This window comes from Malania oleifera, chromosome 12, assembly GCF_029873635.1.
Source record: "Malania oleifera isolate guangnan ecotype guangnan chromosome 12, ASM2987363v1, whole genome shotgun sequence".
NCBI lineage: Eukaryota > Viridiplantae > Streptophyta > Magnoliopsida > Santalales > Ximeniaceae > Malania > Malania oleifera.
The window spans coordinates 74925137-74997225 of NC_080428.1; the positions used below are offsets into that span (position 1 = coordinate 74925137).

Below are 72089 nucleotides of genomic sequence, written 5' to 3' on the forward strand. Positions count from 1 at the left end.
GGTTGAGGTCAGCCCCTTGAATTGACTTGGTTGTAATCGGTGCCACTCCACTTGTTAAGTGAGCAGCAGTGGAATCCTTGTACTGATGTGGCCAAGGCAGGGACATAGGTAGTATTGGCCGAACCCTGATAACATATCACATGTATTGTTTACTTTTTCACACCTTACTTTTTTGCACGTGTATGATTATTTCTAAATTGCATAGATTGACCCTAGGTTATGTTATACTGTTGTTAAAACCAGTAGACCCAGGCGATAAATTTTAAATACTCAATTCACCCCCCTCTTGAGGTTGCACTAAAGCTAATAGAAAGGAAAGTTTAAAAGTCGAGTATAATATAAAAATTAGTAAGAGATGAGAAAGATTCAAATTCTCTCAATATCCCAATTATTTAAGAAAATGTTCAATAATCCTCAACTATCTACTATCTATGTTAATGCTTCTATCATGGTTGAGATAAGTAAACGAGGAAATGTATTTAATATTGTATTATCCCCTTGCCAACAATTCAAATTAAAACATATTTTAAAGACACATTTATTTATGCACTATATCACACTTAAAAACAATGCATATACTAAGATGATAAAGATATACATATTAAAATGTTAGGATAGTGTTGGAGAGCACAAATTTTAGCTCTTATATTTAAATTTATAGATAAAGTTTAAATATAATTTTATACTTCATTTGTTTAAATTCACAAAAATCAAAATCTTACTCGCATAATAGCGATGATCAAATATGCTCAAACTTTATATTTACTTTTCTAAAATTTTCTTACATTTAAGATTTTTCTACACATAATAGGGATTATTTAAAGTATTTTATTTTTTATTTTTGAAAAGTAGCCGTTGGCTGTTTTATTGAAAGCGTTATTCCGGTAATAGATGGAAATATTAGAAAGTTTATTATTATTATTATTATTATTATTTATTTTTTTTAAATTTTTTTTAGAAATAGCCGTAAATAGTAAGTTAAAGTATTTAAAATTTATTTCTCACTGCAGAAAAGCAGAAGCTACTCCGTCCTCTCCTGGGTCTTTCACTCTCCCGCGCGCGCGACCACAGCAATTGGGGAAGCGCCATGAGGCTCTCCGCCATAGGCTGCCACGAAAGGCGGTGAGATCCACGATGTCGCCGCCCTTCGTGGTGGCTCGTATAGGCGAGATCTTCAGCGGTGGGAGCGTCCGTGTCGTTTTGAAGGAGTTGGTCGTCGCGGGATCTCCAACCGTGCAGGCGATGAGGGCTGCAAGTGGCGATTTGAGTAGCCTGTGCGGTTGCTTCGACGGTGAGTGTTTGCTTTGGAAAATTTTTCGTTGTTATTTTGATAAAAATTTAGGGACTCTTTATGTATGTGCGGAAATAAACTTATTCGTACGTGCATTCAACAGCGTTCATTAATTTGTGTGCGCGTGATTTTTGATGTATGGATTAATTAGGTTTTCCTGATGGTTTTTTGTTTTTTTGTCTTCCGTTTGAAAATTTTCTTTAAACCCCATCTGGTTTGGTCCATTGACTCTTGTTTACCGATTCCGTTTCCTTTTTGTTAATGAGATCAGTCGGGACTCTTGGATCAAAGTACGTGTTAAAGATACGTGGGTGTTAAAATTGGAGAAAATAAATTATCACTACTGATTCTTGAATATTACAAGGGTATATATATACATGAGAGAATTGAAAAATGGGAAAGTGTATATTTTTCTATATGGAAAGGGTATATTGCTCTAATATTCCCCCTCAAGTTGGAGCATGGAGATCCGTAATGTCCAACTTGCGTGATAAATTGTGGAAATGGTCATGACCCAAAACTTTGGTGAAGATATCGGCAAGCTAGCTGTGGGTAGGAATATGCTTAGTGAAAAAAGAGTCAGCTTGTAACTTCTCACGAACTATGTGACAATCAATTTTTATATGTTTTGTACGTTCGTGGTTGTCACAATATAAGAGCATAGGCTGAGAATACAGTATGTCGAGATCATTTAAAAGAGTTTTGAGTCATGTAAGTTCACATCTAATGGAAGCACGTGCACAATACTCAGTTTCGGCGGAGGAACAAGACACGGTAGTTTGTTTCTTAGTGCGTCAGGAAATCGGATTAGTGCCCAACTGAATGAAAAAACCAGTGGTGGAGCGGTGAGTGACTGGAAAACTAGCCCAATTCGAATCAGAATAGGCTGAGACTTGAAGAGTGTTGGCAGTAGGAAAAAATAAGTCCTTTCCTGGAGAAGTCTTAATGTAACGAAGAACACGTACAGCAGCATCATAATGTGGTCGTTTAGGCTGGTGCATAAACTGACTGAGAATGTTGACCGGAAACACAATGTTGGGACGAGTGATGGTGAGATATATCAAACGTCCAACGAGTCGCCGAAATAAGCTTGGATCAGAGAGAAGATCACCATCATTATTATTGAGCTTGAGATTTTGTTCCATGGGAAAGTGGGCAGGACGAGCACCAAGATGACCGCTATCAGTGAGAATGTCAAGAGCATATTTGCGTTGATTAAGAAATATGCCAGTGGGAGAGCGAGCAACTTCGAGGCCAAGGAAATATTTCAATTTGCCAAGAGCCTTTAATTTGAATTTCTGAGCAAGCATGACTTTGAAAGTACTAATATCAGAGAGATTGTTACCTGCCATGGGAATGTCATCAACATAAACAAGTATAAGAGTAAAAGACTGACCCCAAGAACGGGTGAAAAGAGAATGGTCGGCCTGAGATTGGGTGAAACCCGCAGCAAGTAAAACAGAAGATAATTTAGAGAACCAATTGCGAGAGATTAATAATTGGAGAAAAATAATTATCACTACTAATTCTTGAATATTACAGGGGTATATATATATACATGAGAGAATTGAAAAATGGGAAAGTGTATATTTTTCTATATGGAAAGGGTATATTGCTTTAATAGTGGGTGTGTGTAAACCCTATATGTGTGATGGTTTGTGGATGTCATATTTAAAATTTCGTTGATGTGTCGTGGATTGTGTGTGATCTGGGAGGTGTGTGTAGGATTTTGGTGTGTAGAATGTGTTTTGGCAGTTGAATAAAGCACGTAGGGGATGAGTTAAATATCTACAATGGTGGTGTTCTTTTTCAGTGCTTTTGTTTTGCTGCAGAGTTTTTTCGGTTTTTGTTTGTATCTCTGCATTTTGCAATTTGGGTTTCTTGTTGTTGAATGCAAGGTATTTTTAGTTTGAATTTTGGCTATGGGATGTTTTGGTTGAGCTAATTGGGTTTCAAGATTTTCAGAATGGCTTTTAAATATATAGGCATTTATGAAGGGTATATTTTGGCCGTTGAGTCTTACTCGTCCTTTATGTTTGTTTTTATGTAAAAATCCTTCCTATGATGGTGTGGTGGGGGGGAGGCTTTCTAAATTTTAGATGACTTGTCACACAATTACAAATTTAAGATACAACAAAACTGCGTTCAAATTCCGCCATGGAGATATATTTAGCCAGCTTCAACAAACTATATCCATGGCTTAATTACTTAATTACTTACCAGGGCTTGACATGCCGCAAATCGTCTTGAAAGAGAGGGGTGCCTTGGGGAACGCGGACATAGGTGGTGCATGGCTGTCGTCAGCTCATGCCGTTAGGTGTTGGGTTAAGTCCCGCAACGAGTGCAACCCTCGTGTTTAGTTGCCGTTGTTGAGTTTGGAACCCTAAACAGACTGCTGGTGATAAGCCGCATATGGGATCCCTAGGGAAGAGGATCAAGTTGGCCCTTGTGAAGTGCTTGATGCACTATCTCCCTTCAACCCTTTGAGTGAAATGCGGCAAAAGGAAGGAAAATCCATGGACTGACCCCATTGTCTCCACCCCGTAGGAACTGCAAGATTGCCCCAAGGACGCCTTCGGCATCCAGGGGTCACGGACCAACCATAGAACCTTGTTCAATAAGTGGAACGTATTAGCTGTCCGCTTTCAGGTTGGGCAACAAGGGTCGGAGAAGGACAATCACTCATTCTTAAAACCAGCATTCTTATAATAAATGATACAATTCTTCATATTGCTAGAAATGTGAACTTATCATTATTCGGTTATCATTCTTCAGTAGAATCCAATGTGCAAATGTTCGACTTTATAACTACTATACCATATATATAAATTATATATTTCTCTTTATAGATTTCTCTACATAGATAGAATTTCAAAATTATAATTTTGAAACTTATTCTACATTTATTCATATAATATTTATTAGAATATGAATATGTTAATTATTCCAATCCAATTAAATTAATGAATTTTAGTTATAGAGGGTCCACCCTAACGAAAGCATTAAAGAAAAATAAAAAATGCAATTCATATAAATGAAATCCAAAGCATAATGATACATTCCTCTGCTTTCATTCGGAAAGGTGGGCAGAAGCTAAGACAAAAAAAAAAGAAAAAGCGACAGATCGAGTATTCCAAATTGCATTGTAAAAAGGAAAGAAAGAATGATGAATTGTATAAATTTAATACTTGTATAAATTCAATCTTTTGGAATTTTTATTTAAATTTTGTAATTTTTATTTTAATATTTAAATATAACTAAATTATAACTAATAAAATAAAGAATGGCAGATGTAGCCAAGTGGATTAAGGCAGTGGATTGTGAATTCACCATGCGTGGGTTCAATTCCCATCGTTCGAACAGTGATTCGATTGATGATGAAGAAAGAAAATTTGTTAGCTTTGGTGTATTCTCAAGAGGAGGGGGGGTGAATTGGAATTTTAAACCTTCTTCCTGGGTTCAACTAATCCAACAACCAGTATTACACAACCCTAGGTCTATGTCATTCAAATATGCGCAGATAAATATAACGTGCGGAAATTAAATCATGCGCAGCATTCACAATATAACATACACGTGCGGAAATATAAATTACGGAAATATGAATAGTGCACACATGATATGTTATCGGGGTCCGGCCAACAGCGCCTATGTCCCCGCCTTGGCTCACCAGCATAAGGATTCCACTACAGCTCACTTAACGGGTGGAGTGGTACCGTTTACAACCAGGTCAATTAGCGGGGCTGATCTTAACCTACACCTTATCAGGATGGTACACCTAACTTTCCTAACTGGGTCTAAGTTAATTCGGAACTATTCCACAGGGTTAGTCTCCCTCTTCAGGCTCACGTCTAGAATACAACGAATGTAAATAATTTTTGCGTACAAATAAATGTTTCTTAACTAAGCAGACATGTACCACTAACAGTTAATCAATGCACGTCAATGATATAGGAACAGTAAGCTCAGTGATGTGATATTTGTGCAAGCAACACTCAATAAGATATAATCACAAGTATGCTCAAGAGTATATAAATAAGTTATTTCTTTGAAACAAGATATTCAAATCTCAATAATAAATTAGGGTTTCAAAGATGCTGCAGCAATATTCAAATCAACTTAAAAATATTTTCTTCAATGAAATAGGCTCACGAGTTCTTAGAGAAAAATAATATAGCTTGTAAAATATTTACACACCAAAAGTATAGCTAAAGGAATCTTGCAATGACAATGCAAAGATCCTTAAGGTAATGAGTTTTTCCCAACATTAGATTTATCAAATAAAATCTGTGGGATAACTCTTTGCTTAACTCTCAAAAATCAACAAACAATTAAGCATAATGTTGAGAGTATTAAGCAATATAGGATGGATCTCTAGCACTCAAGACACTCTCACTAAGCTTGGTTTAATCAAGAAAATCAGATTGGGAGAGTGTATGGGAGTAGTATGAGCAAAATAGGGTTTTGAAAAATAGAGAGAATTTTAGCTTAATCCTAATTTCTAATCTATGCTTAATTTTCCCAAATGAATGGATATATATAGAGGAAGGGAAAAAATAAACATTGGGGGACACGCTTGTCCTTTTAAAATTGTTCTAATCAGGCTTAGAAAATTAATTCCACAATTTCCTTTAATTTTCTCGGGTAAAAATTCACCAACCCGAGAATTTCGGTCGACCGAACTTATGGTTTGATCGCCAAACATACACAACGAAAAACGCACGTTTTCATTGTTTGGTAGCCCGAATGAATGTTCAGGTGACCAAAAAAGGCGATTTCCAAAAGGTCCGCGTTTCGGTCGCCTGCCCCTAAGTTTGGTAGCCCGAACTTGTCAATTCGGTCGCCCGAGGGTAAAATGAACTGTAGGTTCAGGCGCCTGGGGACGATGGAAAAGTACATAGTATTGGTTCGGTTGACCGAGGATGCTACGGTCATTTTGAGTTTTGTCGCCCGAACCTAGGTTAACATTTTGACCAGTCAGCTGTTCGGTCGACCGAGGCAAAATACACTGCCAAGTTCGGTCGTCCGAAGTCATATGATTTTGCATTTAAAGTCCAATTTCAAAACATAATATTCCCCAGATAATATATGTGATAATGGGGACTTTCCTAAGTGTTAGTGCTGGGAGTTAGGGTCTTTCTAAGGTCATTTTTGAGCTTTTAAACGAAGCCCAAAAATCCGGCATCACCAACCGAAGGGTGATCCCTAAGATCTTTCTATGGTCTGTGTATGATCATTTGCTGAGCTTACTTCCTACATGCAGGACATGCAGAGATTATTACAGACCCATTTAAACTGAAATTATTACAGACCCAATAATAAAAAATACAACAATAAATATGCTAGGGCTTCGCTTCTCTTCAGGTTGCCGCTTGTCATCATATGAACTTGCTAATACGAACCTGCACACAAACTTGACAACCATTAAATACCGGAGTATTTGTTACGATCAAAACAAGGGTGTGACCTATAGGGTCAACAAAATTCTTGGTTCAGTTCTCCACCTCAACGACAGGAAAAAAGGATTCTATTTTATCATCAATCCAATCACCGTTTACGTTTTTTGCAATTTGGGTTTCTTCTTGTTGAATGCAAGGTCTTTTTAGTTTGAATTTTGGCTATGGGATGTTTTGGTTGAGCTAATTAGGTTTCAAGATTTTCAGAATGGCTTTTAAATGTATAGGCATTTATGGAGGGTTTTTTTTGGCCATCGAGTCTTACCCGTCCTCTATGTGTGTTTTTATGTAAAAATCCTTCCTATGATGGTGTGGTTGGGGGGAGGCTTTCTAAATTTTAGATGACATGTCACACAATTACAAATTTAAGATACAACAAAACTGCGTTCAAATTCAGCCTTGGAGATATATTTAGCCAACTTCAACAAACTATATCCATGGCTTAATTACTTATATTCCTATCCCAAAAAGGAAAATTTTTGACACCTTGAAGCCCCCCTTCCCTCTCTTGAACTGCTATTGAGCACTCTTTCTATGTTATTTGTACTAGGCAACTTCTATTCACTTTATGGTTGCATCCCATGTGTCCCTTCCTAAATTGAACAATTGGCTTGCTAGTTATGTTTATATAATTTAATTCTAATGGTTTCAATAATTTGAAACTGGGTGAGTTTGTGCATGTGATTGTCTAATGCATGGGTTACTTAGGATCTATTTGGTATCATTTCTGTTTTGTTAGTGCAGGAAAAGATTATGATGACACATTTGTTTATGTTTCTACTTAAATATTTTTGGCATCATTTCTGTTTTGTGTGTACTTTGCAGAAAAATATTATGATAACATATTTGTTTATGTTGCTATTTTCTATTTTCAGCTGATTTTGGTAAATTTGAAAATCTTATTTTATGGTTTTCAATCATTTTTGGCAACCTGTTGTAGAATTAATGTCTGTAGGTTAAATCTTTCATTTTAAACATAATTTTAAATAAAAATAAAAATAAAATGATCAAGTGAATTTAAAATATAATTAAAATAAAAAATATCCATGAAGTTTCTTAAAATTTGACAAAAAAAGTCATGAACATCATTTTTACTATTTTTCAATTGTAATGTGCAATAAATTTGTTTTTGTAGCACTAGAAAGTGAAATTTGAAAAATAGTAATTAAATAAAATAATTATAGTAATTAATAATTTATTATAATATATTAATTTGTATTTTTTGAATTTTATTATTTAAGTAAAAATTATATTTCTAAATTGTTTTTTGATTCAATGACAAAACTGAGTATTTGCTCAATCAAGGTTTTAGTTTATTATCGTTTTATGAAATTAACCGAATAGGTTGCTAGCAGGTTTTTAGGTTTTGTTTCAGATTTTTAGGTTTTGTTTTTGTAATTTTTGATAGTAATACCAAACAGGCCCTTAGGTTTCGGATAAATTTTGTTTTATTTATTATTTATTATTTATTATTTTTTGAAAAATTCCTTTAAACTAATTTCATTTGATCAAATGATTCTTGTTCACAAATCAGTTGGGGCTGTTGGATCAACATCTGTGTTTTTTTTTGTGTGATGGCTTGTGAATGTCGTACTTATAATTATGTGGGTGTGTGCATTCACTGTATTGATGGGGTATGAATAGGTGCATATGTGATTGGGGAGGGGTGTGTCCATGTGTATATGATTGTGGTGCGTGTAATGTTCGTTGGCAGTTGCGTTGAGTTAGACCTCAACCACAGAGGTGGTCTTTGTCAGTGCTTCAGTGTTTTTGGCTTTGGACTGTATCTCTGCAGCTTTGCAATTTTGGGTCTTGGTATTGGAATGCAAGGTCTTTTTGGTTCGAATTTGGCATTAGGGAATTATGGTTGCACAGATTGTGTTTCAAATGATTTTCAGTCTTGCTTTTGTTTGTAAGGAATTTGTTCAAATATTGGCTTTATTATTTATTTATTTTTCTTGTTTTTGTTTGGCCATTGAGTCATCCCAGTTCTTCGCGTGTGTTTTTCTGAAAGACAACTTCATCCTATCATGGTAGTTGAGTGAGGTTCTCTAAGCTGTAGATGAATTGTTACGCAATGATAAACTTAAGACACAACAAAATTGCACTCACTTTCAACCTTGTAGATATAGTTAACTAACTCGAACAAACTATTCATATGGCTTAATTACTTATAATGATCTATTCCTACTTCTGGAAAGGGAAGTTTTGTCTCAAGAATATGAATTTATTGAGATTCCCCTTTCTCTCTGTCGAACTGCAATTTTTGGCACTATTTCCACTTTATTTGTGCAAGGTGACTTATCGTTCACTTTGTGGTTGCCTCCCATGTGTTTTTTACTAGATCGAACAACTGGCAGTTTGGCATGTTATTTATGTTAATAATATTTGAACTCCCATTCATTCTTGATGTTTGAAACTACATTAGTTTGTGTGTGTGATTTGTGAGTGTGGGTTAATTAGGTTCTCTAATGGTTTTTGTTTTTGTTTTTGTTTTTTATTTTATTTTATTTTATTTTTTTTTTGAAAAACTCCTTTAAACCCCATCATGTATGGTTGAATGAATCTTGTTCTAAGATTCTTTTTCCTTATCATTTGTCAAATAAATTAGGACTGTTGGATTAGAGACATAGAGTATGTGTTTGTGCGCGATTAGTTAGTGAATGTTGCATTTAAGATTACATGAGTGACTGTCAGGATGTTTGTTTATTTGTGGACCGTGGAGTGTGAATGTGATTTGGATGTATGTGTATATGATGATTGTCGTGTGTACAATATGTGTGTGGGCTGTTGAAGAGCATAAGTGATTAGTTAGATCTCAACCATGGTAGTGTTCTTTGTTAATGGCTCACTGCTACTTTCATTTTGCTCCACTGTTTTCATGGCTTTGGATTGTATCTCTGAGTTTTGCAATTGGGGTTTCTTGGTAGTTGAACACATGAATGTGAGGTCTTTTTGGTTTGAATTTTGGTGAGGGAGGAATTTTAGTTGAGAAAATTAGGTTTCAATTGTATTTTCCTTTCCAAACTAGATTTTGATTGTGAGGCATTTTTTTTTTTGTTCGAATTTTAGATGGACTTTTTCCTTCTTGTTTGTTGATGGAGTATTCCCCATCCTTTATGTGTTTTTTTTTTTTTTTCTCCTAGAGAGAAATCTTCTTGTCATGGTGGTGGAGCAAGGTTTTTCTCAATTATAGAGGACTTATTGTTACATAATGGCAAACTTAAGCTACAATGAAGCTACTCTCAAATTCAACCTTGGAGAAAAACAAGCTATTTCTATGGCTTAATTACACCTTATGATCCACTCCTACTCCAAGGAAGGAAAAAATTGAGACTAGGAATCTAAATCTGTTGATGCCCCTTGTTTTCTATTTCTCAAACTTTATTTGGCACTCTTTTCACTTTTTTCATACAAAGTACCTTCTCATTGACTTTTGTGGTTGCTTTTCACGTCTCTTCTTGAATTGAACGGTCGTCATGCTAGTTACGTTGATAACATTTGGATTCCTATCAATTTCAATGTTTGAATGAGAGGGGCGTTTATAACACATGGCTCAATGTGGCATGGTTCTGATTTAATTTAATTTCTTTTCTTTTTGTAAATATTGAGCTTTTTGTTTATTTTATGAAACAAGGTTAAATGTTTTGCTTTTTTGTCGGAAAAAGTTGCAAAAGTTGGTGACCAGGTGATGATGAAGGGTTTGGTTAAATGAGTCATATACTATAATCTATATAATAATTATTTTTGACAAAAAATTTGTTCTAGGTGCCGACTCTAATTTGATATATTATATTTGAGCAATGAGGGATTTAATTTTGTTGAGGTTGTTTGTTCTTAGTAGAGAAAAAGGTCCTTGCCTTTAGCGATGTACCTTACAGCATCCTGAATTTGTTACGTTAATTGTTAGTGATGTGCCTTAGAATTGACAAATGAGGAAAAGACTAAAAATATGAGATTTATTCGCAAAATTAGAGTTAACGAAGTTAAGTTTGAACTAAAAAAGGTGAAAAGTGGAAAAGCTATAGGAACGAATAACATTCCAATTGAAGTTTGGAAGTGCTTAGGTGATAACAAAATTATATGGTTAGCTAATTTATTTAACACAATCATAAAAACTAAGAAAATGCTAGATGAATGGAGGAAAAGCAATTTAGTACCTATATACAAAAATAAAGGAGATATTCAAAATTGTAATAACTATCGTCGAATTAAACTTACGAGTCATATGATGAAATTGTGGGAAAAGGTAGTTGAACAATGATTAAGGCTAGAAACGAAGGTCTTAGAAAATCAATTTGGTTTTATGCCGGGGAGATCTACTACACAAGCTATATATCTTTTAAGAAGATTAATGGAAAAGTTAAGGGAAAAGTAAAGAGACTTGCATATGGTATTTATTGACTTGGAGAAAGCATTTGATAGGGTACCTAGGGAAGTTCTATGGTGGGTTTTAGGAAAAAAAGGGTGTATGTAGTAGGTATAATAATGTTATTAAGGATATGTACGATGGAGTAATAACTAATGTAAAGATTATAGATGGAGAAACTAGAGAATTTCCAATCACCATAGGTGTACATCAAGGATTTGCTTTGAGCCCTTATCTTTTTACTTTAGTGATAGACAAATTGACTAAGAGCATTCAAAATGAGGTTCCTTGGTATATGTTATTTACAGATGATATTGTATTGATTGATGAAACTAGGGGCGGAGTAGAGGCTGAATTAGAATTATGGAGAGAAGCTTTGAAATCTAGATGCTTTAAGATAATTATAAATAAGATAGAATATATGAAATGTAATTTTAGTAATGGTAGGAGGAATATTGGAGACAAAGTTAAACTTGATGATGAAAAAATAAATAGTACTTGTAGATTTCGATATCTTGGATCTATTATGCAAGTTGAAAGAGAAATTGAAGATGATGTAATGCATAGAGTTAAAGCAGGTTGGGTAAAATGGAGAAGTACTTCAAGTGTGTTTTGTGATTGTAGAATACCCTTATAATTGAAAGGGAGTTTTATAGGACGGCTATACGACTAGCTATGTTATATGGATCAGAATGTTGGGTGACAAAGAAACAGAATATCCAAAAAATAAAAGTTGCCAAGATGAGAATGCTTAGATGGATGAGTGGTATAACACTGACAGATAAATTAAGAAATGAACATATTCGCGGTAAGTCAAGTGTAGCTCCTATAGAAGATAAGATAAGGGAGGGACGACTTAGATCGTTTGGACACTTGCAACGTAGGCCAAATAGTGCGCTAGTGAGGAAGAGTGAGTTAGTTTCTCTGGGAGGCAGTAAAAGGGGTAGGGGTAGACCTAAAATAATATGGAATGAGATAGTAAGGATTTAGTAGCCCTGAATTTGTCAAAAAAAATGGTCCATGATTGCATTAATTGGCAGAAAATGATTCATATAGCTGACCCCACCTAGTGGGACTTAAGTCATGGTTTTGTTGTTGTTGTTAATTGTTAGCAAGGGTTGCAATGTCCCTTGAGTGGGTGATGGGAAAAAAATAAATTATTTTATATTTGACTAATGACTGAAGTAGCTACCTTTTTCTTTTAATACCCTAGGTGTGGTTGGCCACCCAGTTATTCTATTAATTTTAATGAAGGTTGCATTCTAAAGTAAATAAAAGGGGAGGAGCGGGTTCTTGTTATCAAACTCTTTAAGTACAGGAGTATGATTATGCTCGAGAATGGTATTAATTTGATAAGACCCTAAAGTGCCGGCACCCTAACATGCCGGTTCCATGAATGGTATTGATTAATTTGATAACTTCTTGGTTTCTTTTCATGGATTTTGTGATATAAGGGAGTGTTGTCATCTTGTGCATGTCTGTCATTAAACTACTCCCGAAGTAGCCTCATATAACATTTATCATTGATCAAATGTTTCTTTTTGCAAATATGGTGGTGTGAGATCTTTGGGGTCTATTATGGTGTTTTGCTCCAAAATTTGGGGGCTTCCCCAGAAATCAATATTTTATATATTTGCCGCCTTCATTTCTGGTTTGTTGCTAGTGCCAATGTTTGTTTTATAGCTTTATTTGGCTTCATGACACGCTTGTCATTTGTTTAGACTTCTTTTGTTCCTGTTTGTTGTCAGATGGCAGTGATAATATATTTGTTTTTGGTTTGTATACTGGTTTAGGTTTGGGAAAAGAAGTAGGCCTTTACAGAGTTAGTTTAACAGTCAAGTGGTCTTTTTTGACTGGTTGTATACCCCATCCATTCAAATTAACCAGTCAGAAATTACATTTAGTTGATATCTTGATCATTGGCTCGATGGACTTAATATTAGTTCATTTATATATATGCATATATTTTTATGGTGTAGATAAATTTGAAATCAGATTTCTTTATGGAGCTGTTATGATTGTATTTGAAAATTTTTTATTTGAAACTTGTGTTTGTTATTATGCCTTTCTGTTTGAAAGTTATGAAGGTTGTGTACTGAAAGATATAGCTATGCAACCTTTTGGATTTGAATTCTGATTAATTACTTCTAAATTTGAATCAATTGTTTGTGCATATGAAAATTAATGTTATAGTTCAGATTTCATAAATTTTTTGCTCATGAATATTCTATTTTACTAGTTGTTGATAGTCATTTTACTAGCCATCATTAAAGAAAAATGTATTTGTGTGTGTATTGGAGTCTCAGCTTCACAATGGGAGGTAGTGCATCTCCCAACTTATACCCCTTTCCAACCCTCTTATGAATTGAATTTGGGATGTTCTCCTATGATTTGAACCTAAGACTGCTAACATAGAAGTCTGAGTTTTAACCTGGGATGTCTCTTAGGACTTGGGAGACATTAAGGAGCATGTATTTGAATATGATAAAAAACAGGAAATTCAAGATGTGCCCACTCTGGTAGTTTTAAACGATTTGGGTAGGAGCAATCAATACAGGGATTCAAAGAAGCTTCCAGTTCAGTAAAACTGGATAGTATTGATTTTAATATCAAGCTACTGCCACAGATTGTTGGAAATCTATCCATTAAGAGAAAACCTCAGTGGGCTGGAGATGCTAGATCAAAAGGGGAAAGCTGATCAATGGATTTGTGGAGAAAAATGCAGTTTGTTGGGGGGGTGGGGGGGTGGGGTTTGTGACGAAAGAGGGTAATGGCGGGATGAAAACAACCAAGAGAGGAGGAACAAGGACAGAAACATATAATGATAACATTTAGATTTCTAAAACAGTGGTGGAAGTGGCCAAGGAGGCGGGCCAATTCATTCCCCACCAGTTGCATTGAAAATATTAGCTTGGAACTCTCGAGGGTCAAAAGAGGAAAGCTGGTCAATGGATTTGTGGAGTAAAATGCAGTTGGGGGAGGGGGGTGGGGGTGAGGGAGTGATATGAAAGAGGATAATGGCAGGATGAAAACAACCAAGAGGGGAGGAACAAGGACGTTAGAATAATATGGAGAATAAAAAGAATCCATAGATTTGAAACATACAATGATAAAATTCAGATTTTTGAAACAGTGATGGAAGTGGCTGAGGAGGTGGGCCTAATCATGCCCCACCAGCTGCCATGAAAATATTAGCTTGGAACAGTCAAGGGCCGGGCCGGGCCATGCCTCAACAGTTGGGCAACTAAAGGGCATGGTAAGGGAGAGGGAACCTGATTTACTATTCTTGTCAGAAACCAAATGCAAGAGGGAAAGCAGGTAAACTTGCTTATAGGAATGGATATATCTGTGGTAGTAACATTGACTCGATCCATTCCAAAGGTGGACATTGGATGGGTTGGAAACAAGGATTAGAAGTGGAAATATTGACTAAAGGAAACAACATCATTGCTGTTCTGAATTTCTGATAAATCAAAAGGGATAGAATAGATGCTTTTGGGAGTTTATGGCCCTCCTTATCAAAAAGACTAGAAAAATTTTTGGGATTCCATCCAAGCAATGGTAGAAACCTTCCTATTATGTGCATTGGTGATTTCACTTACCTCTTATCCAGAGAAGATAAAAGAGGAGGAAAGGAGAGAGTTTCATCTTTGCAAAAAAGGGGGCTGAGGAAATTCATGAAAAACCAAGGTATGATTAGCCTAGGTTTCATTGGGAGCTCATATACTTGGTCAAAAACATGAGAAGTGGGATAGCCAACATAAATGAGAGACCTGACAAGGTTATAGCTAACATAGCTTGAAGAACTTGTTTCCTTAGAGCAATAGTAAATAATCTACCAGCTATTGAGTCTAACCATGACACCATTGAGTTGGATACGTCGAGAGACTAGAACAATTTTCCAGAAACCATTCAAGCTCGAATGGATGTGGACTAGAGACAAGACTAGTCATGTTGTGGTTAGAGAATCCTAGGAATGTAGTGGGAAATAATGCTTACAAACTCTATGTCATGGACGGAGATCTAAATGGCCAAAAGGAATCACCCTTGCCTAAATTTGCCCAAAGTGTCAAGGACTCACGCTTGTGTGGCGGCAAGACTACACCAAGTCTAGCTTAGCCATACTCATCCTTATCTAAGGAAACTTTAAACTTGCGAGTTTTAGGTGGTTTGTCTCCTTATGAGAGATTGCATAATGTCAAAACTGCATACAGTCACCTGCGAGTTTTTGGATGCTTATGCTTTGCTTCCACTCACTCGCAAAACCAAGCTAAGTTCGATCCAAGAGCAACTCGATATGCTTTTCTTGGTTATCCATATGGTCAAAAGGGATACTGACTTTATAACCTTGCAACACATAAAATCTTTGTGTCTCGAGATGTTCTTTTTTATGAAGATTTCTTCCCTTTTACATCATCTATTCTTGAGCCCACGGAACCCGTCCTACCTTGTCCTATTCCCTCTCTTGACCACATCTTAGAAATTCCATCTTGGTCACTATCATTTTCCTCACCGCCTACCTCTCCTCCATCCCCATCCACTTCTTTACCCTCTCCTTCACCACCCCAACAATCTAGTCGTCCTACTCAGCCACCGACATACTTGCAAGATTTTCATGTGGAACAGGCTTTGCTGTCTTAGCCTAATCAATCATCTGACTTTGCAATGGTCTGTTCATCAGGTACTCCTTATTCTATCACTGATTATCTGTCTTATTCTCGCTTATCTCCTTCTCACTGTGCTTTCACCACAACCCTCTCTCTTGCCAAAGAACCCCAGTCATTTTTTTAGGCCATGACAAATCCCAACTGGCGTATTGCCATGCATGCTGAAATTGATGCCCTCAAGTTCGACAAAACCTGGCATCTTATTCTTCCTCTTGGCAAGAAACCCATTGGCTGCAAATGGGCCAATAAGATCAAATACAACCTTGATGGATCCATCAAAAGGTACAAGGCTCGCCCAGTTGCCAAGGGCTACAGCCAACAAAAAGGCATTGACTACACCGAGTCATTTGCTCCGGTTGCTAAAATGACCATCGTTCGTACCATTTTGGCTCTTGCCTCCGCTCACAATTGGCACCTTCATCAACTCGATGTCAATAATGTTGTTCTCTATGGCGATCTTGATGAAGAAGTCTGTATGTAGCTTCCTCCAGGGTTCGGATGAAAATGGGAGACTAGAGTTTGCAAGCTCGTTAAGTCTCTGTATGGTCTCAAACAAGCTTCGAGGCAATGGTATGCCAAACTTTCACCCACTCTCATTGATGTAGGATACAAACGATCTAAGGCAGATTATTCACTCTTCGTCCAATCCCATGAGGGTAATTTCACTGCCATTTTATTCTATGAGGATGATATTATTGTTGCAGGAAACAGTTTGGGACAGTTCAATGAGGTCAAGAAATACCTAGGCGATCGTTTCAAACTCAAAGATATAGGAATCCTTAAATACTTTCTGAGGATCGAAGTGGCTTGTTTAGCCAAATGAATATTTCTATCTCAAAGGAAGTATGCTTTCGAAATATTAGAAGATACATGCTGCCTTGGAGCTAAGCCTAGAAACTTTCCCATGGATCAAAATCTTTCGCTCAATGAGAGTGGGGGTGCACTCATCTCAGATCCTTCATCATATAGGCGACTTGTTGGAAGACTAATTTATCTGGCCATCACAAGACCAGACTTAGCCTATTCAATGCATGTACTAAGTTAGTTTATGGACAAGCCATGAATGCCACATTTGGATGCTGCACACACAGGGTTCTACGGTACCTTAAAGAAATCTTCAGGTCTAGGGATTTTCTCATTTGCTTCTAGTGAAATCCATCTCCATGCATACTATGATGCGGATTGGGCACGTTATAGGGACACCAGATGATTGGTCACTAGGTATTGCATCTGGCTCGGAAAATCACCCATTTCCTGGAAGACTAAGAAACAAACAACAGTTTCACGCTCTTCAATCGAAGCTGAATCTAGGTTTATGGCCTCTACATGTTGTGAGGTTACTCGGCTAAAAGCTTTACTCTCAAATCTTAAAGTAATGCATTCTCAACCAATCAGACTGTACTGTGATAATAAGGCCGCTATACACAGCCTCAAATCCAGTGTTCATTGAACGAACCAAGCATATCGAGATAGGCTGTCATGTGGTTCGAGAAAAACTCCAGAATGAACATCATTCAAACAGTCTACGTGCATACAAGCCAGCAACTTGCTGATCTTACCAAAGCTCTTGGATTTGCACAATTTAATTACTTACTCAGCAAGTTGGGTATTATAAATATCCATGCCAACTTGAGGGGGAGTGTTGAGGAAGGCCGTAATTCATGGCAACAATCTTGCCTAACATCACGGCAAGTATCAAGCAAATTAGGGGATTGATATTACGTGAACTTCCTATTTAAGAGAAGTAAGCAAATCTTCTAAATATGGACAGGAGTGTGTAGATTAATTACATTCAATTTTATGTTCCCCATTTACATGTATAAATAGGGGTTGTATAGAGCTTGTAGAAACACATCAATAGCAATTCATTCTTTGCTCTTTGTTTTTTATTTTTATTTTTTGTTCTTTATTTCCCTCTCGTTTCTTTATGCTCTAGTTTTATCACTTTACATGCCAAAATAGTGTGGGGGTCTAGTATTTAGAAGGATGGAGGATATAAATAAAGCTCTTCTTTTGAAACACATTTGGCAGGTGGCAGCAGGGGGACCAGCTAGATTGACCTCCATGTTGAAGCAAAAATGCTATAGGAGTTTCTTAAATGTTGAAGAATCAGATAATGATTCTTATATGTGGAAGACTATTTTAGGAGGTTGGGAGCTTATAGAGAAGGTTTCTGTCAAGTTGGGGGAGGGAGTCATCTTAATATAATCCTTGGGTCCCAACAATACAAGGTTTCATACCCCAAGCAAAGAATGAGGAAGCAGCTGCTCGAGTTCTGGTCAAGGAGTTGGTGGATGTAGAAAACAATTGATGGAATTGAACAACTTTTTTAAGAGTCAAATAGTTAATAGAATAAACTGTATTCCTTTACCATCTTTGGAGGAAAATGTAAACCAATATGGTTTCCTAACTATGATGAGGATTTTACAATTAAATTAGCCTACTGGATTGACCAAGGGGTCAGATTCACAAACTCACTCACATTTTTTCCCCTAAAAGAAGCTTTGGAAACTCAAGATTCATTGAAGAGCTAAAATGGTCCTATGGAGGGGGATTTCTGAGTCATTACCAACTAGGATGAATATCAACAGAAGACTCCTAATTCTTCACACTGCATGTCCCTTGTGCTATTAAGAAAATGAGTCAACAAACCATCTATTGTTTCAATGCCAATTGGCTCGACTTGCTTGGTTTACAATTTTGGGAATCAGATCTGATATGCTTCTTGAGGAACCTATGCCCATTCAAATGGAAGGAATTCTTTCTAACAATTTTCCTAATGGTGTTTTTCACCTAATAGTCACAAGCTTCTAGTGTTTACTACTATTCTGTTGGAGCCAATGTGGAATGCTAGAAACAATCTGTTATTTGGTAACAAACAAGTGGAACATGTTACATTTATGAGGGTTTTGCTTGGGAAATTTGAAGAGCATTGCATTGAGCTCAACCGTCCCAACCAATTTTGCCCAAGCTCAGCTTCTTGAGAGGAGTGGATTATTCCAATTATGGGACCATTAAAATTAATTTTGATGCGGGCTTCAAGATGGATGATTCTACAACTTTTTTGCTGCTATGGCAAGTGTCATGGACCAAATATTTCACACCTTTGTGAGAGGATCATGCGGTGCTAGTTAAAACACTCGTTTAACTAGTCAGCCCAGGGTTTACGAAAATTCACCAACAAAATACTTTTATTGTCATTCAAGCAAATATAAGCGGAAGCAATAAGCAACTAATGAAAGCAATGACACTTAAGCAGTAAACATTGAAACAATGCAATTCATTATCAATACCTGTGTTAACAATGTGTGTCTAGCGAGGGAGGCAAGTAGGCTAAATACGTTGACACTTGACAATAGCTAGTGAGTTTTACAAGTTGATGAACACTCACCCTCCCCTAAAGATCATTTTATGCTATTCTTACTCTGGCACTAGGAAACATCAATATGACCGAGGAGTCATACTCCGCTTTTTAGCCTAGGGAAAAACTATCTCTGAAGAATAACTCTACACTAGTATTTGCATGATGGAAACTCATCCCAAACGCATGAGACAAGCAGTCACAGGCAAGCATAATGCCTTGAACAAGCTCGGCTCATGATGCTCCCCCATTTATGCGGTGAACGTGTCCTCGTAGAATTTGATGCTAGGTACACTTCAACTTTATCCACAAACGGTTGCAAATCTTCTGCAGAAACCCAACTGATTTCTTCGTCGCCAAGGCCTATCACTTCACTAAGAACTCTTGCCACTTCTTCCTTGAGGATATGAACTCTCTGTCGGCAAGGATGTCATCAACTTCTCAGCTGTCGGGTTGCACTATCTTCAATTCTACTCTAGTTAACTGACTCCTGCTTGGATCTTCGGTGTCGGTGTTGAATGCCTTGAGGCAGCTGATGTGAAACACGGGATGCACTTTCATTCAAGTCAAAGGTCAATTCTGTGAGAGGCTTTCTCAACTTTGGCCAAGATTGGGACTTCAAATTTATGAAGTAGTCTCCTATCTCGTTCTCGTAGTGACTTGGTCTATTCAAGATTGAGCTTAACAAGCACCAAGTCACCTACGTTGAAGTGTTGCGCTCTTTTCCCCTGATTTGCCCACTTCTTCATCCGCTTAGAAGCTTTATTTAGGTAGGCACGGGCAATCTTTGCATTTTTTCTCCATTCTTTGGTGAAGATGTACGCTTTTGGACTCTTTTCTCTGCACAGCTCGTACATTGTGCGAGGTGACGATGGCTGCTGGTCTATAACAAGCTCAAAAGGACTCTTTGGTTGTTGAGCTCTTTTGGGCATTGAAACAGAATTGAGTCACATCAAGTAGTTGCACCCAATTCTTTTGACTGACGTTGGTGAAATGGCGCAAATACTCTTCTAGTAGCCTATTGAATCTCTTTGTCTGTCTATTTGTCTGTGGATGATAGCTCGAAGAGATGTCAAACTGTGAATCGAGGATTCTGAAAAGTTCTATCTAGAAGTTTCCTATAAATCTTTAGTCTCAGTCACTGATAATATCTTGGGGAATACCCTAGTACTCTACAATATTCTTGAGGAATAGTGTGTCGTCTCCTTTACCAAACAATACTTCGGTGCGAGTATAAATGCTTCGTACTTCGAAAACTTGTCTATAACCACAAGTATAGACCCTACATCTCCCACTTTGGGTAGGTTGCCAGGTTGGTGATGAAGTCCAGTGAAACACTTTCCCACAGTTTGGATGGTACTATTAGGGGCTCCAGTAGCCTTACAATCCTCTTTCGCTCCACCTTGTCTTGTTGGTAGGTGAGACAAGTCTAGGTATAATCAACCACATAACCACGCATGTGCGGCCAATAATACCTCTACTTCAGTGTTGCCAAAGTGTGTTGCCATCTTGGATGTCCAGCCCACATGGTATCATGACACTCTCTCAGTAGTGTCTTGTTTAGATCTTTAGCTCGTAGCACAAGGAGTCGGCTACCATGGGTCATCAGCAACCTGTTTTCCATCCAGAATTGACGTGTTTTCCCCCCTTCTGTCAGCTTCATGAAGTTATGCACAACTGGATCTTTGGCTAAATTCTCCTTGATGCGGGAGAGCATTGTCGTGGTAACAATACTCACTGTAAAGTGTGCTACATCTGTAAGGCCGCCAGCTTGGCCTTCCTACTTAGTACATCAGCAACTCGGTTCAGGCACCCCCGCCTTGTGCTTAAATGAGAAATCAAATTCTGTCAAGAATTCTTGCCACGACCTTGCTTGGGTGTCAACTTCGGTTGTGTGAAGAAGTGGCTAACATCCGAGTTGTCCGTTCTAACCACAAACCTTGAATCATGTAAGTAATGTCGTCACATGCGGAGACAATGTATCACCGCTAGTATCTCCTTCTCCTAATTTGTGTACTTTCGATCCACTTCACTAAGCTTACGGTTCTTGTATGCAACAAAATGTCCCTCCTATTACAAGACTCCTCCAAGGGTGTAATCCAATGCATTTGTTTGTACCTCTAAGGGTTTCATTATATCCAGAAGTGCAAGTACCGGATCTCTCATCATGGCATCCTTCAAGTCATCAAAGGCTCCCTGACACTTCTCTGTCTAGTTCCACCCTTAACCCTTTTCTGTAGTTTTGTCAAGGGAGCAGTTCTCCTTGAGTACCCCTCTACAAACTTCTTATAATAGTTGGCAAGGTCAAGAAAGGAATGCAGCTCCTCTTTACTATCGTTGGGATCTTTCATTCTTGAATATCTCTCACCTTCTACATATCCATCCTGATATGACCTTGTTCAATCACATGACCAAGGAATTTGATGCTCTGCTGAGCGAGAGTGCACTTCTTTTTCTACCCATCTAACACAACTTGGATGGTTGTACGCACTAGCTCTTGGCCTACTTCTTCTACCACCACCGTGGCGAGATACGTTTGTTCACCCCTTCTCAATCCCTTATTGAGTTGCATGGCTAAAAGGAACTTCTCATTGTCTCCTTTCCTTGCAACAGCTTGCACCAAGTTAGGGTGATCTCCTATTAGACATAAGGAACTAGCAAAAGGCATCGGCACTGCCTTAGTCTTCCTTAGGAATTCAATTCCCTTTTTGTGCATGGTTAACTTACTAGAGCGCGCAGCATTCACCCTGCCTACCCTTTGGTGCTTAGCGTGACACCTTGCCTACTTCTCCTAGGCGCTTGGTGTGGCACCTTGCATACCCTATTGGGCACTTGGTGCAAACCATTACTCTTTCTCCTCAAGATTAACTTATCAGAGCGTGCAACGTTCACCCTACCTACCCTTTGGCGCTTGGCTTGACACCTTGCCTACCCCTCCTATGCGCTTGGTGTGACACCTTGCATACTCTCCAGGGCGCTTGGCGTAAACCATTACCCTTTCTCCGCAGTTTTAACCTACTAGAGTGTGCGACATTCACCTTGCTTACCTTTTGGTGCTTGGCGTGAACTATTACTCTTTCTCTGTAGTGTGGTGGAAGTCCTCTAACAACTCCACCATCGAACTTGGTTGATCTCTTTGGAATCCCTCCAATTAATCAACATGTTCCCTTAGTTGGTCCCGTACTTCGGCCACTTTGTTGGCTGATGACTCTACCTATGCTTCCTACACATTAATTTTCTAGGCATTGGTCAGCATGGTCACTTACCAAAGCTTTACCAATCCCACAACCGAGCTCTAATACTAGGTGTCACAGGCCAAATATTTCACACCTTTGTGAAAGGACCATGCGGTGCTAGCTAAAGCACTCTTGTTTAACTAGTCAGCCTAATGTTTACCATAATTCACCAACAAAACACTTTCATTGTCATTCAAGCAAATATAAGCAGAAGCAAAAAGCAACTTATGAAAGCAATGACACTTAGCGGTAAACATTGAAGCAACGTAATTCATTATCAACACCTCTGTTAACAATATGTGTCTAGCGAGGGAGGCAAGTAAGCTAAACACGTTGACAATAGCAAGTGAGTTTTACAAGTTGATGAACACTCACCCTCCCTTAAAGAGTTGTCTATGCTATTCTCACTCTGGCACTAGGAAACATCAATATGACTGAGGAGTCATACTTTCCCTTTAGCCTAGGGAAAAACTATCTCTGAACATTAACCCTACATTAGTATTTACATGATGGAAACCCATCCCAAACGCACGAGAAAAGTGTCACAGGCAAGCATAATACCCTGAACAAGCTCGGCTCGTGATGAAGGGATGACAGAGGTGTATTGGTTGGTGGCTGGGTTAAGGCTTTTCATGCAAGTGATCCGGCCACAGGAGAAGCCTTCGCAGCTCTGTTTGCCTGCATCAAAGCCTCGGTTTTTGAAGGAGATAGAGTGGCTTTTGAAGGAGATGCAAAGAATATAATTGATGAAATTAATCTAGCTCGGAGAAGATATGGTAGCATTATTAAAAGGATCAGGAACCACCCAAGCTTCTCAGCTGTGAAATTCCGGTTTGTCCATGGAAGTGCAAATCAGTTGGCCCACTCTGCTGCTGCTTGGGCAGCTTCAGAACACATATCTCAGGAACACTATTTCCAGATTTCATCCTTGCCTATCCAGATCAAGAAGGTTTTGTCCAAGGAGTCTGCTCAGTCTACTCCCATAGGAAGCTGATCAAGTTTTTCTTTCCTTGGTACCTCTGTTTCTTATTTTCTGGTTTTTCTCAGTTCTGGTTGTGTTTGTTCATGTTGTTGGTTCTTAAGTACCTGCCTCAGCAAACAAAAAAATAAAAATAAAAATCAGTTGCTGCTAAAATTAAGTTTTCAATTGTAGCTCATTACCTCATTAACAAAATGAACATATATAATTGTTGGGGTTCATTGTCAGTTTTGCAGCATTTAGCATAGTGTTTAACCTAGCCATCAATAAAATTGTGGCTAGAACTATTTCTTTTGGTAAATATCCTGTAAATATAGTTGTATCTACAGGCTGAAATAGTTACCACAAAAGACTTGATCTGGTGTAGTGTATGTTTAAACGAAGTCAACCTATTAAGCACTAAGGGATGTCTAATCTAAGTCAAGCTTTTACCCCAAGTATGCGAATTTGCAATTCAAGGTTAGCATTTGGATTTGTATCTACTTGAATAAAATACAATGTAAAATTGTACATAGTTTTGTTTGAATTCATGAATTCTTGAAACCCATATTTCCAAATCCAACTTATGTTTTACAGCTATTTAATGGGATATTAGTGAGCTTACACATAAAACATGATCTTTGACTATTGCTTTATTGAATCTTAAAAAATATTTATTTGAATTTGGTGCACACATAATGATTTGTTCGCGCATTAAAAGAAATGATAAAACACATGCTAAAGTCATTTTATAACAAATTTGTTCTCTACCATTTTATACTTTTGCTGGCTGATATGCTGCTTTTCGTTTTCTTCTTCTTTTCCCCTCTTCCTGTGATTCTTCCTCTTCTCATATGGGGGAAAAAAAATCTGTGATCGGAACTATGTTAATTAAAAGGAAAAAAATTCAGAACTGTTTAGGTTATTTTTTAAGAGAATGAGTTTCAATCTTTAGATTTGATTTGTGTATTTGGATGAAACACAGTACGCTTTTGTATTATATTTATTGAAATTTACACAAACCTAATTTTGAAGTTTCAATTTTGAGTTTTCAAACATGTAACTAGAGTTAATAATTTTTTGATTTAGAGATATAATTAAGTGGACCAAATATATAAGTTGCAGAGTGTGACCTAACAGTGAAGTGTATATATACACATATATGTGGACTGTATATGTATGTATGGATTATGGGCATCTTTCTCCAGTTAAAAACTCCTGTTGGCGGGCCATGTCCAATCTTATCAGTCACCGTCTGCTTTCATCATGGACCAATCTCTAACGTGGAATCCACCTTAAAATTCATGATGAGTAATTGGCTCAATGGGCATGCAGGAGTATGAGTGGTAAGTTCATGCACTTGTGTCCTGGGCATTTTGGGTTCAACCTACCTAATTGGGATTAAGAATCCCTGTGCTCTACTGTGATCTCAGCAAATCATTCCATTGCTAGATCTCCCACCTTATAGGATATTTCTTCCTTAATATTATATGTACTTTTTAAAAAAAATTTAATTTCACTTATTTTAAAATGTATTAATATTTTATTTAATACATTAGAAATGATAAAGTTAATGGATTCAATGGTATAATATTTTATGAAATGACAACTTAATTGGGTATTGCTTAATTCATATATATAAATGTTCCTACCTAGTGATGCTGAAATCGAAGCCGCAGATTAACGTAAATGGAATGGATCTTTTCAAATTGCAAGTCTAGTTAGCCTGACTTTTCCAAGATTTGTAAAACAAAATCATACAGGTAAGAGTGTTAGCGATGGCCATTGGTATTAAGTACGAGTGCCTAAGAATCTTGTGACCAGAGGGACTTGGATTAGAGAGAGTGCATCAGTTCAAGGTCTGCAACATTTTCATTAGGTATTAAGTTTGTTATTCTTATGTTAGGGACTTTAATTATTAAATCTTTCCATTTAATGTGAGGTATGATCACTTTTTGGGATTCATGCTTTTCTTTTAAGGGCGGAAAGTTGTGTGACTGGCATTTCTCTGTGCCTGATTAATGAAGTGAAACGTCAAGTTGTCCTTGTTGACATGTTTTTTTTTGCAAAGCTGACCTCGGCAGTTTGGAACCTATGATGCTCACATTAGGTTGTACCTTTGTAGTTCTACCCTTTATCAGAAATTAGTTGAATTTTTTTTTTAAAAATATATGAAAAAAGGGAACAGTTTGCTTCCTGAATCTCACAGTAAAAGGCTGTCAAAAGTTACCCTATAATGTCCTTGGGGACTACAGATCTCATCGACATTTCATACTGATATTGTTTTTGGATTGTTTAAACAATAATAATTGTTTTGATGCAGGGGAGAGTAGGATATCATCGTTATTCTTAGATAGGAGAAATGAAAAAAAATAATGTGCAACAGGATAAGTATTCCCTCCATTAAAATTCTGTCGTTTATATTAATGCATGATCAAACTGCATAAACTGTATAGCTCTAGTGGAGAGGTCATGATATCCTCGTGACATGCAAGTCCTTTTCGGAGAAATGAAATGAAACTGCATGTGTTCTTATTGTTCAAACGGTTTTCAGACTTTGCCTGCACATGGTTACAAGGTGAAGCCTATCTTCAAGAGTAGGCGGATATAAGTTGTGGGCTCCCAGCTCAAAAAGGTATATTTATTATATGTATCTTTATATGCACACCTACACTTCCCTCTCTCATGAACGCGTTTTTCTGTATGTTCTTAATTGTATATGGTACTGATGAGAATACACTATGCGTTGTGCTGCGTATAGCCTTGTGATTTCCCACATGCATCAAGTACCAATATATATATGTACCAATGTGCCATCTCAAATTGAAGGACATATATGATTGCCCTTTTCCTGACATTGAACAGCAACTGAGGGCAAAGACGAGCAATAGGAATCCATCGTATATTTTGTATAGACTGCTAGCAAGCTATTTATTCAGTGTACTGGTTCCCAGCTAGGTTGGTTGCTAGCCTTCCTTAAAGGAAAGCCGGAAAGTGAGTATTCATACATAGGGTCGTGGCACTTAACATATAGCTAGCTGCTTTCTTGAGTGGTCCACATGCTGTAGTATGCATGCATGGTTAATATCCACTGTAGTCAAGGTACGTGCATGCGGCTTTGTAAGTTCTTTAGATGCCCAATAGTTACATGTACAAAAGACTGGTGTCGAATACTTTCATCAAATTATTGAATTGGATGGACAGAGGAAACAGAGTCAGGCAGATTGTCTTTATTTTAAGGCTTAATCCTAGAGTTTTTTCTCCCCTTAAAATGATGGTGTCTAAGATCGTTTGGACACTTGGCTAATCTATCGGGATAAAAACAGGCCGACTTCTTTATCTTGTTCCACTTAAATAATAAGGTATTATCTCAAATGGAAAGTTAGCTTATAAGGCTCAAATATTGACATTTTAACTAGATAACTATTGCTTTCCTATAAATATTTGTTAAGGTGTGAAATTTAAATTACCTAGACAAATAGGACTATGAATTACTAATTACTTGCACAGTCCGGTAATCTCTCTTTTTTTCTTTTGGATAAGACAGCAAAGTCAAATCTTAAGAAGCCTCCTTATGATATTTTCTATTTTAATTATTTAGATGGATATTAGTCTTGATTATGTGAATTGAGCCTATGTGGTCAATTGAAAGTGCTCATCCCCTAAAGTAGGGTTGAAGTTTAGATCTTAGCATAGAGGCAATGGAAATTTCATGGCTAGACAGGCTTTATTTTACCGTGCTTACTATGTCATGGCCAGACCATTAATGCTTTATTTAATTTTACAGTACTAATGATAACTGTTGAATTGAAAAAAAATTATTAAACTTTATAGGTACTTTTAATTGTAAGTACTAAATAATTGATGTGTTTCATACTATTTGCTTGAGAAGATGTATTGATTTGAATGCTACAATAATTATTATATTGCAAAATCTTTTATTTATATGATATTTGCAATCAACTTATGTTTTGCACATACATGAATAACACTATGAGTTAATGTATGGTTATTAAGAAAGAACACATTGAATATCATTTATTTACCAAAAATCCTTTTCATACACGATGAGTGGTATAAATAATTGTTTATCAGTCATGGCAGTACCATTTATTTATCAAAAATCCTTTTAATACACGATGAGTGGTATAAATAATTGTTTATCAGTCATGGTAGTAGAGTTACTTGATCTTTATTATGCTGGACTGAAATAATTTTTTGAGAGTAGAATGAAATGAAAAATTGTATTGCATATATATAAAAATATAAAAATCAATTCCATTACGTTATATTATTGTGTATTTAATAAATCAATGCTTTAAAAGGCTCAATTGAGGCTCACCTTGAGGCTTGCCTCAAGGCAAGGCATGCCTAGAACACCTTGAGACTATAAAAAATGCCAAATTCCAAAAAATGCTAACGCATTACATGTTAAGGCTTACGCATATTTGGTTGAGGCTTACACATGTTGAGTGTGCAATTCTCAAGTTGGGAGTGTTAAAAATATTTAACTACATGTTTTTATAAAAGGAATGTAATATATATAATGTGGGTTGATTTCTAAAATTCTTGAACCTTAAAATTTTCAAAATAACTGAAAGTTGTATTTTAGATCATGAAAATAGTTTGAACTTCGTAATGGTATAATTATCTTTTGTCATGATTTATGTCATGTACTCAAGTTAGCAAATTTTAAATAGTCAACAAGTAGTTTGCGAAAGTATATACAATTTTTTTCTTTTTGACATTATATTTATGATTTTAACTTCGCCTGTGATGCACTTAATGTTCTAATTTTTTCATACGTAATCGGTTTGAAGCCTGGTTAAAGGAGGAGGGTTGTGTTAGGTAGTTGATAGCTAACGTAAAATTTGTTAGATCACTATGATATGAATCCTTACTGAATATTTGTTGGGGTATCCCTTACGAGTGACGTGTTGCACTTGAACCACCAGTGTGTAGCGAAAAGTGTGTGAGGGTGGGCTAGGTCGTCGCTCCGAAGCGACACGTCGTGTCGGCTCTTGGGTACGGTGTCAAGTATGTAAGGGTTCCTGCATCATTCTAGACGTGGGCAGGTAAAGACATTAGTTCAGGAAACTAGGATTAGATTAGCAACTTGGAATATAGGGACGTTTACGAGTAAAAGTATGAAAATTGTGGATACAATGATTAGAAGAAGAATTATTATAATTTGTCTTCAAGAAACTAAGTGGGTGGGGGGAAAAGTTAGAAAAATTGATAAATCAGGATTGAAACTTTGGTACATTGGAAAAGAAAAACATAGGAATGTAGACATTATTATAGACAAAAACTTAAAAGATAGCGTTATAGATGTAACTAGAGTATGGGATAGAATTATAAAAATCAAGATGGTATTAAGACGAGATAATAAATATCATTAGTGCTTATGCTTCTCAAGTTGGCTTTGTAGAAAATCTTAAGAGACAATTTTGGGAAGATATGAATAGTATTATACAAGGCATACCAGGGAGTGAGAAAATATTTATAGGAGAAGATCTGAATGGACACATTGGAAGAGATAATAAAAATTATGAGAGAATACATAGAGGATATGGATATGGAGACAAAAATGAGTCTGGAGAGATGATCTTAGACTTTGTTATGTCATATGATTTTAGTATAATGAATACTTGTTTTAAGAAGAAAGAATACTTAATAACCTTTAAGAGTAGACAAAATAGAAGTCAAATAAATTTTTTTTTTAACTAGGAGGGTAGATCGTTTATCATGTAAGGATTGTAAAGTTATTCCAAGTGAAAGCCTAACCACACTACATAAAGTCTTAGTGTTAGATATATGTATTAAAAAATAAAAAAAGAATGATAAAATAAACCAGTATAAGAAAACTAGATGGTGGAATCTAAAAGGAGAAAATATAATAAAATTTAAAGATAAAATGATTAAAGATGGGGTGTAACACCCTCAAAATTTCTCCATTATTTATTTATTTATATATATATATATATACCTATATCCGTACTTAAGTAGCGGAACATAAATCATATAACCATATATATACTATACAATACCAGAATCCAGTACATACAGACCATAGTCATACAAACTAAATCCCTCCAGCATCATCTACCCCAAAAATACAAAACTCTGTCAAAACTCACCTTATAGCCAGGATAATCAAGTAAACTTACTATCCGCGAGCCTGATCTGCTCGCCTACCTGGCTAACCTGAATAGTGATAAAGTAATGGGGTGAGACGACGCTCAGTAAGTGGAAATATACTATTACTAGTGTGTGACGATCAAGTCGTAAAACTATAATAATAGTATGTAAAATTGCATGATCTGGTAAATCTATAAAAACACATATATCACATGTATAGTAGCTTAAAATATATGTATCATCTGAACTTTCTATCATTCATACTGCTAATATCATACTATATGCACAAAAGCTGTAAAACTGTATACACATACATAACCGTGCTCTTTTCCTGGGACTCTGTATGTCATTATTTGACCATTTATGATAGGGTTGTGCGGCTCGTAGGCGGGACTTAACCTAGTCGGCCCTCTAGGTAAGTCATCATACTCTATACTACCTCAGCCCGGTCAAACTGCATTCACTCTTAAGTTCAGGACTGACTGCTACCTCGTCAAACTAGCCCTCTCAACCCGGTGTACCGGGGAGCTGCATCCTCTCCGAGTATAGTTTAACGGTACCCACACATTATGAGAGATATGTGGTTGCACTCTATCTTTATCAGCAACGGTACCGTGCTTTGTATTCTATATCTGTTCTGTATCCGTCTGTAATCTTTCCATAAGGATTTGATACTCTATATATACATACTATATTCTTTATACTATTTTTATTATATTTCCAAAATAACCATAACATTATATTGTTGTACTGTAAATACTGTAATATCTGTAGCATCTTGATGCTATAACTATATATATGTTTGTATTTTCTTTCTGTATAATATGAGTGTTATGACATTTAGGAAAACATAGTTTTTTATATACACTGTATCTACTGTTCTGAATAAATATCTGTATACTGTTTTATATATATATATATATATCTATGTAATCATCTGAATAAAATTGTATATGTATACATATTCTATCTGTATAAAATCTGCAATTATCTAACTATATCTGTATAACTTGAAATACTAAAAAACTGCATAAAACTCCATATCAATATCATGTGCTCAGGCCACACATACTTTAAAAATTCACATCTTGTATAATTTCTGGTATACATGCATATATATATATATATATATATATATATATAAAATTTCTAATAACGTAAGTAAATCTCCTAACATAGTATATTTCCCTTACCTTATATCTGAAAAGTCCCTACGGTACTTTAGCCATATACCTGTAGGGTTCTCCACTCAACACCTTGAAAATCATATCCCCTAGAACAAAACATCAGTATTTTTTCGTGTATTGTATTTCTCATAACTGAGGAAAAGACAAATACCGAATAAAATGTCTTACCCTAAGATTGTGACGAAATCTAAATCAATTCCACCAACGATCAGCTATAGTAGACTTGTAGAAAACTTTGTCAGGAGCATCGTAGTGGTTTCAGATCGTCGATCCGGCGTAAAATGGACTCGAAATCGAAGAGAGAAGGGGTGGGAGACGTTTTAGAGAGAGAAAAAGTTTCTTGTGCTGATTTTCATCAAAAATTCAGGTTTTCACTATTTATAGAGTTGGATTCGTCGGCGAGACACGTCACCTTGTTGACGAGTCCTTTAATAATTTCGTCGACGAACTTCCTCTCTCGTCGATGAATTTCAAACTGTCCAAAAAACCTTTTTCGGTATCTTCTCGTTGACGAAGCGTTACTTCGTCGACGAGGCCCTGTGTGTTACTTCTAGGTTATTCCATCCAAAGTGCAATGTCATTGACGAACGTCGCTCGATGAAGCATGCTGCCTCCTTCTATTTCTGTTTGCATTTTCCTCCCTCTTATTATTTAAATACCATTATTTTTCGGGTCGTTACATTTTCTCATCCTTATAAAATTTCGTCCTCGAAATTTATTATCTGGATTGAACACCATTATACACTCTATCATTCCGTAAAGGTAAATGGTCTACTTATTTTATTACTTACCCTCACTTATGGCGGAGGAATATCGTGGTTACATTATATGTTCTGGAAGATTACACATATATAAAACTGAAACTATCTATTCACTAAATCCATACATGTACCTGCAAAAGAAACTTATCTAACTATTATACTTTACTTGAGTACCTTTATACCCCTTGGAATAACTGCGGGTATCTCTGTCTGATCTGTTCCTCAAGCTTCCAAGAAGCTTCCTCTATGGTGTAATTCCTCTACAAAATTTTAACTAACTGTATTTCTTTAGTGCGTAGAGTCTGAACCTTTCTGTCCAAAATCTATACTGGTACTTCTTCATATGCCAATGAATCCTTAAGCTCTATCTCTGCATAGCTAATGATGTGCGATGAGTCTGATACGTATTTCCTTGACATAGCAACATGAAACACGTCATAAATTCGAGCCAAAGCTGGCGACAATACTAGCCTATAAGCAACTGACCCTATTCTCTCCAGTATCTCAAAAGAGCCAATATACCTAGGGCTCAACTTGCCTTTCTTCCCAAACCTCATTACTCCTTTTAGATGAGCTATTTTAAAAAAATACTCGATCTCCCACATCAAGCTCTAACTCTCGGCAGCGAGTATCTGCGTAGCTTTTCTGCTGACTCTGTGCTGTACTGATTCTTTCTTTAATTAGTCGGACCTTGTCACAAGCCTGCTGTACTATCTCTGGACCCAAAACTCGTCTTTCGCCTACCTCATCCCAGAAGAGAGGGGAACGACATTTCCTGCCATATAATGCCTTATATGGAACCATGCTAATACTAGTCTGGTAGTTGTTATTGTAGGAAAACTCGACTAATGGCATAAACTAAGTCCAGGCACCTCCAAAGTCAAACACACAAACACGAAGCATATCTTCTAGTGTCTATATTGTCCTCTCAGTCTGTCCATCTATCGGAGGATGGAAAGCAGTGCTGAATGCTAATTGTGTACCCATAGCCTCCTAAAAACTCGTCCAAAATTGTGAAGTGAATTGAGGATTTTGGTCTGAAACAATGGATATCGGTACACCATGGACATGAATTATCTCTCGAACATATATCTCTGTCAATCTATCCATGGAGTAACTAACTTTAATCAGAATGAAATGAGTGGTTTTCGTCAGATGATCAACAACCACCCAAATTGCATTCAATCCCTGACGTACAGGTGGTAACCCCGTAACAAAATCCATCGAAACGTGATTCCATTTCTACTCTGGAATGAACAATGGCTGCAACTGTCCTATCGGTCTCTTGTGCTCAGCTTTAACCTGCTGACACATTTAGCATTGCTGAACAAACTCGGCTATCTCCCTCTTCATTCCACTCCACCAGAAATTGTAACGACCCATAAAATATTGATATTTAAATATTAAATAGAGAGGAAAAATGAAAACAAAAGTGGAAGGAGGCAGTAGGTTTTGTCGACGAACGCGAAGTGTTCGTCGATGACATTACATTTTGGAGATAATAATAATAATAATAATTTCAAGGAATTGTCTGGACTCATCGACGAATACAGGAGTTCATCGACGAGTACATAAGGAAATTTGTTGACGAATACAGGATTTTGTCGACGAAGGTCTTCAGGACCTCGTCGACGAAGGTAAGATTTCGTTGACGAGAAAATACCGAGAGACGGATTTGGGCTACTCTAAATTTCGTCGACAAATACAGGGATTCGTCGACGAATTTACTAAGGATTCGTTGATGAATCTGGCCCTATAAATAGTGGAAAATCGAGATTTTTATCATTTTCAACGCCTCTCTCTCTCTCTCTCTCTACGACCCTCTCTCACTTCTCTCTCGTTTTCGGGCCTGTTTCTCGCCGAATCGAAGATTTGAGGCTACCATGATGCTCCTGACAAAGTTCTTTGCAAGTTTACCGGAGCTAATCGTTGGAAAAGTTAGGTTGGATTTCATCCAAATCTCAGGGTAAGGCATTTTATTCAGTATTTGTCATTCCATCAGTTATGAGAAATATTGTAGGTAAGAAAATACTTATATTTTGTTCTGAGAGATTGTGTTTTCAGGATGTTGAGTTAGGAACCCTGCGGGTATAGAGCCAGAATTTTATAGGGACTTTTCAAAGTTAAGGTAAGAGAAATATGCTATGCTAGGAGTTTTCATAATGTTATCAGAGATTTCATAGACACATATTTATACTAGTTTGTTATACAGTATTTACAGAATATGAGTTTAAATGCTTGTGTGGCCTAAGTAGATTTTCATGAGATGAAAAAATTTATATAGCTTTTATAATGTTTCATATTATACTGAATACACAGATATAGACAGTATATACAGTTTATATAGTTTTTCCCAGTATATGGAGTTATATAGAATATACAAATATAGATATATATATTTACAGATGTAGTAAATTATTATAATATTAATATATATATATATATATATATATATATATATAAAATACTACAAGCTTCTCCAAGAAACTTGCTTTAATTAGTAGTCATTATGATATTAATATATATATATATATATATATAATTGTACAAGGAAGCCCCATTGTTCTGTCTCTCTCTCTCTCTCTCTCTCTCTCTCTCTCTCTCTCTTCGATTTCGGGTCAGTTTTACGCTGGATCGACAAACCGAAGCCACCACGACGCTTTTGGCGAAGTTCTCTGCAAATCTGCCGGAGCGAATCGTTGGAGAAAGCAATTTGGAAATCATCCCTAAGTTGAGGTAAGACTTTTTAAAACAAATTTGAAGTTGTGACAGTTGAGAAAAATGTTATACGCATTGAAATATTAAAGTTTAATACTAAGAGTTTTCGTTTCTAGGGGTGTTGATTGGGAACGTTGGAAATCATCCCTAAGTTGAAGTAAGGTTTTTTAAGCCAAATTAGACTTTGTGGCTGTTATAGAAAATGTTGTACGTACGAAAATACTGAAATTTAATATTGAAAATTTTCGATTTCAGGGTATCGTTTAGAAAATCTTACGAGGGTTGGACTAGATTGTTTTGGGGGCTTTCTCAGTAATCAGGTTAGGGGATAAATTAAGCTAATTTGTTTTGAGAAAATGTATGTATATATATTTAGCATCTGATTTGCGAAAAATGTATATATATTTATATATATGTTTATATTTGGAAAATACGGTGAAAATGATCGTATGTTGAATATGTGGAAAATCTGTTGTGTGGCATGAGTATAAAATGTATGAGATACTGTTTCTGGAAATGTGATTAAGAAATGGACTTTTATGATGGAAAATCGGCGTACGGGGCGGGATTTTTATATATTTTGCCAGCGTACGGGTCATGTTATGTGACTGTGATTTGCCAGCATACGAGCTGTGCTATAATTTGCCGGCGTACGGGTTGTGTTATGTGGATATGATTTACCGGCGTACGGGTCGTGCCATGTGGATGTGATTTGCCAGCGTACGGGCTGTGTTATGATAAAATATGTAATACTGGCATACGGGCCGATAATTTTCATGAGATATGTATATATATGAAAATGATATGATTGATATGAAAATGAATGATATGAGATATCTATGTATCACGATTTTAGTATATGTATATGATATCAGAATCTGGTTGGCTTGGTCTAGGCTAGCACTTGCACGGTACCATTGCTATGTGTCCATGGTTTTCGTGATCATGATATTTGTGTTAACGCCACTGTACGAAGTGGTGTGAGATTGGATGGTTGATGTGGTTTATAAGAAGTGTGCTGATCGCCCTTGGTGTACGGACCAGGTTTGGTAAACCCATAGGACCTACAGACTACTGTTTGACTTGGCAGTGGTCGGTCAACTATTGTCAGGTCCTGCCTTCGGGCCACACAACCCAGTCATGTGTGGGTAATACATGAGAACAGCCAGCTAACGTAACAGAAATGTTTTTATGTTATTATTATTATATGAGATGAAATATGATTATGAAAAAAAAATATGTTCTACCATGTTTTGATGGTATATGTATGTTTTTCCCAGATTTGATAAACAGTACTAAACATGTTATGTATGATATATGTTGAACATAGAATACTCATGTTGTCACACACTAGTATTAGTTTATTTTCCCTTATTGAGAGGTGTCTCACCCCTAAATTTTACAAACTTTTTAGGAGCCCCTGATATGCGAGTGGGAAAAGCCCCGCTGACCTAGTGCTGGATATTTGCTTTTTTTGAAGGGTAAGATTCTTTTTGTTGGGACAGTTAGATTTTGTGGAAAATGTCTCTAGATATGATTTTTGGGATGTATATACTGGGATACAATGATTGTAGTAACTCTGGTGTTGTAATACACATTGTGATGTATGATATGATGGTATGTATATGATTATACATTTTCAGTTGTGTAGGCTTCTGTTGTATGTTCTGATGTATCCCTAGTATCCACAGGTCCAAGTGGATTGTGATCTGTTGAGCTGGAATGTGAGATGTATGATATTGATTTTATAATGATATTATTATAAAAAAAATGTGTGAAAAATGAGCAAGTCGTGACAACAGAGATTATACAGAGAAATTTATATGCATATACAGTTTTTATATGAATAGTTTCATGAGATAGATATATATATACATATACATGTATATAGCTTTATTCATATCAGTATATATATCACAGTTTTATATAGAACAATATATACAGAGTTATAGTATGCAATGTTTCATATTACCATAACATATAGAGTATATAGACAGAGTATACAAACAGATATATAGAGGTTGCATCAAGATGCTACAGATACAGCATACAGAGATTACAATATTTATAGTATAGAAAGATAGCGTTATGGTAATTTTGGAAACATGATGAAAATAGTAAAAGAGTATATATGTATATATATTTAGTATCAGATCCCCGTGGAAAGATTACAAACAGATACATTACATATATAGATTACAAAGTACGATACCGTTGCTACATACAGATAAAGTGCAACCACATATCTCAGATAGTGTGTGGGTATCGTCAATCGTGCTAGGAGAGTATGCAGCTCCCCAGTTCACTGGGTGGAGAGGGCCGATTTGATGAGGTCGCAGCCAGTCTCGAGCCTAGGAGTGGATGCAGTTTGGCCGGACTGAGGTAGTGTAGAGTATATTGGCTTATCTAGAGGGCTGACCAGATGAAGTTCCGCCTATGGGCCGCACAACCTTGTCATGAGGGGCAAATCATGACGTACAGAGTCCTAAGGATAAAGCACAGTTATGTATATATATATATATATATATATATATATATATATATATATATATATACAATTTTACAGTATATGATAAGTATAATATGATTTTATCGGTATGAAAAATAGAAAATACAGATGATACAATTATATTTTAAAGTGTGAAAGAAAGATGTTTTACAGATTATTTATTGTATTACAGTTCAGTTACTATTTAAAAGTACTTTTAACTTAGTTGCCATACACTAATAATAGTATATTTCCACTTACTGAGCGTTGACTCACCCCATTACTTTAACATTTTTCAGGTGAGCTAGTTAGGCGAGCAGATTAGGCTCACGGATAGAGAGTATTTGATTACCCTTGTTATAGGGTGAGTTTTTGACTGAGTTGTGTATATTTTGGGTAGATGATGCTAGATGAATTATTTTTGGTATGACTATGGTTTGTATATACTAGATTCTGGTATTGTATAATATATATGTGAATGGTTATATGATATGTGTTCCCACTGGTTAGGTATGGATGTAGATACACAGATATATATATATATATATAATGGTAAGAATTTTGAGGACGTTACAGAAATAATCTCGCAGATCCCGATACATTTTAGTGCTACCTAAATGTACGGTGTATAGGGATCTGTGAGCTTCCTCCAGTATAGTTCTTTTGATCTTGGTATTCGTAGGAACACAAAGCCTATTATGGAATCGCAGGGCTTCGTCATCTAGTATATTGAATTCCTCACCCTGACCATCTCGTACTCTAGCCATTACCGCTGCCAACTCTACATCATCACCCCGAGCAGCTTTAATCCTATTGTAAAGCGTAGGCTGAACCACTAGACTGGCAATGACTGCCTGAGGACTTTCCTCTGTTAACTCTAAATTAAGCTTCTCCAAATCTATTAAAATTGAATGTGGAATCTTTATGGCTGCCAGTGCTGATCCTCCTGATTTCCTACTTAGAGCATATACTACCACATTCCCTTTTCCTAAATGATAACTAATCGTGCAGTCATAATCTTTAATAAGCTTTAGCCACCTTCTTTGCCTCATATTCAACTCTTTTTGGGTGAAAAATATTTCAGGCTCTTGTGATCTGTGAAAATCTCGCACTTTCCACCATATAGGTAATGCCTCTAAATTTTAAGAGCATACACTACTGCAGCAAACTCTAAATTATGGACATGATAATTCTTCTCATATTCTTTAAGTTGCCTAAATGCATATGCAATAACCCTACCGTGCTACATCAACTCGCATCCAAGACCCTTCAAAGAGGCATCACTGTATATTACAAACCCGTCCTCCCCTAATGGAATAGCTAATACTGGAGCTGATACTAACCGCCGCTTTAACTCTTGAAAACTTTGCTCACAGTCATCAGTCCATTCAAATTTTACATTTTTCCTTGTGAGTCGCGTCAACGGACCTGATAAACTAGAGAATCCATCTACGAAGCACCGGTAATAGCTTACTAATTCCAAAAAACTCCTGACTTCTTAAATACTTCCCGACCTTTCCCAACTCACCACAGCCTCTATCTTACTCGGATCAACTGATACTCCTGCATCTGAGATCACATGGCCGAGAAAAGTAACATGCCTTAACTAGAACTCACATTTCTTGAATTTTGCATATAATTTCCTTTCCTTTAATACCTACAACACCAGTCTCAAATGATGCTCGTGCTCCTCAAAACTTCTCGAATAGACCAGTATATCATCGATGAATACAACCACAAACTAATCTAAGTATTGATAGAACACCCGATTCATCAAATCCATGAATATCGCTAGAACATTAGTCAATCTAAACGGCATCACCAAGAATTCGTAATGCCCATACTTGGTACGAAATGCGGTCTTCGAAATATCCTCTACTCTAACTTTCACTTGATGGTAACCCGACTGCAGGTCAATTTTAGAATAAACCTAGGTCCCCTAAAGCTGATCAAACAAGTCATCGATCCTAAGGAGTGGATAGTTATTCTTGATCGTCAGTCTATTGATCTCCCTATAATCGATACACAGTCTTATGGTCCCATCCTTCTTTTTCACAAACAGAACTGGCGCACCCTACATGCTGGGCCTAATAAAACTCTTATCCAGCAATTCCTGTAGCCGATCTTTCAATTCTTTTAACTCTACTGGGACCATATGGTATGGTGCTTTAGATATTGGTGCAGATCTCAGCAACAGATGTACGGTGAACTTAATCTCACGGTCAGGCGGTAAGCCAGGCAATTCTTCTTGAAAGATATCTGGGAATTCCCTCACTACTGGTATGTCAGCTTGTCTCAATTCTTCTTTTGGAAATTCTTTTATGTATGCGACCTACCCCTGACAATCATCCTGTAGCAGTCTCCTCACCTGAATAGCCGACACTAGCTGTGGTGAGGCATGTACACGTCAACCCGCGAATTTGTATTCTTGCTCGTCCGGGGGTCTGAAAATAACTTCTTTCTGATGACAATTTATACTGGCATGATGAGTAGCTAGTCAGTCCATACCCAATATTACATCAAACTCCTGCATTTCAAGAACCACTAAATCAGCCGATAATACCCTCTTCTGAATACTTATTAGAAAATTCCGAAGTATCCTCCTGCATCTCACCACAGACTCCATCGGCGTACCCACAGACAGTTCTATATCTAATGGCCGTGTCTCTATTTCAGCTATTTTCACATATCCCGCCGATATAAAGGAATGAATGACACCTGTATCAAACAAAACAATAATCGTATATGGTAAAACAGTAAGGATACCTGTAACCACGTCTCCAGCTATCTCGGCTTCTCCCGATGTTAGTACATAAACCCTTGCCGGCGCGGTATTTCTCTACTGACCTCCGCGGGGCGACTAATATCCTTTCCAAAATGGCCTAGGAGCCGGTACATAACTTGGTGTCATCTGACAGGATCGAGTCATATGATCGGGTCTCCCGCAGCGATAACAAACATTCTCCCCCAGCCGACATTCACCCGGGTGTCTCCGTCCACATCTAGTACAAATGGCGAGAGGCTGACCACCCTAAAATCCACCCTGCTCTACCATCTGTCTCTGACTTTCGCCAGATCTACCACCTCTCCAAGGGCCTCGACTGGGACCCGCCTGAAAGCTTGAGGGTGTGGTCCTCTCCTTCTGACTCTGTGTCTCAATCTCTTTCGGTAGAATCTCCTCTGCTATAATGACCCTATTAACCAACTCTGCAAAATCCTGGATCCTCAATATTGCCACCTGCTTGTAAATATCTCGCCTCAAATTCCTCTTGAACATTCTGACCTTCTTTACTTCATTGGGAACGATATATGGGCAGAAACGCGAGAGCTCAACAAATCTCGCGGCGTACTGCTGGACTGTCATCAACCCCTGGGACAGACTTAGGAACTCTTGAACTCCGGCCTTTCTGACTGAGGTAGGATAGTATCTATCGAATAATATATCTCTGAAAGGGGCCCAGGTCATCGGTACTGGAGTCGTCCTCTACTCCTCCAATAGTCTAGTAGTCGTCCACCATCTCTCAGCTTCCCCTGCCAGTCTATACGTAGCGTACATAACTCTTTGCTCGTTGATGTTGTAAAGTACTGTCAGGATCTTTTCTACCTCCTGCATCGAGTTCTCAACAACTGCAGGGTCAGTCGTTCCAGAAAAAGCTGGCGAATTCATCTTCATGAATTTCTCTATGGTGCATCCCTGAACTGGAGATGGTCCTCTCTACTCTTTAGAGCTCCGCGCTATCTCAGCCATAACTTGCTGAGCCACATTACATAACACAACATCTGAATCCGCACCTCCTACATCAGAAGGCCTGACATCATCATCCCTACTAGAGTAAGCGCTACTGCCTCCTGGGTCCATCCTGCAATTATAGAGAACACCGTTTCAGAATCCTATTTCTCATACAGACCTAACTTATTCCATTTAACTAAAACTACAAATTCTCTATTAACTATCCTTCCTGATCCTAACCCCAAAATCCAATTCTGCAACCCAAATACATGACTCGTTGATAGTTTACTATGGCTTTCCTGAAGTCGTCACCCCATGAAAAATACAGAAACCACCACGAAAATCTTGTATCCAGATCACAAAATAAAATCTCAAATTCTTTTCCTATATTCAAGTATTATTTTCTGTTGCACTCTAGAGTCTACAGAACCTAATAACCTAAGCTCTGATATCAAAATGTAATACCCTCAAAATTTTTCTATTTTTTTTTTTTATATATACCTATATCCATACCTAAGCAGCAGAACACAAATCATATAACCATATATATATATATATATACTATACAATACCAAAATCCAGTACATACAGACCATAGTTATACGAACTAAATCCCTCCAGCATCATCTACCCTAAAAATATAAAACTCTGTTAAAACTCACCCTACAACCAGGGTAATAAAGTAAACTCCCTATCCGCGAGCCTGATCTATTCGCCTAGCTAGCTCACCTGAAAAATGATAAAGTAATGGGGTGAAACGACGCTCAGTAAGTGGAAATATGCTATTACTAGTGTGTGGCGACCGAGTCGTAAAACTATAATAATAGTATGTAAATTGCATGATCTGGTAAATCTATAAAAACACATATATCACATGTATAGTAGCTTAAAATATATGTATCATCTGAACTTTATATCATTCATACGACTAATATCATACTATATACACAAAAACTGTAAAACTGTATACACATACATAATTGTGCTCTTTCTCTGGAACTCTGTATGTCATGATTTGACCCCTTATAACAGGGTTGTGCGGCCTGTAGGCGGGACTTAACCTGGTCAGCCCTCCAGGTAAGTCATCATACTCTACACTATCTCAGCCCGGCCAAACTGCATCCACTCCTAAGCTCGGGACTGACTGCTACCTCATCAAACTGCCCCCCTCAACCCGGTGTACCGGGGAACTGCATCCTCTCTGAACACAGTTTGACGGTACCCACACACTATCTAAGATATGTGGTTGCACTCTATCTTTATCAGCAACGGTACCGTGCTCTGTATTCTATATCTGTACTGTATCTGTCTGTAATCTTTCCACAGAGATCTGATACTATATATATACATACTATACTCTTTATATTGTTTTCATTATATTTCTAAAATAACCATAATACTATATTGTTGTACTATAAATACTGTAATATCTGTAGCATCTTGATGCTATAACTATATAATCTGTCTGTATTTTCTTTCTGTATAATATGAGTGTTATGACATTTAGGAAAACATAACTTTCTATATACATTGTATATACTGTTCTGAATAAATATCTGTATATTGTTATATATATATATATATATATATATATATATATATATCTGTCTATGTAATCATCTGAATAAAACTATATATGTATACATATTCTATCTGTATAAAATCTGCAATTATCTAACTATATCTGTATAACTTGAAATACTGAAAAAACTGCATAAAACTCCATATCAATATCATGTACTCAGGCTACACATACTTAAAAAATTCACATCCTGTATAATTTATGGTATACATGCATATATATATAAAATTTTTGATAAAGTAAGTAAATCTCCTAACATAACATATTTCCCTTACTTTATCTCTGAAAAGTCTATACGGTACTCTAGCCCTATATCAGCAGGGTTCTCCACTCAACACCCTGAAAATCACATCCCTCAGAACAAAACATTAGTATTTTTTCGTGTATTGTATTTCTTATAATTGATGGAAAGACAAATACCGAATAAAATGTCTTACCCTGAGATTGTGATGAAATCCAAAAAAACTCCACCAACAATCAGCTCCAGCAGACTTGCAGAGAATTTCGCCAGGAGCGTCGTGGTGTCTTCAGATCGTCGATCCGGCGTAAAATGGACCCGAAATCGAAGAGAGAAGGGATGGGAGATGTTTTAGAGAGAAAAAGTTTCTTGCGTTGATTTTCATAAAAAAATTCGGGTTTTCACTATTTATAGAGCAGGATTCGTTGACGAGACACGTCACCTCGTCGACGAGTCCTTTAATAATTTCATCGACGAACTTTCTCCCTCGTCTACAAATTTCAAACTGTCCTAAAAACCCTTCTCGGTATCTTCTCGTCGACCAGGCGTGACTTCGTTGACGAGATCCCTTTATGCGCTCGTCGACGAATTCCATGTGTTCGTCAACGAGGCCCTGTGTGTTACTTCTAGGTTATTCCATCTAAAGTGTAATGTCATCGACGAACGCTTGCCTGCTGCCTCCTTTTGTTTCTATTTCCATTTTCCTCCCTCTTATTATTTAAATACCATTATTCTTCGGGTCGTTACATGGGGGTTGGACCATAGAGGATGGGATAGATACAAATTCTCTTTGGATTATATTAGTTAGCTCTATTAAAAAAATAACAAAAGATATTTTAGGTGAATTAAAGGGAAGATTCTCGAATAGCAAAGAGAGTTGGTGGTGGGATAAAGATGTATAAAAAATCATAAAGACAAGGAATTTGGTATAAAATGTGGCAAAAATTTAGAAACAAAGATAACTTTGAAAAATATAAAGAGGTAAGAAAAGATGCAAAAAAAGGCTGTTACTAAAGCTAAATATAGATCATTTAATAGTTTTTATGATAGATTAGGTATAAAAGAAGGGAAAATAGATATATTTAAACTTGCTAAAGTTAGAGAAAGGAAGATTAAAAACTTTTTTTTAACTAAAAGAGGGGTGGCACCTCCTTTTTTTATTGATATAACCTCACTTTTGGTGGAGGAATACCGTGGTTACAAGACAAGTAAAAGGGAGAATACAGATAACGAAAATAAAACCCTCTCAAAAGCATTAAACAAATCAAAAACATCAAACAAAACTTGAAAACTGAACTAATAACGAAAGGAAGTGAGATCCAATCTATCCATCTAAAGTATACCCTTCAGAGAACGTGGTAAAAAAATGTTATTTTTTATAGATGACATTGTTTTTCATTTCTCATTTTTTAGCAAGAAAATCAGCTGCACTATTGTCTTCCCTATATTGATGTATCACCATGAAGTTCACTCCTAGTTCCGCCACGAGCTCCTCCTAAAAATCTCAAAGATACCACAATGTACATTTACCTTTCCGAAGCCACTCAACTACAATTCGCGAGTCACTTTCAATAATCACATTAAAATAATGAAGTCATTTGCACAAGGAAGAGTAAGGACTTAGGAAATGTAAAATGTATAAAAAGTGAGGATGATATTGTCTTGGTTAAGGACGAAGACATTAAAGAAAGACGGCGAAGTTACTTTAGTAAGTTATTTAATGAAAACCAAATAGAAGGCTTAAAGTTGGAATTGTCAAATAAAGAAAAAATTAAAAATATGAGATTTATTTACAAAATTAGAGTTAACGAAGTTAAGTTCACACTAAAAAAGATGAAAATGGGAAAGTTATGAGACCAAATAACATCCCAATTAAAGTTTGGAAATACTTAGGTGATAATGGAATTATATGGTTAACTAATTTATTTAATACAATTGTAAAAACTAAGAAAATGCTAGATGAATGGAGGAAAAATACTTTAATACCTATATACAAAAATAAAAGATATATTCAAAATTGTAATAACTATTGTGGAATTAAACTTATGAGTCATACGATGAAACTATGGGAAATAGTAGTTAAACAAAGATTAAGGTTAGAAACGAAGGTCTTAGAAAATCAATTTGGTTTTATGCCTGCGAGATCTACCACAAAAGCTATTTATCTTTTAAGAAGATTAATGGAAAAGTTTAGAAAAAATAAGAGAGACTTGCATATGATTTTTATTGACCTTGAGAAAGCATATGATAGGATATCTAGGCAAGTTCAATGGTGGGTTTTAGAAAAAAAAAAAAAAAAAGTGTATGTAGTAGGTATACTGATGTCATTAAGGATATGTACGATGAAGTAATGACTAATGTAAGGATTATAGATGGAAAAACTAGAGAATTTCCAATCACCATAGGTGTGCATCAAGGATCTGCTTTGAGTCCTTATCTTTTTGCTTTAGTGATGGACCAATTGACTGAGAGTATTCAAAACGAGGTTCCATGGTGTATGTTGTTTGCAGATGATATTATATTAATTGATGAAATTAGGGACGAAGTAGAGATTGTGTTAGAATTATGTAGAGAAGTTTTGGAATCTAGAGAAGTTATTATAAGTATAAATAAGACAGAATATATGAAATGTAATTTTAACAATGATAGGAGGAATATTGGGGATAAAGTTAAACTTGATGTTGAAGAAATAAATAGCACTTGTAGATTTCGATACCTTGGATCTATTATGCATGCTGAAGGAGAAATTGAAGATGATGTAATGCATAGAGTTAAAGCAGGTTAGGTAAAATGGAAAAGTGATTCAAGTGTGCTCTATGATCATAGAATACCCTTAAAATTGAAAGGAAAGTTTTATAAAACAACTATAAGACCAGCAATGCTAAATGGATCGGAATGTTGGGCGACAAAGAAACATAATATCCAAAAAGTAAAAGTTACCGAGATGAAAATGCTTATATGGATGAGTGATATAACATTGAAAGATAAATTAAGGAATAAACATATTCATGGTAAGTTAGATATAACTCTTATAGAAGATAAGATAAGAGAGGGGCAACTCAAATAGTATAAACACTTGCAACATAGGCCACATAGTGTACCTGTGAGGAAAAGTGACTTAATTACTGTGGGGGACAATAGAAGGGGTAGGGGTAGACCTAAAATAACTTGGGAGGAAATAGTGAGTAAGAATTTAATATCCTTGAATCTATCAAAAGAAATGATCCATGATCGCATAAATTGGCGGAAAATGATTCATATAGTCGACCACACCTAGTGGGACTAAGGTTTGGTTTTGTTGTTGTTGTATTATATTTATGATTTTCTTAATTTTTTTTCTTATTTCTCAAATATGTATAATTTATTTAAGTATTTTTTTCCTTAAAAAAAATTCTCAAAAGACTTATATGCCCCCATGCCTTACAGCTTATGCCTCACTTTTTTTTAAGGGTTAAAAAAATTGTATTGCATATATATAAAAATATAAATATCAATTCCATTACGTTATATTATTGTGTATTAAATAAATCAATGTTTTAAAAGGCTCACCTTGAGGCTTGCCTTGGCAAGGCATGCCTAGAACACCTTGAGACTCGATCAAAAATGCCAAATTCCAAAAAATGCTAACGCATTACATGTTAAGGCTAACACATTTCTGGTTGAGGCTTACGCATGTTGAGTGTGCAATTCTCAAGTTGAAAGTGTTAATTTAACTACATGTTTTTGTAAAAGGAATGTAATATATATAATGTTAGTTGATTTCCAAAATTCTTGAACCTTAATATTTTCAAAATAACTAAGAGTTGTAGTTTAGATCATGAAAATAGTTTGAACTTCGTAATGGTATAATTATCTTTTGTCATGATTTATGTCATGTACTCAAGTTAGCAAATTTTAAATAGTCAACAAGTAGTTTGCGAAAGTATATACAATTTTTTCTTTTTTACATTATATTTATGATTTTAACTTCGCCTGTGATGCACTGAATGTTCTAATTTTTTCACACATAGTCGGTTCCAAGCTCGGGTAAAGGAGGAGGGTTGTGTTAGGTAGTTGACAGTTAGCGTAAAATTTGTCGGATCACTATGATATGAATCCTTACTGAATATTTGTTGGGGTGCCCCTTACGAGGGACGTGTTGCACTTGAACCACCAGGGTGTAGCGAAAAGTGTGTGAGAGTGGGCTAGGTCGTCGCCCCGAAGCGATGCGCCGTATCAGCTTCTGGGTACAGTGTTAAATATGCCAGAGTTCCCGCATCATTTTGGACGTGGGCATGTGAAGATGTCAGTTCAAGAAACTAGGATTAGATTAGCAACTTGGAATATAGGGACGCTTACGAGTAAAAGCATGGTAATTGTGGATACAACGATCAGAAGAAGAATTAATATAATTTGTTTTCAAGAAACTAAGTGGGTGGGGGAAAAAGTTAGAGAAATTGATAAATCAGGATTGAAACTTTAGTACATTGGAAAATAAAAAACATAAGAATGTAGACATTATTATAGACAAAAACTTAAAAGATAGCGTTATAGATGTAACTAGAGTAGGGGATAGAATTATAAAATTCAAGATGGTATTAGGACAAGAGATAATAAATATCATTAGTGCTTATGCTTCTCAAGTCGGTTTAGTAGAAAATCTTAAGAGACAATTTTGGGAAGATATGGATAGTATTATACAAGGCATACTAGGGACTGAGAAAATATTTATAGGAGAAGATCTTAATGGACACATTGGAAGAGATAATAAAAATTATGAGAGAATATATAGAGGATATGGATATGGAGACAAAAATGAGTCTGGAGAGATGATCTTAGACTTTGCTATGTCATATGATTTTAGTATAATGAATACTTGTTTTAAGAAGAGAGAAGAACACTTAATAACCTTTAAAAGTGGACAAAATAGAAGTCAAATAAATTTTTTTTTTAATTAGGAAGGTAGATCGTTTATCATGTATGGATTGTAAAGTTATTTCAAGTGAAAGCCTAACCACACAACATAGAGTCTTAGTGTTAGATATATGTATTTAAAAATGGAAAAAGAATGATAAAATAAACCAGTATAAGAGAACTAGATGGTGAAATCTAAAAGGAGAAAATATAATAAAATTTTAAAATAAAATGATTAAAGATGGGGGTTGGACCATAGAGGATGAGATAGATACAAACACTTTTTGGATTAGATTAGCTAGCTCTATTAAAAAGATAGCAAAAGATATTTTAGGTGAATTAAAGGGAAGATTCTCGAATAGCAAAGAGAGTTGGTGGTGGGATAAAGATGTACAAAAAATCATAAAGACAAAAGGAATTTGGTATAAAATGTGGCAAAAATATAGAAACAGAGATAACTTTGAAAAATATAAAGAGGTAAGAAAAGATGTAAAAAAGACCGTTAGTAAAGTTAAATATAGATCATTTAATAGTTTGTATGATAGATTAGGTACAAAAAAAGGGAAAATAGATATATTTAAACTTGCTAAAGTTAGAGAAATGAAGAGTAAGAACTTTTTTTTTTTAACTAAAAGAGGGCAGAACCTCCTTTTCTTTATTGATATGACCTCACTTTTGGCGGAGGAATACCGTGGTTACAAGATAAGCAAAAGGGAGAATACAGATAACGAAAATAAAACCCTTTCAAAAGCATTAAATAAATCAAAAACATCAAATAAAACTTGAAAATTGAACTATCGACGAAAGGAAGTGAGATCCAATCTATCCATCCAAAGTATACCCTTTTGAGAACGTGGTAAAAGATGTTATTTTTTGTAGATGACATTGTTTTCCATTTCTCCTTCTTTAGCAAGAAAATCAGTCGCACTATTGTCTTCCCTATATTGATGTATCACCATGAAGTTCACTCTTAGTTTCGCCACGAGCTCCTCCCAAAAATCTCAAAGATACCATAAGGTACATCTACCTTTCCGAAGCACTCAACTGCAATTCGTGAGTCACTTTCAATAATCATATTAAAATAATGAAGTCATTTGCACAAAGAAGAGTAAGAACTTAGGAAATGTAAAATGTATAAAAAGTGAGGATGATATTGTTCTGGTTAAGGACTAAGACATTAAAGAAAGTTGTTGAAGTTATTTTAGCAGGTTGTTTAATGAAAATCAAATAGAAGGCTTAAATTTAGAATTGTCAAAAAAGGAAAAGATTAAAAATATGAGATTTATTCGCAAAATTAGAGTTAATGAAATTAAGTTCACACTAAAAAAAGATGAAAATGAGAAAGTTATGGGATCAAATAACATCCCAATTGAAGTTTGGAAATGCTTAGGTGATAACGGAATTATATGGTTAACTAATTTATTTAATACAATTGTAAAAACTAAGAAAATGTTAGATGAATGGAGGAAAAACACTTTAATACCTATATATAAAAATAAAAGAGATATTCAAAATTGTAATAACTATCGTGGAATTAAACTTATGAGTCATACGTTGAAATTATGAGAAATGGTAGTTAAACAAAGATTAAGGTTAGAAACGAAGGTTTCAGAAAATTAATTTGGTTTTATGCCTGTGAAATCTATCACATAAGCTATTTATTTTTTAAGAAGATTAATGAAAAAGTTTACGGAAAATAAGAGACTTGTATATGATTTTTATTGACCTTGAGAAAGCATATGATAGGATATCTAGAAAAATTCTATGGTGGGTTTTAGAAACAAAAGGGTGTATGTAGTAGGTATACTGATGTCATTAAGGATATGTACGATAAAGTAATGACTAGTGTAAGGATTATAGATGGAGAAACTAGAGACTTTCCAATCACCATAGGTGTGCATCAAGGATCTGCTTTGAGTCCTTATCTTTTTGCTTTAGTGATGGGCCAATTGACTGAAAGTATTCAAAAAGAGGTTCCATGATGTATGTTGTTTGTAGATGATATTATATTAATTGATGAAATTAGGGACGGAGTAGAGGCTGAGTTAGAATTATGTAGAGAAGTTTTGGAATCTAGAGAATTTATGATAAGTGGAAATAAGACAAAATATATGAAATGTAATTTTAGCAATGATAGGAGGAATATTGGGGATAAAGTTAAACTTGATATTGAAGAAATAAATAACACTTGTAGATTTCGATACCTTAGATCTATTATGCATGCTGAAGGAGAAATTGAAGATGATGTAATGCATAGAGTTAAAACAGGTTGGGTAAAATGGAAAAGTGCTTCAAGTATGCTCTGTGATCATAGAATACCCTTAAAATTGAAAGGGAAGTTTTATAGGACAACTATACAACTAGCAATGCTAAATGGATCGGAATGTTGGGCGACAAAGAAACATAATATCCAAAAAGTAAAAGTTACCGAGATGAGAATGCTTAGATGGATGAGTGGTATAACATTAAAAGATAAATTAAGAAATGAACATATTCGTGGTAAGTTAGGTGTAACTCCTGTAGAAGATAAGATAAGAGAGAGACGACTTAGATGGTATGGACACTTGCAACGTAGGCCACATAGTGCAACTGTGAGGAAGAGTGACTTAGTTATTATTTGGCGCAATAGAAGAGGTAGGGGTAGGGGTAGGGGTAGACCTAAAATAACTTGGGAGGAGATAGTGATTAAGGATTTAATATCCTTGAACTATAAAAAAAAAAATGGTCCATGATCGTATAAATTGACGGAAAATGATTCATATAGTCGATCCCACCTAGTGGGACTAAGGTTTGGTTTTGTTGTTGTTGTTGTATTATATTTATGATTTTCTTAATTTTTTTTTCTTATTTCTCAAATATGTATAATTTATTTAAGTATTTTTTTCCTTAAAAAAAAATTCTCAAAAGACTTATATGCCCCCATGCCTTACAGCTTATGCCTCACTTTTTTAAGGGTTACAATGCCTTACCTTATATGCCCTTGATTTTTAATACATTGAAATAAATCATTCAAATAAAATTTGTTTGGTGGCGATTGCAAAGTATCCGTATGCTGCAGGTACCATGGTTAAGTATGTTAGTCTGCAATGGATGGCAGCAGTAGGCTGCTTAATTATATTAAGTAATTAGGCAAAGTACCACAGCTCTACTTCTACCCGTTTCAATTCAAAGTGGTCAAAGATAAATTGAATGTGTGCTATATACATGGACTTGAAAAAAATTTCCTGACCATAACCATTAATCACCCTGATAATTTCCTGCGTGGTGGTCCATTCTCAGATGGGCAGTCATGGAACTCTGGGATCTGAATCCAAATCTTGACTCTCGGTGCATCACAAGTGCATGCTAGCTCCTGTATGTCATTGCGTTTGATTCTTGTCGTTTTGTTTTCACTTAAAACTATTGTTGGTCTAAAGCTGTGTACAATTGAATCAAAAATTTTCCTTGGCTTTGTAATCTCTCATGCTGGAAAAGTAAATATGGACAGTTTGGGCTTTCGGCCAGTGGCCTAGGGCCATTAAGTTATCACATGCTTGTAGTTTTGAGGCTTTTTTTTTTTTTTTTTTCTTTTGAGAGTTTTTTATCTAAAAAAATTTTAATACTCTATTTAGAAGTGTGGATTCAAATCTTGTATTTGGATTTAGGTAGATTTGGATAAAAAATTAATGTAATTTAAAATTTCACATTTTTCAAATCTATACAAATTCAAATTAAAGTATGATTTTCTCGCTAGAGAAGGAGAAATGGAAAATAATGTCATTTATGAAAAATAATATCTTATATCATGTTCTCTGAAAGGTATCCTTTGGATAGATAGATTGAGTCTTACTTACTTTCGTCATTAGTTCAACCTCTTGATTTTTATTTGGTAAGTTTAGATTTTTTTATTTGATTTGATTTTATTATTTTTATTTTTGATAGATATGTTTAGATTTGTTTTTTATTTAGTTTTGTTTGGATTTATAATCCTGTTTTGGTTAGTTGTTGGTGTTGTTTTTGGGATGCCTTGAATTTCTTTATCTGTAATCTCTCAATACTTGTCTTGCAATTACGTTATTCATTCGTCAAAAGTGATGACATATTAATAAAGTTTGTATTTTTTTTTTTAAAAAAAAAATTTAAATTGAAGTCTTCTTTATTCTTATGCCATCAAATACAATTCATTTTGACTAGCAAAGAATTTAATTTTTTAACTAGAGTTATGATTGTTGAGTCTTGAATATTGATTATTGACAAATTATCACATCATCGTGCCAACAAAATTTGGTTTTAGAAAATCGGATCATTTTGCTTTTAACAATTCCTTTATTTGTGGAGTTTATTTTTATTGTAATTTAATGTATTATATCTTATCCAAATCTAATATAAATTCAAATTCAAATTCAAAGACTTCATATTTTCACAAAGTAGGGATAGACTTGCTTTAAAAAAAAAAAAAAAAAATTCATACAATATATGTGCACAAGTAACCTATTGCATTGAGTGTCTTACACACTTTCTTGCTTTAGTCCATAATTCTCATTGAGCAAAAAGAAAATCAGAAACTTTAAAATATTATCAAGTCAACTAATATCTTGAATAAGAGTGGTTAAATCTCTATTATAAACTTATAATTTAGTGTCCACCGAAGCACACTTTTTTTTTTCCTAAAAGAGGGTGTCACCTCCATTTATTTATTAATATATCCTTACTTTTGGTGGAGGGATACCGTAATTACAAGTTAAAAAAAGTTAACTAAAACTAAGCAAACATAATTAAACATAACTAATAAATGAGATAAAACCATAAAAACAACCAAAATCAAAATCAAAACAAAATATACCAAACGAAACTCTAGAGTTGAACTAACGATATCCCAGTCTAGTAGTCTATAGTAAAGCCTTCTATATTGGCGACGCTCTAACTTGTTTGAATATATAGGTTATAGTCTTAATTACCTTTGACTTCTAGAGACTTGCTATGATTTAAACATCTTTATTCTTTGCATCTCGTGTGAGACTATTTTTGCCATTCCCTTTGAAGTCTCACCCTATCAAGGAAATCACATATGGAATTAAAATGGAAGGTCCTTTAGGTTAGGCATAAGGCAGCTGGAGGAGATGAATCTCTTATAACCCAATTATTTGAGGAATTACATGGGAAATTCCTTAGGAATCTACATGATGAACATCACCGGTGGAAACTAATAGTTGCTGAGGTTAGGCAAATCACTTACCACCCAATCGTCAAAGAAATTACAAGAAACCATTTAGGTGATAAAGAGTAGTCATCTAGTTACAGAGGTTGCCTAATCATGAGGTAACAAAGCAAACAGGAATTGGGCATGGCTGCTTAAGCAAGACTAGAGGGGAAAAGTTAAGTATAATAATTAGATTATTTAATGTTTGATAATTGTCCAAATTTATGATTATGATTTGTTATTTTAAGAAAAGATATTTCATTTATCAAGATCCATTAACCACTTTTGACGCCATGTAGAAACTTTTAAGTTTCAACTAGATGTTATAGTCCTAACAAATTTGCTATAAAAATTAAAAAGATTGAGAGTGAATCTCCTTGTTAAAATCTATGAATAGGTGCAAGAAAATTGCTAGAATTCCCATTGACTAGAAGTGAAAAAGATGCAAAGATAGCACAAGGCATACCAAGATCATTCTAGAAAAATCCATTTTCCATGATTTTTCTTTTAAAAAAAACCTACTCAACCCTATGATAAGTCTTATATTTAAATTTAAACACACATACATATTTTACCTTTTGAGTTCAAAGAAATTGAGATAATTCAATACAACAAGGTTTAAATTGTGAAACTTTGCCAAGTGGAAGGTTGTGACCCACCAAAAAATGTAGAGGATGCAATTTGACATGTTGGTTTTTTCTTGTTCTCTAACTACCTTATCTTTTTATTCTTACCAATCAAAGTGACATGACCTCCAATAGACTAGAACTTCTTTCTCATTACTCTATTTCTTATATTTCTATCAACAAAAGTAATATGTTGCCTTTGATGGACCAAAGCTCAAGCCTAACTATATAACACAAGTAGAACTCGGCATAAATATGTTATATAGTAGAGGTAACCGTGTACACGAAAATAATGTACCACGAGTGCACATGATACTTGGCATAAACATGTATAAGATTTAGCTTCATCTTAATTTAATTAATTGCATGATTTAAACCGTTCATGATAAAAAAAAAAATTAAAGTTAGCAGATTATATATTTTTATTGCTATTTTAAGGGGTTTTCGTTTGTATAATATTTTCTATATCATTGGCATTCCAATTCACTAAAATCAGAAGAATAAAAAAATTCTTAAGGAAAAAATTATTAGACTAGTTGTATTCAAACACACATTTTGTTTTTCTATTTATTCATATTCCAATTTATTGAAATCTAGAAATGTTATAAGTATTTAAGACAATGAAAATGTAAATGGGTTTTGACATAGTGTTCATCTAAATTTGAATTCTTATGAGATCAAGAATATTGCGTTTATGATGTAAGAAGATAATTATTATTTTTTAATACAACAACAAAAGCAAAAAATACTTGCATGATAGGAATGAGATTCGTCAAGAGGACTGAGATTCTTAATTTGACTTGTTCATGTTGAAGCCCAAAGAATATGATTAAACATTTTGGATAGAAAACAAAATAAGGAAGGCTTAATTTGAGGTCATGGTTGGAGAGACACTAATCGAATAAGTTGTATTACCTTTTTGGAAAAATTATTAACTTTCCAACTTTGCATCTTGGTCCCAATCTCGATTAAACAGAAGAATAAGCTCTACACTTATGTGAGTGTGCCCTTTTGTTTATTTGAGATAGTGTTGCAATGCAAATCCTAGGGGTTAGGGCACCTAATAAGTAGCAACTTCCTTTCTTTTGAAATAGGGAAGTTAATTTGGGGTTATGACTAGAAAGATACTAATCAAACAATCTATGTTACATTTTTGGTCAAATTATTAACTTTTCAAATTTGCATATTGGTCCCTTTTTCGGGTGAATACAAGAATAAATCTTACATTAATAAGAGTCTACTTTTTTGCCTATTTGAAATAGGACCAAAATGCAAAACTTAGTGGCTAGGTATGGTAACTTCCTTTATTTTGGGACTCGGGAAAGATTAAATAATCTACCTAATATTACAAGAAGGTACTCACTTGAGTACCATGTTTTTCACGTACAAGAAGTACTGTGGAATAACTTCAATAATTGTCGTAAGCAACAAGGGCCCAAGTGGCCAAGCCATTGGGCTTGATTTGATATCAATGTGCATGCATTGATAGGAGGGGAGAAAAGGTGACCTAATCCACCACCATTACCTAAGAATGCACATGAAGATGCATCCATTCATGGAATCCCTCAATATATATATATATATATATATATATATTTCAAACCCACTCTCATGTAGTCATGTTGCCAATATATTAGAGTTCAAATTTCTCATTGATGGAGGTACAAGAGAGAGAGAACAAAAAGCATCTCCCCTACACTATGGCCATGCCCCCATGTGCCATCCCTACTGTAAAGCTAGTGATTTTCAAAAAAAAAAACCAAGTGTTAGTGCTGTTGTTTGACATGAAATGACCTTGTTGGGGACATCTTGGAATGAATGACATAAAATAAAATAATGAAGTTTTTAGACATACCATGGTTGGCAGTTGGGGGGAAATATGGAAGAAAGCACCTTTGATTTTTTAGCCCTTTTGAGATCTTCTTCATTTGGGGTTGCAACATATCTCTCTCTCTCTCTCTCTCTCTCTCTCTCTCTCTCTCTCTCTCTCTCTCTCTCTCTCTGTTTGTGTGTGTGTGTGTGTGTGTGTGTGTGTGTGTGTGTGTGTGTGTGGGGCAGAGTACTCTAGATAGGGTCCATGGTCATTCAGAAGAAAAGGGGGGAGGGGGGCACTTTCTGGGTGACTGATAAAATGTCCCTATCTAAGGGAACCCCACATATTTCAGTCATGCATGTTGTCCTCAACTACGGACCTTAGCTAGATGCCCATTCCATCTCTCCATGATTGTGAGTCCTTTTCAAATGCTCTGTTTGCTAAAGAAGCTAGCATCATCAAAAGCTCCCCGCCCAATCACAGCTATTACCACAATCATACCCCTCCACCCCCCCCCCCCTCCTCTCTCTCTCTCTCTCTCTCACACACACACACACACACATATATATATATATATATGGTTATGTTAATTATATTGGCATTATCAGGCGTAGTACCATTTTGGGTTTCAAAGCTTAAGCCAACTCCTAGATTGCTTCCTTGATTTGGACACTTTAATCAAACAGAGTCGAAAAGAGAAGGAAAAGATGAGTACCCAATTCACTAATCATGACATAGAAGCAGCTCTGCTTCATATTCCCAACATGGAATGCGTTAAACACGGATAATGTCACCTGACATCCCATACTTTTGTTTATCCCATGCAATTCAAGAGTAGCCGACAGCACGGTTCCAATAATCTAATCACAAATTTTACCCATAAAATTCATAACCTACCAATGATTAATACTAGCTTAAGCTTAGACTTTAATGAATCTGCAATTAGGCTTGGCGAGGGCAGTGGGTTGGTGGAGCGCGTATGATGTAATGACCAGTCCGCGGTGTGGGAGATCTTGAAAGTATCTTCAATCGCTTTCGGTTTGACCGGCTTGAGTGGAGAAAAGGGGGCATCTTTCTCTGACCATCTGCCATCTGGGAATAATTAATCAGACGTACATGATTATCCAATGTGGGTACTCACCCAAGTCCGGTCAGCAGATTGGATGGTCCAGATGAAATGGGCACCTTGCCCTTATATTTTTTCATATTAGAGAAACAGAGTACGTATGGAATTGATTTATGCGTTTGGGACTCTGTTTTTTCCTCTCTGTTTTTTCATATTTTCATGCTTCGTATTATATTGATGATTGTGGGAGCATGGTGTGGGTGTGGGCAGCAAGTCAATGTTGAATGAAGTTATCAAAAGAAAGGATTGAATGTTTTACAGCAATGAAAGAAAAGGGAAGGGGACGAAAGGGGGCTGTCCATCTTTCTTTCTTTTGCTCTGCTTTTCTTTGCCTTTCTTTCTTGTTTCTCTTTGTAGTTGGATGAGTACGTTATGAGCTTTGGTAATTAGGCCAAGATTGTGACCAGTATTGCCTTCACGTGACGCCTTGGAATTTTTCTCACTGGGGTAACATAGAATTTGCAGGGCTTTTGCTGCATTGGCCCACTTTTTAGTTTTTTCCCTACCTCTCCCCCCCTCTATTCACCTTGGGGTTTTTCCCTACAAAATGCGCCAACAGTGATATCACATTTGACTGAAGAGGAAATAAAAATTTGAATAGAAAGGATGACCAAATCAAGTAATGAATTTGATTCTAATCATTTTCATTACGAAGATACCCTATTTTGTCTAGGGCTTAATATAACAAAAATAATACTTTTTTTTAATAATTATTTCATACGAATACAAGAATACAAAAGAAGAAAATACAAAAAACGGAGATCTAGGATATAACAGAAAAATACAGAATACTTGGAAAATATAGCAAGGATACCCAATATAGGGAAATACACGGAAATACAAGTGATACCTAAAAAGAAAAAAAAATACACAAGGAATATTCATATCTTCCCAAAATGCCTCTACTAATACTTGCACACATGCAGAAAGAGAAAAAGTTAGGGGAAATCAGCAATGAAAGTGAGTGATTTCTTTCTTAAATTAGTGGATTCTGAAATCAAATTGAATGATTTGTTTCTCAAAATTGGGGGATTTGTAATAAAGAAAGGTGATTTGTTCCTCAATCCAATTTCTTGGCTAGAAACTCATATGGAATGAAATCGGCAAAGAAAATTCGATTTCAATTAGCCTCAAGTTAGGATGAGAACTTTCTATAGAAAGGAAAGCACACACATGGGAAGGTAGGTAATTTGGAAATAGGCAATTGGAAATGGGTTGATTTATTGCCTAAGAGGGTTTGATTCAACTTTAATGTTGGTTGAGGCCCTAACCCTATAAATAGGGGGCCTCTGCAAGAGAGGACAAGAAGCAATTGTGAGATAGAGGAAAAAAAAAAAAAAGCAATTGAGAGGGCATATATACTACATTTGGTGTCTCTCGGAGAGACACACGGATATTGAGAGAATAAAGTGAGGAATATTCATTGAGAGAACGGTGGACTAAGTCCTTCTTGAGCAAAACTGAGGGTCAGATTGTTGAAGGACTGAAGAACCAACGATCTTGTACAGCTTGAAGGATTTTTAGAACCAAGGAGTAGAGGCAGACGATAAGAGCAAATACCAACACTCGAAAAGGAGCAACCTAAAGTCAAAAGGATTGGATAAGAAGAACATAAAAAATGGAAGACTCGAGGTAAGTGTTTCATTCTCTTGCTTTACTTCCGTATTCATGGTTCAATCATATGCTTGTTTTGGCAAACCAGAATAAGACTCCCTTCCCATGCAATTCATCCCTGAGACCTTGCCTACTGTGTTGGAAGCCCAACTTTGAAAATAAGCCCCAAGCCCACTCTTTTTTTAAAAAAAAGGGGCCCCAAGGCCCCCATGTTTTAAAATAAGCCAGAAGCCCACTATTTTAAAAAAGCTCAAAAACCCACGGTGTTAAATGACCCAAGCCCAAAAGCCCATCCTTCTTCACATGACTAGATTTAATCTTTGTTGTTTTTGGATAAATTCCTTGATATGTTGCCTCACATTTTTTGCATTCATTCTATGCATACATACTATCTTGCCAAAATTCCGAAGTAACCCAAAATTACCCCATGGATAGCTCAGTGGTGGCGCATAAGGAGGAAGAAGTCCACTCATATCTTGAACTTTAGTAGAGCTATAATGGGGATAGTCTGAATAAAGAGGTTAACATAGTATTGCCAGCTCGGGTTAGGGTTGATACTAGATCAAACTCTCTAAGAGAATTGAGGAACATTTAGGCCGATTGGACAGTTGAAAGACGTTTGAAATTCTGCCAGCTATACGCTCATATCGGATTCTTGCTACATGTGATAATGAACTTACAAGTGGTGAATGTCTTGGTGGAGTTCTAGAACCCCTCTTATTACTGCTTTAGTTTTGAAGGGGTAGACATTGTAGGGACCCAAATTCCAAAAAAAAAATACATAAAGAAAGAGAAGGGAAATTAAAAAGAATAAAACAGTAAAGCTCATCGATGAAGCTCCATTTCTCGTCGATGAAGTCTCTTCTACGGCTCGGCAACGAGATGTCGGAGCTCGTCGATGAGGAGATACTGGGGCAATTTTAGAGATTCTGAAATCTCAGGCTCGTCAACGAGGTCACCTTCTCGGCCACAAGCGACCTTCTACGGCTCGTCGACGAGAACTCCGACTCGCCGACAAGGCTAGCCAGGTCAACCTAAATATAAATGGAATATTCATTACTTCTATGCTAAGTTATTCCATTCCCTCTCTCTCTCTATAGAACTCGAACCAACCCTCTCTTTTTCTCTAGGATTCCGTGCCTTCTGTTTTCGGAATCAACAATCCGACATCACTACGTGGATTAGGAGGAGAATCTCTACAATTATAGTGGATCAAATTTTCGATCTGAGGATTTTCGGGGTTTTCCCAAAAATTGAGGTAAGGATCTGATTTCGTTTCTGATTCGATAGTTATGTAGTAGTCGAGATTATAGTGAAGTATTGTTCTTCAGTTTTTAGGTTTCGAGGATCTTGAGTGGTTGTTTTGGATCAATCCAGTCGTATTTCTGTTTTCGGGATTAAGGTAAGGGGATTTGTTTACATAAGTATTTTTAGAAAATTGAACCGTTAGAAAGATGGCTTATGCCTTTATGTACATTTTGACTGCTTATCTGCAAAATTTTACCGGATAGAAATGTTGTTTCTTACGATTTTACGGTTTTTGGAAAAAAATTGGGGTTTTGGCATATGAACTCCAAACTTTCCAAAACTTATTGTGCCACGCTGCGTAAGACTGCATTTGAATCACCGCCCGTAACGCCAGAGAGCCCAACATCCTCATTTCCACTAGCATGTGCACTACTACCACCAGGGTTCATTTTGAAAACAAATAAATTAACTTAGAACCCTATCACCATAATATATCATCCAACTAGTACAATATTCCCTTAGTTAATTCATCACTCCTGATCTTAATTTAAGGTTTAATCTTGCAACCTAGATACCCAACCCGCCGATAGTTTACCATGACTTTCCTAAAATCGTCACCCTAGGAAAATCACACAAACCACTACGAAAGTCCTGCATCTAGACTACAAAATCAGACCTTAAATTCTCTTATCCTATACTCTGGTATTATTACTACTGCATTCTAGAGTTTACAGAACCTAACATCCCAGACTCTAATACCAAACTGTAACGATTTGCTTATCTTATCACATAATAAAACATATTTAATAATAAAGTCAACCCGAACCCGTGAGTAACGAGGATACATCTGACATTCACAGTGGAAACCTAAGTAGCAGTAAATGTAAATCACAACTCATAACCACAAGGTACATAATACTAGAGTAAAATATAATCCAAAACACGGTGTTTATATACAATCTCCCAAAAATACACAAATATATACATATCTAGGAACCCATAATGAAAATCTCTTGTTCCTAGATCAAAACTTACCCTCTTAGTAGGGTAGTGTCACACTATCTTAACGGCAGCCTCGATCTGCCGGTCTATTTGGGTTTCTTGAAAATTATTTAATGTTGGGGATGAGATACCTTTCAGTAAGGGAAAATAAACTATATAAAACTGTATGACAACATGAATATTTGATGCGATAATACATATACTATACATTTCATATTCTGGAAAACATTCATGATAACATATCTGAATAATCATAACTTTCATAATTTCTAATAATTTATACTGATCATGAAATGTCTGATATAACTGATAATACTAAAATTTACCTAGGATGTATAGCTAGCCGATGTCATGTATTACCCCTATGACGGGTTGTGCAACCCGAAGGCGGGACCCGACAATGGCTGGTCGGCCACTGCCGAGTCAAAAAGGTCTGTAAGTATGATGGGCCCGCCACACCCTAGTCCGAACTACCAGGTGGACATCTACAACTCTACACTAAAAGTCACATCAACTATTCATCTCCCACCCCCTCTACTTGTAGGAGCGGTTAGCACAAATCTGAACATAATATCTTATCTGTATAGCAACGGTACCGTACTTTGGTAAAAAAATTGAACTAACATTCAGATTCTAATAACATATAATACATGATAATATACTTGTCTACCATAAAAATATTGATAACACTTTCTGTAATAACATATATACATACATATATACAGCCTTGCACCGATTTCTTTCATAACTGCGGCCTTGCACCGAACATCTCATAAATACGACCTTGCACCGAAATCATACATAATACACGGCCTTGCGCTAGCTATCTATCACGGTCTTGCACTGAATATTTCATACATATCATTCTGAATAAGTAATTCATTTATCATGTATTTTAAAATCATAATATACTGCATTATTTCTTACTCTCTAAAAAACATACTTTATTCATAAAATTGTCATATCATAATACTTTCCATGTAAAATAATATTCATGCCACACATTGCTATATAAAACCATACATTCTATTCTAAAATCATAATTTCTGACATTTCATACTTATATACATATATTTCAACATAATAGCAGTATTTTCCCAAATATGCATTTTCTCAATAATATACAAATATAATACATGTTTTTCTAGAAAATTAATTTGCTGATAAATAATAATAATTTGTATGAAAAATAACTGTTTTAATTTATTCCCTTACCTGATTTCTGAGAAGAAACCCTCCTAAATTATACTCGTCCTGCACCCGCAGGGTTTCCCGTTCAACACACTGAAAATGACAACTTTTAGAACTAAACTTCAGTATTTTTCTGTGAATAACATTTTTTATAATTATGGGAAGACCAAATTTTGAATAAAAGGCCTTACCTTAAACCAGAGATGAGTTTCAAACTAATCCCACGAACGATCCACTCCATTAGATATGCAGAGAACTTCTTCAGGAGTGTCGTGGTGGCTTCAAATCGTCAAACCGGCGTAAATTCGGCCTAGAAACTTAGAGAGAAGGGAGGGAAAATGAAGGGAGGAGAGAGTGAGAGAGAATCATCACGTCAATTTTCAGCCAAAAAAAATGAAGTTTGACCTATTTATCCACTGACCTTCATCGACGAGTCACGTCACCTCGTCGACGAGGTCAAGAAGGCTACTCGTCGATGAACTCTCCCCCTCGTCGACAAAATTTAGACTTGCCCAAATATCCTCTTGGTATCTTCTTATCGATGAGACGCACCTTCATCAACGAGCCCAAAGTGCCACGTCGTCATCGAACACGCATCGACGAGACGCACCCTCGTCGACGAGCCCAAAGTGCCACGTCGTCGATAAAAGCGAAGCGTTCGTCAACGTAGTTTGCTGCCGCCTTCTTTTATATTCCATTTTTCTCTCTTTTTCTATTATTTAAATACCATTATTCTTCGGGTCATTACAGAAGGGGGATTCAGCTTTGATAATATACCAAATAGAAGGAGAATGGGAAAGCCGAGATGCCAGCCTAATCCCTTATTAGCAATTCATCCATGAGATGACAGAAGAATTCGATAGCCTTGAATTTCGTCACTAGCCCAGAGAGAATAATCAGATTCTTAATGCCTTGACAACATTAGTTGTACTATTCCAAGTAGAACCCAGGATAGAGATTGAGGGTTGACCTTATTGGTCATACCTGGTTTTGATTATGAAAAATATTCAGGTATTTAATGTCTATCAAGTTTGTGTGCATGTTCATATTTGCAAGATCACTTAATGGCATGACAAGACTTAAAGTCTAAAGACCTAGAAGATTTATTCTTGTTGTAATTTATTTTATGCTCATTCAGGTCTGTAATAGTAATATAGGAAAAAGACTATAATAATCACTGCATATCATGCATGTAGATGCAATAATTTCAAAAGACTTTAGAAAGACCTTAGGTCCTTGCACATACACATAAAATGTCCCCAAAAACACATATTATCAGGAGAATTAATTAAAGTAAAACTGGACTTATAGAGTAAAATCAGTGAGGCTTCGGGCGATCGAATAGTTGTGTTCAAAACACTTCGGGTGACTGAACCATTGACCAGTCAAAGTGTTGACTTGGTTTCGGGCGACCGAACCAAAGGGACCGTAGCGTCCTCGGTTAACCGAACCACAATTCTGACTTTTCTCACCAACTCGGTAGCCCGAACTTCACGTTAAAAAATGTCTCGGGCTACCGAACACATGAATTCGGTAAATCGAACTCAGGACCAGGCAACCGAACCTTAGACAGAATGGAAATCGCATTTGGTTAGCAAACCAAACCTTGATTCAGGCACATGAACTTCAAAAATTAACTTTTTCTATTGTGTCTGTTCGGGCAACCGAACCATGAGTTAGGCGCCCGAAACTCTCGGATTGTTTTAATTTTTACCGCGATCAAGAAGGGTTAAACAGGGTTAATTTTTCTAAATATTTTTAAAATTAATTTAATAATACCCTACATACCCCCAACAATTATAATTTTAGCCTATTTTATATATAGGGGTTCATTTGCTTGGATTAGAATATAATTTTAGCAAATTGATTAGTAAAAAACTCTCTGAAAATTTTCGAATCCCATTCTCTCATACTAAGTCCATACACTCATATACTTCCATCCCTTGAGAAATCTAGCATTGTGAATGTTTTATTCATTGTTCTATATTGCTAGAAACCCTGATTTGTGTATTGTTCGCTTGATTTTTGGATTGAGGGTTTAGTTTGATTTTTTCCCTTGATTTTATTTAATAAATCTTTGGTTGGGAAAAATCTTATAGCTTTGTGAGTCTTTGCATTATTATTGCAAGACTCATTAGGGCTTGTATTTTTGTGTGCAAAAATATTTTTACAAGCTTAGATTTGAATATCTTCTTGTGCTTTAATATTGCAAAAACTATTTTTGAGATATTCTAAATTTCCATTGGTTTAAATCTTTGAAACCCTAAACTGAGATTGAGATTTTATCATTACTTAGTTTCAAAGATTTGCTTGTAGATACACTCTTGTGCTTGATTTGACATAATCACTATTCTGAGTGTTGATTGCACATATACACCATTAAGCTTATTATTCTTACATGATCGATGTGTTTTGATTATTACTAGTGTAAATTTGCTTGATTAAGAAGCATTATGTACGCATCCTGTATTGAAATACTATTGTATTCCAGGCGTGGCCTGATGGAGTGGTAATCTATTCCGGAAGGATTGGTTGTGAAGGTTGAGGTCAACCCTGTGCTAATTGACCTAGTTGTATTTAGGTGCTGCTCCACCCGTTAAGTGAGCCCATAGTGTAATCCTTGTGCTGGTGAGCCAAGGCGGGGATATAGGCAGTTTACCGAACCTCGATAACATTTCTCGTGTTGTCTCTCTTTACTGCTTTCCCTTGCATACTTAATTAGATTACTTGTGCAGTTTAATTTTCTCCAAATATATATTGATTTATTTTATCCACACTAGATTTACTGTTGGCTTGTGTAGTGCTGCTGCTAGTGGTTTGACCTAGGGGATTAATTTTAAAATACCAATTCACCCTTTCTTGGGATTATAGTAAAGCTAACAATTTTTATTAGAGCCTAGTAGCTTAGACTTCATAGTTATTTTGCAAACGATCCAGATGGCTCATAGTATTGTAACCCTTTTCCCTAAGGGACCCTCTTCCACACGTCCTCCGATTTTCAGTGGTGTCAATTACACCTTCTGGAAATAGAGGATGCACATCTATCTTCAGAATATTGACTAGAAGGTGTGGAGAGTTGTCTCTAAGGGAAACTATATTCCTATGAAAACTGAAGGCACAACTAGAGTTCCTAAAACTGAAGAGGAGTATACTGATGATGATATGAAAGCTGTTAGTTTAAATGCTACTGCCATGAATAACCTGGACTGTGGTCTTGATGTTAATGAATTTAATAAAGTTATGACATGTTCACCTGCTAAGGAGATATGAGATAAGTTAGAGGTCACATATGAGGGTACTAAAGATGTAAAAGATAGTAGGATTGATATGTTGACTAGTGAGTATGAAGCATTTAGGATGAACACTGGTGAGTTCATTCAGAGCATGTACACTAGATTCACACACATCATTAATTCACTACATGCATTAGGTAAGACCTATCCTACGTATGCGATGATTAGGAAAGTCCTTAGGGGTTTGCCTCTTGTTTGGGAAGCAAAGGCTACGACCATATCTGAGGGTAGAGACCTTAAGGCTATGTCATTAGATGAATTGATAGGTTCACTTATCACCTATGAGTTAGCTATTAATGAGAGACTGAATGAGCACAATAGGATGAAAAAGGTGACTATATTAAAAATGTCTACTAATACTTCCAGTGAGTGCAGTGAACCTAAATCTTGAGATGACATGGCTATGCTTACTAGGAAATTCAGCAGGTTCTTCAGGAAGAATAGTAGGCCATACAGAAAGTCTAGGGATTCTTTATCTGAGAAGGGAGAGCCTAGTAGAAGAAAAGAAAAATTGAAAGCTCCCATGTGCTATAACTGCAACAAATTCGGGCATATCAAACCTGATTGCCTGTTGCTGAAAAAGGAATCTAGGAAAAAGAAGAAAGCTATGAAAGCAGGTACCTCGTGGGATAGACAAAACAATAGCGATTCAGATTCAAATTGTAGCGACTCTGAGGCTGAAAACTTGTACCTGATGGCATGGGATGATGAGGTGTGCTTGTGTAATAACCCAGAGAAATGACACGTGGCCTCGTTGACGAATATAGGGAGTTTGTTGACGAGTGCATAAGGGGGCCTCGTCAACGAAGCCATGCCTCGTCGATAAGAAAATACCAAGAGAGGTTTTTGGCAGTCTTAAATTTGTCGACGAGGAAGGAAGTTCATCGACGAAATTTCTTAAGGACTTGTTAATGAGATGACATGTCTCGTCGATGAATCTGAGGCTATAAAAAGAAAAACCCTGATATTTTCATTAGAAAATCAGCGCAGAAACCCTCTCTCTCTCTAAATGCACCCCTCCCCTTCTCTCTTCGATCCTGGCTCCATTTCTCACTGGATTGAAGATCTGAGGCCACTACGACGCTCCTGGCGAAGTTCTTTACAAGTCTACCGGAGCTAATCGTGGGGAAAGTGGGTTTGAAATTCATCCCAAATCCAGGGTAAGGTGTTTTATTTATAATCTGCTTTCCCTACAGTTATAAGAAGTGTTGTATACAGAAAAATACGGATGTTTGGTTCTAGGGGATGTTGATTTTAGGGAGCTAATCTGGGAACCCTGTAGGTATAGGGCCAAAATTTAGTAGGAGCTTTTCAGATTTAAGGTAAGGGAAATATGCTATGCTAGCAATTTTTAATATGTATACAGAATATTATGAATGTGTATTTACAAGCATGTAGGTCAGATTATTTTTCTAGAGAATTATGAATATTATCTTTATAAAAGAATTACAGAATTGAGCATGAGATTGTGTTTACTCAAATGTGTGGCATGAGTTTATTATCGTATAGTATGTAGATTTTACAGTGTTACAGATATTCAGATATTTCAAATTATTAGCAATGAATGAGACTTACAGTATTTCTTAGAATAACATGATTTCTAAACCATAACACTCTGACAGTTTATACAGACAGATTATGTAGTTATAATATCAAGATGCTACAGTTAGATTATTCAGAGATTACCGATATTATATACAGAATACACAGATATTATATATAGAATATATACAGATATTTTATACAGTTATCACAGTTAGTACAGTATGATATCTCAGATAATACAACTTAGAACTATAGTGTTATGGTTGTTTTTGAAATCATGTTAAAAGCAGCAAGATAATTATATATTTATAAATGTATATAGCATTACACAATATCAGATCCCTGTGGAAATTACAGACAGATATGTATACAGCAGAGCACAGTACTGTTGTTAGTTTAGACACGTAAAACCACATAACTCAGATAGTATGTGGATTCCGTCTAACTGTGTGAGGAGAGATTGCAGTCTCCCCAGCATGCTCGGTTGAGGTAGCCGGTTAGACGATGATTAGAGGTTTCATATTAGCCCGAAGTGATTGCAGTGAGCTAGATTGATACAGATTGACGGATGTTAGAGATTCAGATTGACTTGCCTGGTAGGCCAACCAGAGTAAGTCTAGCCTACAGGACGCACAAACCTATCATGAGGGGATATATCATGATATACAGATCCCGGGGTATAGCAGAAGTTCCTATGTACAGATATGTCACATAGCAGCAATTTATATTATTATATTAGTAGTACCTTTAGATACATAACTATGTTTTAAATTATATTCCATATATTCTATACAGTTTCTCAGTTTATTCAAATTACAGTGTTAGTATTATTTTAGTATTTTTAATGATTAACTCAGCCGCCAACACTAGTAATAGCATATTTCGACTTACTGAGTGTTGTCTCATCCCAATGACTTAAGATTTTTCAGGAGATCTAGCTAAGCGAGTAGATCAGGCTCGCGGGTAAAGGTTGACTTGAGCTGCCTTTGTGGTTAGGGTAGGTATTTGTTGAGATAACAGTGTTTTGGGATAGTCTTCAGATTATAGTGACGTCACTGGGTATTTTGTATTGTAAATATATTTCAGAGCTATAGTTTGCTGGTATTATGTATAAGACAATTTACAGTTTTTCAGTTACCGCTACTTAGATGCATATGATATACAGAATTATTCTTAGCACTCCTTGGAGCCTGAGTTTACCAGTAGTACTTCAGACGGATGATATTTATTATATTCAAATAGAAAAAAAAATGTGAAATAAATAGCAGGTTGTTATAGTTTTGAAATAAATAGCAGGTTTTTATAGCTTGAGATTGTCCTCCTCTAAGGACAAGTGGTACATGGATAGCGGGTGCTCACGGCATATGATCGGCGATAAGGCTAAGTTCGCATCCATCACTCCCAAGGATGGAGGATACGTGATAATGCAAAGGGGCGAACCATCGGCGTAGGTAAGGTTGGTAAGGAACCTTCCCTGGTTATTGATAATGTACTACTTGTTGATGGTTTGAAACATAATTTGTTGAGTATTAGCCAATTATATGATAAAGGGTATAAAGTATCTTTTGAAAATGATAAATGCATTGTTGAGAGTAAATATGATAACAAAGTACTTTTTACCGTTGAACGTCATGAAAATGTGTATACAACTAGCTTTGATAACTTAGCATCTCAACAGGTTACATATTTTTATGCAATAAATGAAGTTAGTTGGTTATGACATAAACGTTTAGGACATGCTAGTATAGATTTGTTATCAAAACTTGTGAAAAAGGATTTGATTAAAGGCTTACCTAAAACATATTTTGTAAAAGATAAAATTTGTGATGCATGTCAAATGGGTAAGCAAACAAAATCAAGTTTTAATAAAAAGAAATTCATATCTACCACTAGACCACTTGAAATGCTACACTTAGATTTATTTGGTCCTAATCAAGTTCAAAGTCTAGGTGGAAAATTATATGCCTTTGTTGTTGGGAATTAACAACAAATTTTCGAAACCAGTAAGAAAAAAATAAAAAATACATGTCAAAGAAAAATGAATCGCACGCACAAGACAGTATTTACGTGGTTCAAAAATTTTGCCTACGTCTACGGAGTTGTAGGGATTTCACTATTATCAGGAAGAAAAAATACAGAGAGTGAGGTGGTACAATACTCTCTCTCTCACTCTCTCTTGAAGTGTGACCGCTTGACCTAATCACCCAAAAACAATCATTTTATATGCTACGCACAGGGTTCCGAATGGGCTACAAAATGGGCCCAAAAAATTTTCCCACCTTCACTCCATGGACTAAGCTTTAGGATAAAAATCTCTCATTAAATAAAATTCAGGTCATTATCCAAATCGAATGCAACTAGGCTCCACAAAAGTCCAACTTTTGTTGTTGTGGTTTGAAATGCATGACTATCATATCTCTTGCATGTTGATAGTTATATTTATATCTTGATCATACTGGAATGTTTGAGTTAGTAGTTGTGGAAAAATTGTTAATTTAAAACTCAATTAGGTCATTTCTATACAGGTATTTTTTTGGGAAAATGCTCTATGTTCAAACGGCATGCTGCCGAAAGTTCTAAAAACTTTCCCAAATATACCTTGTATTCAAATGATTCATACTCAATGCCTATGCCTATGTGCTTTATGTTTCCTATAGCCCTTTTTGTTGTTGCCAAAAGAGGGAGAAGGAGCAAAATTGGGTATATTTTAAAATTGGGTATATTTTTTAGAAATATTTGAACTTTTATATTTTTTAAAATTCTCAATTATGCATATTGTTGGGAGGAGCCTTTTAAGGCTGTACCCACTTTTGCTTGGTGTATTTGTCATCATCAAAAAGGGGAAAAATGTTGACCTCATTGATCATACCCAATTTTGATATTGGTTAAACCTAATTTTGATTATGACAAATATTCAAGTATTTAATGTCTATCAAGTTTGTGTATAGGTTCATATTTGCAAGATCACTTGATGGCATGAGAATACTTAAAATCTAAAGACACAAAATATTTATTCATGTTGTAATTTATTTTATACTCATTCGGGTCTATAATAGTAATATAGGAAAAAGTCTGTAATAATCACTGCATATCATGCATGTAGATGCAATAAGCTCAAAAGACCTTAGAAATACCTTAGGTCCTTGCACATGCACATAAAATGTCCCCAAAAACACATATATTATGAGGAGAATTAATTAAAGTAAAATTGGACTTATAGGGTAAAATCAGTGAGGCTTCGGGACCGAATAGTTGTGTTCAAAATACTTTGGGCAACTGAACCATTGACCAGTCAAAGTGTTGACTTGGTTTCGGGCGACCGAACCAAAAGGACCATAGTGTCCCCGATCAATCGAACCACAATTCTGACTTTTCCCACCAACTCGGTAGCCCGAACTTCACGTTCAAAAATTCCTCGGGCTACTAAACACATGAGTTCGGTAAATCGAACTCAGGAGTGGGCTACCGAACCTTGAACAGAATGGAAATTGCCTTTGGTCAGCAAATCAAACCTTGATTCAAGCACCGAAACTTCAAAAATCAACTTTTTTCTATTGTATCTGTTTGGGCAACCGAACCATGAGTCAGGCACCCGAAACTCTCGGTTTGTTTTAATTTTTACTGTGGTTAAGAAGGGTTAAACAAGGTTAATTTTTCTAAACATTTTTAAAATAAATTTAATAATACCCTACATACCCCCAATGGTTATAATTTTAGCCTATTTTATATATAGGAGTTTATTTGCTTGGATTAGAATATAATTTTAGCAAATTGATTAGCAAAAAACTCTCTAAAAATTCCCAAAACTCGTTCTCTCATATTAAGTCCATACACTCATATAATTCCATCCCTTGAGAAATCTAGCATTGTGAGTGTTTGATTCATTGTTCTATATTGCTAGAAACCCTCATTTGTGTAGTGTTCACTTTATTTTTGGATTGAGGGTTTAGTTTGATTTTCCCCCTTGATTTTATTTAATAAATCTTTGGTTGGGAAAAATCTTATAGCTTTGTGAGTCTTTGCATTATTATTGCAAGACTCATTAGGGCTTGTATTTTTTTCTGCAAAAATATTTTTACAAGCTTAGATCTAAATATCTCCTTGTGCTTTGATATTGAGAAAACTATTTTTGAGATATTCTAAATTTCCATTGGTTTGAATCTTTGAACCCCTAAATTGAGATTGAGATTTTATCATTACTTAGTTTCAAAGATTTTCTTGTAGATACACTCTTGTGCTTGATTTGAGATAATTACTATTATGAGTATTGATTGCACATATACACCATTGAGCTTATTGTTCTTATATGATTGGTGTGTTCTAATTATTACTGGTGCAAATCTACTTGATTAAGAAGCATTATATTTGTACGCATCCTGTATTGAAATACTGTTGTACTCAAGGTGTGACCTGAGGGGGCGGTAATCTAGCCCGGAAAGATTGGTTGTGAAGGTTGAGGTCAGCCTTGTGCTAATTGACCTGGTAATATTTAGGCGCCGCTCCACCCGTTAAGTGAGCGCATAGTGTAATCCTTGAGCCGATGAGTCAAGGTGGGGACGTAGGCAGTTTGCCAAACCTCGATAACATTTCAGGTGTCGTCTCTCTTTACTGCTTTCCCTTGCATGCTTAATTAGATTACTTGTGCAGTTTAATTTCTGCCGAATATATATTGATTTATTTTATCCGCACTAAATTGACCATTGGCTTGTGTAATACTGCTGCTAGTGATTTGACCTAGGGGATTAATTTTAAAATACCAATTCACCCCCCTCTTGAGATTACAGTAAAGCTAACATTGAACCAATTCACATAAGGATACAGAAAAAGTTGGCACACTGTGCGGTGGTAGAAGAGATTGATGGGAAGCCATGGTTCAATGATATAATGCAGTACATCCAGAAACGGGAATATCCCATAGGGCCCTCAAAAAATGATTGAAGGACCATCCGAAGGTTAGCCATGGAATTTTTCTTGGAGGAAGATGTGTTGTATAAAAGAAACCATGACATGACACTTTTACGGTGTGTTAAGTCAAAAAAGGCATAATAGATTATGTAGGAGATCCATGAAGGGATTTGTGGTACACATGCTGGTAGATATTCGTCAGCTTAGAAAATTTTAAGATGTGGATACTATTGGATGACCATGGAAAGGGACTGTATAAGATTTGCAAGGAAATGTCACAAATGTCATACTTATGGGGATTGTGTGTAGGCCCCACCATTTCAACTCCATGTGTTATCCACTTCATAGCCCTTTTCAGCTTAAGGCATTCACATGGTTGGACCAGTAATCTTGAAAGCAAGCAATAGTCATCAGTTCATTTTTGTAGCCATCCACTATTTCACGAAGAGGGTAGAGACAACTTCCTATGCAAGTGTTACTCAGAATGTGATCATCCGTTTCATTCACAAGGAAATAATTTGCAGATATGGGATCCCAAAAAGGATAATCTCAAACAATGCCAAGAATTTGAACAACAAAGTGATGACAAAGTTGTGTACTCGGTTCAAAATCAGACATCATAACTCGGCACCTTACCAGCTTTAAATGAATATAGCCATGGAAGTAGCCAATAAGAATGTCAAAAATATCCTAGAAAAAATGATAGAAACTTATAGAGATTGGCATGAAAAGCTACCTTTTGTCTTGTTGGCATACAAGACAACCATCTATACTTCTACCGGGGCAACTCCTTATTCATTAGTCTATGGAATGAAGGTAGTCATTCCAATTGAGGTTGTGATACTATATTTATGGGTCTTAAAAGAAGTAGAATTTGAAAAGGCGTAATGGGTAAAAAGAAGGTATGATCAATTGAATCTTATTGAGGAGAAAAGGTTGACTGCTTTAGTCCACAAACAGCTTTACCAAAGGAGGATGATAATAGCTTTCAACAAAAAGGTACTCCCTCAGCGATTCCAAAGTATTGGCTTTTTCAGTCCAATCTTTATTTTGATGCTGACAAACACAAGTGTCTCTCATGTGTGTGTTTAAGTGCTGAACAAGTATAATTCAGGTCACACATAAGATCAAAAGAACATGGAAGCCAAGACAGGACTTAAAAGCTCAAAACTGACATATTCCATGATGTCAAAGAGCAGAGGAGAAGAAGAAGACATTTGAGTTTAATTGTATTGCATTAATTTTTATATATCTTTGGTTTGTAATAAATGCATACATCCTGCATTATATGACTTAATGCTCAAATAGGTCTTAGACTGACCGTAGGGAACTAGAGGCCATACACAGACCTTAGGGTAGACTTCGGTCGACCGACGTTGGGTTTTTGGGCTTAATTAAAAAGCTTAGGCCATTGAATGACAATAGGAACCATGACCTTTACACTTGAAAGCCACATGCCTTTTCACCAGGG

At 35.9% G+C, this 72089-nt stretch overlaps 1 long non-coding RNA gene across 1 annotated transcript; it reads left to right on the top strand.

Annotated features, from left to right (window-relative positions):
• The first annotated feature begins 1017 nt into the window (after nucleotides 1–1017).
• On the top strand, nucleotides 1018–50601 carry LOC131144331 (uncharacterized). Its single transcript, XR_009133779.1, has 3 exons — nucleotides 1018–1291; nucleotides 25893–25973; nucleotides 50356–50601. It is a non-coding gene; the product is annotated as an uncharacterized LOC131144331 (long non-coding RNA).
• The last annotated feature ends 21488 nt before the right edge of the window (nucleotides 50602–72089 follow it).